The 65,706-nt window shown below is 47.2% G+C and overlaps 3 protein-coding genes across 3 annotated transcripts; all 3 read left to right on the top strand.

The window, feature by feature from the left end:
• Window positions 1-5,902: 5,902 nt before the first annotated feature.
• Window positions 5,903-16,702, top strand: LOC149363369 (uncharacterized). Its single transcript, XM_089568491.1, has 3 exons — window positions 5,903-5,911; window positions 10,623-11,373; window positions 16,581-16,702. Exons 1-3 carry the CDS (start codon window positions 5,903-5,905, stop codon window positions 16,700-16,702), a joined length of 882 nt encoding a protein of 293 aa, XP_089424617.1.
• A 4,984-nt stretch (window positions 16,703-21,686) lies between these two features.
• Window positions 21,687-43,425, top strand: LOC149363370 (uncharacterized; the record flags this gene model as incomplete). The annotated part of the gene is made up of 5 exons (XM_089568492.1): window positions 21,687-22,450; window positions 30,261-31,015; window positions 42,487-42,490; window positions 42,580-43,360; window positions 43,417-43,425. Coding segments are annotated over 5 exons (2,313 nt in total), but the record flags the coding sequence as incomplete, so codon positions are not given.
• A 12,442-nt stretch (window positions 43,426-55,867) lies between these two features.
• LOC149363371 (uncharacterized) lies at window positions 55,868-59,014 on the top strand. Its single transcript, XM_089568493.1, has 3 exons — window positions 55,868-55,958; window positions 57,432-57,510; window positions 58,102-59,014. Exons 1-3 carry the CDS (start codon window positions 55,868-55,870, stop codon window positions 59,012-59,014), a joined length of 1,083 nt encoding a protein of 360 aa, XP_089424619.1.
• Window positions 59,015-65,706: the final 6,692 nt, after the last annotated feature.

Here is a 65,706-nt window from a genome sequence, read left to right on the forward strand (position 1 = left end):
TCATAAGGTTCACAAAACTCATTTTACAAAATGTGCGGAACGTTTATAGGCGGTCAGACGAAAATGATCGGTGGAATATCTGTCTCAGCATTGAGTATGTATGTTTAAGCTTCGAAAGCAGCATCGTAGAACAAGAATTTGTGAGATCGTTCGTGCCTTGGAACTTCTTCACTTGTAGCCTGCCAAAATAGAAGCATGCCGCTTTTCGAAACGGACTAGAAAGAGAGCGAGAATCCTTATATCTTATTAGAGGTGAAGCTTTGACGTAGCGCTTAAAAAGGAGGCTAGGGGTTACTGTGAAGTTTGGCTGCGAGTTTTTCTGCGAGCATTTCTTGCTGAGTCGCGCTTTACTCTGATGTATCTAGGTCGTTCTAGTGATACGAAATATTCACGGATCATTTGAAGCTACACAAGCTGACTGGAAACAGCGAAAAAGATAAAGGCTGAATGAGGACAGCCTTGATGCTCTCGAACTATAATAAAAGGACCTTTGTGTTGTAGCGCTCTGACTGTGGCGCCGTCCCAACCCTCGACTTGTGAGCTTCCGTATCTTGGGTATTAAGTTGGGTCATCCAACGCAAAATATCCACAGTTCGCGCTGCACCAACTTCGAATTGTTTAAAGAGTATTGTTGATATACGGTGTAACTTTTCTACATATTCTCCCCACTTTTTATTTGTAGAAAAAATAATCTCTCTTGCCGTGGCCGCCATCTAGAAATCCCAAATGATACTAAAAAAGTTTCTCATGAAACAAAATTACTAAAAATAAAAGTTTTAACGCATGACTGTAAATTGCTTTCCTTCAATAAAGAATACTCTGGTTTTATATATGCTAGTTTACTTTCCTCAAAATATGAAAAATCCGAACATGTACTAAACCATGGTACTTTTAATTTCTTCGATCATTCATGTTCTATTTTCTATATTCCAACTAATTTCAGCAATTGTGTAGAAGGTGAAAAGAGCCAGTAAAATATGTGCGATCTCAAGGAATGCGCACCTTTACAAAAATATAAAACTGGAACCTCAGAAAAATTTCATTTTGTGGCAGATCCACACGCCAGTTGCAGAGTTAGCTACTCGAAGTAAAAATATGAAACAATGCGCTGCATAGTAAAAATCAATCAACTAAATTTCACCCATCTTAAATGGCAGATTTGTTTTTGAGGAAATGAAATGGCGCAGTATCTGTCTCACTTATCTCCGGTGTATACTTGAACCGAGCCTTAAGAAAAGTGAGGAAGGTGGGTCTAAAGAAGAAAGAGAAAAAGAGGTGCCGTAGTGGAGGTCTCGGGAATAATTTTGACCATCCGGGGATCATTAACGTTCACCGACTTGGCACAGCACACGGGTGCTTTTTGCGTTCCGCCTCCATCGAAACGCGGCCGCCGAGGTCGGGTTCGAACCAGGGTACTGCGACTCTGTAGACGAGCGCCTGAACCGCTGAGCCACCGCGGCCGGTCAGCTTAATCAGAACACATCTTGTTTCGGGTAAGGTAATAATATAGTAAGTTTACAACACGCGCCCTACTCTGCCAATACTCAGCGCTCTTTATATCGTTCCCCTCCTCATTGTGCCTTTATTTACACTGACCGTGGCTCAGGTGCTTCTGGATGCGATGGCAGATGCAGAGGCTAGCGAAAACCTTCTTCTTTTTGAATTTTATTTTTAAAATACAAAAATGCTTGTATTACTGCTCTTCACTGCAGTCCGCCTAGTCACCGGAGCTAAGGATACGCATAAGCCTCTTTATGCCGCTCCAGGTTGTTTCTCCGTATATTTGGTTGCTGAAAGGTCACTTGGCCTGCTCATCAATGTTTCGATTCTTGAAATTATAGGCTCGCAGAGTACGACATACGTGCAGCGTACGCGGCTTGAGCTGTCAAGGCTTGGTGTGACGAAACTCCCATGCTTCTTTCACAGGTGCTGCTATTTCGAACTCCGCAGTAAGGATAATTTTTTTACTTCGAATAATTTTTTTAGCACCCACAGGCCTACGACAATATTGGTATTTTTCTCCGCTTATGTAAACAGATGAGCAGGGGGCGGGAAAAGGGGACAAGCGGGTTATTATTCGTATCCTTTAATACACGTGGATGCAGAGCGATCAGCTGAACCCCCCTACGTCCGTCTCTGTGGACACTCTTTAACGAACGAAAGATCCGACTCCGCTTTGCTCACAGCATACGATGCGGTCCTTAGGAAAATTTCATACTTTGTCTGCTATCTGGCCGCAAACTGCGCATCCTGTTGGAGCGTTCGGTACGGATGTTTATATAATTAGGCTCCCATTGTTTATATGGAGGAGCACTCGTCGTAGCAGTGGTGCTCGCACTGAAAACGGCACGCGTATTTCATAGCGCTTCCGCCAGCTGAGGAATGAGGAGCCAAGCTGCAGCGATGTTTGGCCGGCTTCTCCAGGTACCACGCTTTTCGTACACGGCGACTTCATATTTCCTTTCAGAAAGCTTGCCCGTAATATGATCGCCGAAGCGCAGTGCAACATCGCATTCCGGCGAAGGAACCGCTGCATGCACTGCAGTGAAGAGCGAGGACAGCCTATGGCTGAGTAGTTAGTGGGTTCTCAACTTTTGATGGATTCTCAACTTCAGAAAAAGTGCTGTGATTAAACCTGTCGACATGAATGTTATTGCATGGTAGTGTGCGACGTACTTTTTTTCATACCTTTATTTGAGCCGCTAACGATGCTGTTGAGGGCTAAATATGCCACCAAAAGCGATGTTTCTAACATTTAGACATTTCTGGGAAAAATACTGTACACCCCTTACGGTTCGCATAACTTTCCTCACTTTCTCTGCTTTCGGGAGATGTTGGAGAAGAAGTTGAAGACTAATGGGCCAATATAAAAATTAAGAAAATGCAGTTTGTAGTTTTGTCCATTTTGTGTTCTCTTTTTGAAGTAAATAAAGTAAACTCGATATAAATTCCATTGTGAAAGGAACTGCATTATAAAACCGTAATGTCCTTCATACAAGTAAAAACAAATTCATTGATTCATTAGAAGTTTGATTTTTAGAAAGTGGTTTGCTTTTCACTTTCGATGGTGATATGGCGGGCACGGATAGGAAACTTTTTCACCAACAACAAGCTGGCAGAATGCTTAGCACAGTAGCACAACTTACCATGATTTTTTTTTTTGACAAATGAAAAATGATCGGCCGCAAAGACTCGGTAATTTGGCGTACAATGAGTTGCAGCTGCATTTAAGATTAGTGTTCTCCGAGTGGTTTCAGCGATTCCAGTGCGGACACTTCAAAATCACATGTGATGATAGCAGTAGACGCCCTCCATATCAACCGATGTGTCAAAGGCTGCGGCGATGTCAAACTTCATATGAGAAGAAATGTCAACCACTGTGAAATGACTTGGAGATCCTTTTTATATTAAAAAAAAAGCATGCGTCTTGTTCACCCTTCGTCAGAAGCTCAACTTCACAAGCTAATAAGCGCTTTTCGCTGCTTGTCTCTTCAGCAAAGCAGAAACGGCAGCTCCTGTAGATTTTGCCGCGCGTTTCTGAATTTATTTCTTACGTTATGGGATGACGCCAAGTTTAACTAAACCTGTTACAGTTGATGTAGTTCAAACGTGGTTTCACAAAATATAGCCAGAAGCCGAGCCAAAATCACTTATGAAGGACAGTAAGGGCGAACGCCCATCATTGAGACACAGCATCATTAAAGCTAATGAGTAAAGACACAAGTGCGCAAAAAAAAAATATAGGGGACAATTAGGTTCCGCCTTAGAGATATGACGCGATAGCATAGTGGGGAAATTCGCACACATGATGAATTGGTGATTCTGAGCCTTACAATCACACAGCCCCGGGAGTCCTCACACCACTCCTGGTGCCGTGGTGCCGCAGTTGAGCTATGCGCCACTACCTTCACCTGCCACCCGTAAGCCTTGCGTGACCCAGGTTGCTATTGTGAGCAACCAATCATTAATTTGACTGCTACCTGCCGCGGTGGGCAGTTTGCTCACAAACCGGTGAGTAGGTTATGACGACGCCTGAAAATCACGTGACAGAGGTGGCCCACCTGCTTCAAAGGTTGGTTTTCTGGATTTTTCTTGGATTTTTCGCTCACGATCAGCGAGCCGACAACGAAGACGGCGGCGTCGGATTTTCTGCCGCACGGGCTCCTCACGTTATCGCGTGAATACGAACACGTACAGGGTCAGCCAAAATTTCCCAGGCCATAGGGTCTGCTTTAGAGCGCTATAGACGGGCAGTTACGGCACCGCCGAAACCAAAAATCTCTATAGACGAGAGGAGAACTATCATTCTCACCTCTCAGAAGCTTAATGTCTCTGTTGCTATCGTAAGTGGCAAGATATGCAGCTGAAAAGCAGACCCTGTGGCCTGGGAACTTTTGAACAACCCTGTACGTAATGGAGGAACAGGATGAGCACTCGTCCCGTTCCCTTACTACGTCCGTGTTCCCATTCTTGAGCTCCTGTGGCTTTCCTGAACATCCAACGACACGCCCCGCTACAATTACTTGAAATCGTTGAAAGTATTGCTCCCCACTTTTCTTAGCGAATGCTGCTGTCTCGTAGAGGACAAAACAGTACCGCTCGAAGTCTGCGGAGAGCGTTGCAAGAGAGTTTTTCAAAATATTACGGACAAAAGCTATCGCTCAGTTACATTGCCTGGGATCCCGCAGGGGGTCTGAAAAATCGCTGTAAGCCTAGCGGCGTACAGCCCTTCAAATGGAGACGTCGTGTTATTTTCGGGAAGTAATGGTAGAGGCAATGAGCTAGGTTTTTCCTCAGGATGCACGTTCTACCGAATCTTCCGCCCCTAATCTACATAATCTACCTAATCAAAAAACATTTAAAGTTTATACAAATGCTGTAGAAAAGGAAAATTATGTGCCGTTTCGTGATAAGAAAACGACGTTCTGAAAGAATCTTCAGTTTTACTCAGTTTGGCAGGCAGCTATAAATAAAATAAGGTCTCAGCTTTCCGTTAGTCAAGGCCATATTTGTGAGAAAAAAAACCCCAGGAAAACTGTTCAGAATTGGCGCTTTCAGAACACGGCGATTCAGTCTCGTGCCACAGTGCCAGAGAATTTTAAAATACCAATGCTGTTCAAATCACCGCTAATGTCTTAAAAATTGTGCGTTCAGGGTCAGGTGTAGCTGGCTTTGTGCACTTGCTTCTGGACCAACTTGTTTCTTGGTTTCTTGTTACAACGACAAACCACCGCTTTCTGATTGCTGTGCTTAGTTGGCATCAGCCTTCCCTGTTTAAGTGGAAAATACATAGCCACGAATGGACTTTGTGGGTTTCCTGATGAGGTTCCTGATACATATCATTTGCTAACTGTTTGATTCCTCTTAGAATACTTGTTCGACCTCTCAAAAAGTGAAATGACGAAGGTTCTGACCAAGTCTACCTCCTGTGCCCTATCAACTGGCAGCCTTACCATAGATGCATGGACGCTGGTCTGATGCTCAAATAAATAAAGTCTAAAAAGAAAAGCAATTTCAGCTGATGCATATTGAATATGCTGGAAAAACCATTTTTTTAAGTCCACACGTCGATATAAACCGTCAGCGTGTGGCTTCGCCCCAAGGACAGTTTTTTAACATGGTCGGTGAATTGCCGCCACTCAGAGCCACCGTATACAATCCATCATTGCTTTGTGCTCAGTCGCGACATCCTGTTTTTCTCCTACTTAATTAAGACCACATTTGAAAGGGTCATACAGATCTCACCGCATGCTATTACATCTCTACCTGTAATGAAAGGTCTAGGATTTCGTTGGATATTTTTCTTTTAATCGGACTCTTAAGGGCCTAAAAGCCCGCCTGATGTATCGCCATGCAGAACGGTCGCTTTAAATGAAGTCTGTTCGATGGACAGTGCGCCTTGATGCCGGGGGTATGTGGTACGCAGGATCAAACTCCTGACTGGTGGGAGTATGCGTATGTCTCCAGGAGCTTTGATGTTCGGGCGCAATGAGGTGTGTGATGGCACACGAATACATGACGGGATAGAGGAATGTGACCAGGGCATCTAAGACATTGAGCGTGTGAGGGTAATTGTTTTGCGCTCAATAATTATGTTAAAAAATTCGCTCCGTTGCAAAATGGCCTGACGCTGCTCTAGACGGGCAAAGTGGACATGAGGTAGAGGTTCAGCTCAGCTTTCTTTGCTTTTCTTTGCTTTTACGTGAAATGCAGTTGAAAGCTCTGTCGCTGGCCACTATGGTCATTTTTCTTAAGGATGAGAAAGTCTTCTTCGCAGTTGTCTCGCTGCAACTCGATTACCATTATTTAATCCACGTACGCAACGTTTCTATCATTAGATTCGAACTCGAAGGGACCTCATACTTCTCTTGGTCAATCAAATAACGTGGCCATAGTGTCGCGATACAATGCAATGGTTTATGTGGCACTTTTCTAATCTATATTTCTTTCCATACTTTTACTTCGGAACTGCGAAGCTAGGAAAGTTGGTTCCAATTTATTGAGCGTTTATTTATCAGTCAGTAAATTTCATGACGACGAGCTTTCCGTGCATTAAATTCATATACCTAATATAGACGAGGCTTAAGAGCGATGCGTTGGCAACATTGTGCTGAAGAATCTTCCAAAAGCACAAAATTGTTCCATGGTTTTATCAAGATCGTCGCTGCGTAACAGCCTTCTAAACAGCTGGCATGTCAATTTTAACTGCGTGGCAACTGGGGAATGCTGTAAGCTATTGTTATTTAGATACTGCAGATGCGTATGTAGGAAAATCCTTCTTTTAAACTTCGTTCATCACTCGCATCAAGTTGTTAGGAATGCCGTCAAAATCCAATTGGGGACAATTTTTAAGATAGCATTTTTTTTGGGACACTCTAGATGAGAATGTTTTTCGTTGGTGTTCTTGCATGGAAGCGCCGGTGATTTTGAATCTAATCAGGCCCTGAGGCGCAGTCTGAAACCCTGTTTGATATCGATACTTTGCCAGAAGATCCTTCTGAGCAAATGAGTGTTTTTTTTCGACCTCTTCAGGATGCTGACGCGAGTTCGAATGTTAGTTTAGTTGAAACTAAGTGCTAAATTTTTGCATCCAAATTCATAGACCCATCTAAAAAACATTCCTAGTATCAACAATAACATAAAGGCCTTGACGCCAAGGTAAACCATACATATCAAACGCCTATCGTACAAAAAGAATGCTAAAAATTCTCTTGAATCTAAAATGGCGGGTTCAAAGAAAAAGGCTGGTGGATTTTTATCAACGCGACGAGCCCATCAGCCAATTAATTCAATAAATTAGCATTTTGCAACAATCCATCAGCGAACTAAACATCCATAATGGCCAACTGCTATGTAGTTTGGCACATTTTTATACATTTATTTATTAAATATTCTGCTAATCGCACTTGAGATCTAGAAAGGGGGGCGTAGTCGGGCTAACAAGATAACGGAGTAAAAATAACAGAAATATAAACTAGTCAGCTTGTTAAAAAACAAACAAATAAACAAATGGTAAAATGGAAATCCAAAAAAAAACGTTCACTTAAATATTGAGATAGCACAATAAATAAGATTACTGGCCTTCGCATCATAAAAAGAAAAACAAATTGTGGGAATAACGCTTCTTGATAGAATATGCAGCAAGAGGTATACAATAAAATTGTGAACGTAGCCTGCGAAGGCATAAACATAGCATTGGAAGTTTGCGTAACGCTCTAAAGATGAATAAAAGTCAAAACATGAAAAAAAACGACACAAGCACAGGTACGATGCTAACAAAACACAAACACTGGGGAAATTATTCGCTAACCCAATTACATACTGTAAACTGCAGCATCAATTTGGTCAGTGATGAACTATCACTAGCAAATAGACCCTTCATGGACTATAGCTTTCGAAGAACATCGAAAAAAAAGCGACCACTGGAAACGCCGTCTTCGTGGGGATCCTGGTGGATCTTACCGATAAGTCGTGCAATATTTTAAGTCAATCAAAACATATCAAGTCTAGAGATGCCCTCGGCAACGAAAGGGCTTCCAATATTGTTGCGCGGCTGCGCTTGAATGACCATCCGCTTCCGGTTCAGAGAGAATGCAGTGCATGTGCAGTAGAGCACGTGAGCGTTGTCAGTGAACATTTCTTCGCACCACATGGCCACTACTCTACATTTATTGTACAAAATGTGACCGTAAGTTGAACGACAGTTCGACTCCAGTCTTTATATCCCAACCTTTTGAGGCGCCCACCGTTATTTAAAATCAAAGCTACTGTTTTCTCAGCCTAGCAGAGTGTTCCGACTAAAGGAAATAATTTTGTTAGCTGCCCAAACTTAATAATTTTTTGCAATCATTCAATAGCAAGCTGATTTCGCCAAGGCATGCAGGCACAAAATAGAGGAAAGCCACCAAGAGCCACTATAGTATGTGTCAGAAACAACATGCCTACATGTAAGCGCCCGCACATGTTCTAGCACCCTACTCGATAGCACCATTAAAAAATGGACTTATCTGTCAGAGAAAATGGTGTACATTGGAATGAAAATGTTCGTTTCCAATATTTTAATCATAGAGCTGTAACCAAAACAATAAACGCAAGGTATGGTAATGAGGAACGGATAAAAAAGAACAAAGCTTTGTACAGAGAAACAAGAATGTAATGGTAGTTAAGCGAAGTTTAATGGACTCTTGGTCTAATTTCTCCCGTCTGTGAAGAATATGAGATGCATTTAGAATGTTTTCCAAAACATCGAAGTGTCATTGTGATATATGGGTTATTTTCCATGAAATGGACAGTCTGGCTATTTAAAGAAACCGCTGCTATCCAGCGGATCCTGAAACAAGTGCAATTTTTGATACATTTCTATATAAGAAGGTTTCGAAAAAATTTTGCCGTTGAGCAAAGATTCACTTGTAGTGGTAGCACTGCATAATTGCGTTAAAAACAAGTCTCTGCCGAACACGGCTGTGCGGGAAACGAAGCTGCAGTTTCAATCTGTATCATCTAATATTACCAATTTGATATTCAATATCCGCCCCCTAGAGAGCAAGCCCGAACAGCACTTGTGAATTTCGCAGATGACCGTCGGATGCCTTTTCCAGCAACATCATGGCCTCCGTAAAACCGCCAATTTTGAACGCTCAATGACATGCGCCCCGTGGTGGTACAAACTAGCGAATTACATCGCTTTCCGATGTCGTTGCTAACAATAGATTGCTTTAAATCCCGAAAGCGAGCTTTCCCACACACCGACTGAAGGACATCATTCACCTTCTTAGATACTCTGGCATCCAGTACATTAGGTCTCTAATAATTCCGTTCATCTTGTTCCTTGCCACTTTAGCAAACCTCTCCTTACTAGAAAACTTTTTATTAACTGCAGTGAGGATATTGTTCCTGTGATGAGGGAAGTGGAAAAGTTAAAAAAAAGACCTCAAAGCAGGTTATGAATAATTAATCTATCGCCGGAAGATATGTATTGAAATCGTCAGTGATAATGCCAAGAAATCTTGAAAGAACACAACTTCCTTTACAGCAATTAAAATTTTGTTGTTAATATTTCCTCCTCCAAGATCAAGGGAAATGCTTGAAAAACCCGTGAAAATCGGGCTAAATGAGTGAGAACAGGCAACTAGAAGCAAAATATCGAACAGAAATAACTGAAAGAACGAAAAGGTGGTCAGCAAGACAAACATCATTTGTGTAGCAGCCTACCATGAAATAGTCATAGAAATACGAGGAAAAAGCAAAACTTGCGCTACCGCACCGAGCAAAAAAATAAAATACCTCAAAATTGAGCTCCAAAGCACAAAATAAGTAACTCTTAAATAATGCAGTCCACCGCAGCAATACCTGTGGAGCACTCAATCCAGAAGCTGTTGAGCACACGTGGAGTATTGAAGTACTGAGACACTCCTTCTTATGAATTACGTCCTTGTCAAGGTTAGGGTGGGGTACTCCATTACATTTCGAAGCGCGTACGACCTCTCAGCACTTACTGGCAGTAATAGCAGTAGTGCAGAATAACAAGATCACTGAAATTCCTCCATTTCTTTATTTTAGCTGAAGTTTCCTGGAGCAGCGTAAATGCGCAAAACACGATGCAGAACCATTTCGTATAAAAGGGCTCGCAAACTGAGCTCAGTCAGCAGTCGGCTCAACAGCAGCTCAAAGACACCATGGTAAGCAACTGAACCCTTCAGTTTCTTTCAAAGAAAAAAAGTAAATTCGATTTCGTTGGGAGATAATGCAACTAGTGCGGGACCTTTACTAAAAGAGCCCTCCGAACTTGTCTCCTTCATGATTCCTGCAGAAGCGCGTAGTATATTTAAATAGGGCACAGCTCTAGCTAAATTGTGATGCTTCTGCGGCCTTCCCGATAGCGGGTAGATGAAGAGTAAGGCAATATGGAAATGTATTCAAAACATCATCACCCCAGGCATGCCATAACAGAAGATACGCTTCTGATGTGCTCAGGTCATCGGCTACGCATTTCGCAGCAGGTCACAATACTTTAAAGTTTCGTACACAATACCGACACTAATTTACTACCACAAACAGCACCTAGTTTAGAGTTCGAAAAAGCGCATTGCTAGCAGTAAAAACACGAACACTTTTCTTCGCAGATCCGTGCTTGCGTTCTCTTGGCTCTGGCCACCAGCGCTCTCGCTGGCTACACCGGCTACGGCCTTGGCTACGGAGGCCTCGGCTACACCGGTCTCGGCTACGGCCTTGGCTATGGTGGTTATGGCTATGGCCTTGGCTACACTGGCTTCGCTCCATCCGTGGCCACCGTTGCCCACGCCCCAGCTGTGACCACCGTCGCCCACGCTGCCCCAGCCGTCGCCAGCTACGCCGTCGCCCCAGCTGTGACTCGCGTTGCCGCCTACCACGCTGCCCCAGCTGTCGCTACTTACGCTGCTGCTCCAGTTGTTGCCGCTGCTCCAGCCGTGACCAAGGTTGCCACCACCTACGCTGCTCCAGCCGTGACCACTGTCGCCCACGCTGCCCCAGCCTTCGCCACCTACGCTGCTGCTCCAGCTGTCGCCACCGTCGCTCACGCTGCTCCAGTCGCCACCTACGCCGCTGCCCCAGTCGCCACCTACGCTGCTGCCCCAGCTGTCGCTGCCTACCACGCCGCCCCAGCTGTTGCCACCACCACCGTCCACCACGCCCCAGCTGTGGCCACCGTTGCCCATGCTGCCCCAGCTGTCGCTGCCTACCACGCCGCCCCAGTCTACGGCTATGGTGTTGGCACTCTCGGCTACGGTGCCGGCCACTACGGTTTCGGCCACGGTCTCCTCGGCTACGGCCTGAACTACGGCTATGGCCTCGGCTCTCCCTTCCACTACGGCGCTCTTCTCCGCAAGAAGAAGTGTGAGTATATCCCTAGTTATCAGGCCACGTTTCGAAAACTCGAAGCCTGGAGTGAATTATAACTGATGCTGTTCCGCTAGACAAAGTTCTAAATGAAAACGTTAGTTTCGGTTTTCAATTTTTTTTTTCTCTGTGCCACGCCTTTATCTGCTTGTCAGCGAACATGCGGGATTCCATTTGGTTAGTGACTTTGTACACATAAAGCAGCCCAAAATGGCTACTGCAATTACGGTTTGGTGTTAACTGGATCTCATTGATGCATGGTGCAAATGCTGTCAATATCTGTGATGCTTAATAGGGGCTTTCTTATTTTCGTTTCCTTCCAGAGATCTTACTAGTGCCACCCATTTGGATAAGAAGAACATAACTCATGGCTGCCTGTTGCGTTCAACTGTGAGCCTCATGCCTGACGCAGAAGCAGAAATAAAATTAGTTTCTACAAATTTAGATCCCTGTCTCAGACTTTTGTGTCTTCGTTTGCATTTGCGCTCTCGTTATTATCTTTCCAGAAACCTTTTTCAATTTTCGCATTCCTTCAGGCTGCGTTGTGGGCGACGTAGCTGCAATTGATATTGTTCGATTTCTGGCGTCTGAGGAGAAGAGACGACCACCATACTGTAGTGACAGGGTGCCTATTCGCACTGCTTGAATCGGTGTAGGAGCTATGTTGACATATCAGTTATGTTCTTCGTCACAGCGATGAACAAAGGCAGGCCAGTCAATGCCAACTTTGAAGCTGTTCATGACGTTGCTGAGTTCACTAAATATTTTCGCATATCGGGTGCCATGGCGACAACCCATGAAGCAATTTCCAATGGGAGTATGCTCGCCGCGATAAAAAACCGTAAGCGAAATGAGAACTCAAAAGCGCCAAAACTAGTAATACGTGGTTATAACTGCTACATTGTTTTTTGCTTATCTTCCTCGAGCAGTCAGTGAAGAGTGCCTTGAAAGGCAATAGTCAGGTAACATAATAGAAATATTTTTTGGGCTATATTTGCGGTTAAAAACGAGACATTTTTAAAGGCGCATGCAACGTGCGTTAACATGGGGCATTCAGTACCGCTATTTGGAGCGTAGTGATATTGTAGGAAGGCAAATTTAGGAATTTTTACCGTTCATTAGGCAACATTTTGAACCAGCTACTCAAGATTGACAATGAATCTTGGGAAAAACCAGCGTATCTTTGGAACTAAAATAAAATATTTGTCCTTACCTTTATTTCAAGTCCAATTTCGATATACTGGTTATGCAACGTTTTCACTGGCTATCAGAACAAAAGCGCCGGCAATTCAGAAAGCTTTCTACCAAACACAACTGTGTGAGTTGAGTACGAACGCCAGAGATTGTGTACAATAAAAAAAAGTCGTCGAGGTGAATGTATAGGTCGGTTTGGAAGAAATGTTCCTTAAATATTTGGACACTTAAAACTTCTCCATCTAACTAATGTTCATAGCAACAATCGATTCTCTGCTTAGTTTGGATATCTTTACGTCTGTCCCGCCGCAAATGAAACAGTAATTTCCGAGGGAATTGGGCTTATAAATTATCCAGTAGATCCTTTCAGGCTCATGACGTCGTTAACGAAAACGACGAGTTGCCGTCGTATTTATGTGAATAGCGGGGGAACAAAGACCGAGATTCGCGTGCAAAAAATAAAAGATGTGTACGCGTACACATGTATGTATACCTGTTAAAATCGGCCTGCGAAATTTCACCTGTATTTCGTTTCCTGCTGTTTTCTTGGCCCTGAAAGCTCTACTTTCGCTGAGAGCGGTCTTTTTGACGTTAGAATTTCGTGCCCTATCGATGCAAGTCAACTGCGATTTCTCATCAATGTCCATTTAAATCTCGAGAATTGTGTTTTACAACCCGCATTTTCATGCTTGGTGACGCGATCGCCATTCTAAAGTGCACCTTGAGTGCACAGGTGATTAACTTTTCATTAAGCTGCCTTATCAGGCAGTTTTTATCAGGCAGTTCACGCTTCCTCGTTGGTCCGTGGCTGGGCGAGTGGTGTTGTCCAGGTAGTCGAGCGGGCGCGCTTCTCTGAAGCTTAAGCGGAGGCTCGGGCTGACCGACAGCGGTCAACGCCCTTTATATATAGACACGCTCCGCATCTATTGGTTCTGCAGGCAGAGTATCCGCTGCGCAATCTTCTTCTTGCGTCGGGCGCGCGTCCCCATTGTTCAGGCGCTGAGGCTAGCTTCGAGGTGATTCGAGATCTTTGTTGTGTGACGCCGCCGCTGGCTACTACTCCATTGTGGAAAAAACGACGACATGCGCTCACGTACTTCCTTGGCGCCGCGTCGGCGAGCGATGGTCGAGAAGGCGGCAACACAGACAAGGCTAGGCGCTCTCCACGGGTTCCTTGTACCCTGTTTTACGGCGCGCGCTGGCGAGATCGCTTCCTCGCGGCTGTGTTTTTTTTTTTTCAGAAATATTGTCTGGTTTTTGAAAACTGCGCCTAATTTGGTGGCAATAACAAAACGTATCTCTTAGGGCTTACTGCAGAAGAATAGACGTTTGATCTTCTTGGTAAGATGTAATACTGGATCTGCTAGCTCAAACGACAAGGACAAAGAAGGAGACACGAAAAGCGCTGCCCTCGCAAATAAATTTTATTTAAGCACAGAGAGATCATCTAGCCATGCCAAACAACACTGCAGAACACACAATAAGCATATTTTTAACAGGAAGTGACATGAGAGAAACGCCTTCGTAAACTGCTCTCATCAAAAAAGCCAGTCTCGCTGCAAGTTAGCATGATGTACAGTTCACTGATACGTTCCTCACCTAGTCGCAAGATTTCCTTAGCCTCAATGATTTCCCGGCAAATCTGCAATGAATAATAAGGCAAAATGTCTCTAGTGGAAAGGTATGGATAGAAGCATTTACACTCCTTACAATGAACCACCAAGTTTGATCCTCTACCTTTTTCTAATTACCGCTCACGCTCTCCTAATCGCAGAGTAATATCATTGCCAGTTTGACTCACCTGCGCCCTTCGGCAAGATGACGGGATTTGATAAACCACATTAGTTTTGCAAGGTACGAATATATTCTTGAGCTTCACCCGACTGGTGTCTCTTACTCAAACCTCATTCACTGCTCTATGCTCAGCAATGTAACAGATTCCAGAAAACTTATTAGGAGCCACGAATGCCACTGTCAAGTCATACCTTCTATCAGCATTTGCAAATTATGCGACAACACGCGTACTGTATTTGCTGGAAGCAACCGATCAACCGTTTATGCTTGTTAGATGTGTAAGAAGGCAGTTATGGCAGCCCTTAAGGTGCAAGCCTGTGTAAGATAAAGAGAGCCCTTGTCATCCTTCAGAACACTTTGGTCTGTAGGAGGGCAGTAAGGGTTCCACAATACGGCTGCGATGCAAACCCCGCTACTCTGTTATTTTTGGAAAGGTGGCTACAGAAGGCAATTCTACCCGTCTTTCGGCAATTCGCTGCCCAACCCTAGCTAAATCTCATTACTCCCCGCCCAACAGATAAATCTTTTCTAGCAATTTATCGCCCGCTCTTGCAGTAAGATGGTTGGGAAATAGTCCGTTCGTTAGCCTTGTACCAGTTTTTAGGGATTAGACCCATGCTGTGATTGTATACATTCATCAAGACAGACCCTAGGGTGGAAATCAGAATGCCATTTTTAGCAAGCTTGGAATGGCTAGACCCGTGATATGCCTGTGTTACTAACACCAACAAACTTGTCGCGTGCGAAACATCAAGCGGTGATGCAGAAACCGCAGCTCTTTTTCTTACACCGAAGTGAATGTCCGAAGGAAAGGAAGTTAGGTTTTTGTAGTTCGCAGTGGTGTTTAGAATACGCCATTTATGTCGGAGTTAATCCCCTAGTTGTTAACCACTCCTTAATTTCGACCACTTTAGCTTAGTCTGCTTCGTGGCGCTGCACTGGTTCTTGTCGAGCCATGTGCACTGGTACACGCAGGCGAAGACAAAAATGGACGCGGGTGCTTTGCAGACGGCCTGGTATCAAGCGAAATTAGTGGGCTGCTTTCTTCATTGAACGTGCATTTTGCGGAGCAGTCTGCAAGGCACGTGGTACCAGTAAAAAAGAAATAGGAACAAGAGAACTGAAACGCGCAAACAAAAACATATTAGCTTCTAGATGAGAAATGAATGCGAGGTTGATTAACACTTCTAAACAACAATCATCGCGCCTTCGAAGTAAAGTTAACCAGCGCTAGGACTCAACTCGTTTTCCTGCTTAGGTTTCAAATTTCTTGTTCGCGTATCAATTGCTGCTGATGGTGCACGGGCTCATACATGAAAGAAAAAGAGTTATCTTAGAAACGAAAGAAGTCTTTGCACGCTTAACGATAAGCACGATTCCACTCATGCGTTTCCTAACTAACAGAGGACGCGCACAGGCCGTATTTCGTCTGGTCTTCACTAGCTGGCCGCCGCAGCATTTCGTTCCGCGGCAACGTGGTCAGACTGTGCGTTGACGGAGCTGCATCTCGGCTGCATCGAGGGTGCCTCGATGCAGTTGGATCGAGGCACCCTAGTTATTTCTCCAAGGAGGTTAAGGCGAGAAGAAAACATGTGAAAAGCAACGTCGACGAGCGAAGGGAAGCGGAGGGAAAGAGTACAGGGCAACGATGGGCGTTCGTGTAACAAAATGGAGCTTGCCGGATGCATTGCGGCCCACCGAGTCGGCGCTGCCGTCTATCTTACTCCGTGCTCTCGACCAATCAGGATTTTTGCGTCCCAACGACACCGACGCCGGCTTTTCTGCGACACGATCTGCTTAACGCTTTCGCGTTAAACCATCCATAAATATGCTTGTTCCAAATCTAATGTTCTTGGGTATTGCATGCGATTGACTGATCTCACGTAGAACGCATGATATCATTCAAACTAAATGAAACAAAAAAAATGCAACCATTTGTATCAGAATTTATTGCAGTTTTCTGCTAATGCTGTTTCGCTGTTAGTGTTAACCAAATTTTAATGTTCAGCTTACATATAGTTGCATATTTTGTGAAGGCATTAGGAGCAGTAAGCGCACCATTCCGCGGCACCTCCAGGAATGTAGCGAATTGTCACCGCAGTGCATATCTGCTTCAGTGGCCCTGAATGGTGTGACGGCTTGCTGACTTTCTTACTTTAATGATACAAATAAGATGTGATTTTGCATGCAAGTGGTACTTCTCAAATATTTTTCAGCATATCGCAAAGGATACTATGCACTTTCCCACTGCACAGAAGACACAGAAGTCAAGATCCACGCATCACACTCGCATGTGAACGACGCACATCCATACCAGAGAGTGGATGACCGCATTTAAAAAAAAAAGAAAAAGAGAAGACCTCTTCCAATTTCAGCACATCCGAAGCCAGCAATAAGTAGCCGATTCAACGGCTGAAGTGAGAACAAAGACGCTTGAATGATTTCGTAGTAATCACGACAGAGTGTGAATACCGTTTAGATCCTGTTGTTGTGAACACTGCGCGTAAAACGGCAACATGAAGCCTTAGTGCACGGAATGCGAGGCCAAAAGAAAAGGGCTCATTTTTGCATGTAGCCTTTCTCTCCGTCGTCTGTTTTCGAGCTGGTTTAATTTTAAGGCCATTCACGTTCTTGGCTAGGCTCGGTGCGGTACTTTACGCGTATTTCGCCCCAGTTGAAAGCGTAATGGATTTCTGGAAAAAAGCCCAGTAGATATTTCACAACCATAGTCGCACAGATCCTTGCGAGTCGGCGTCACGTGTACTTAGCGTTTACGTAATTTGCTACTTATATAGCTGTGTTTTCGGTAAAAACAACGTATTTTCCATCATTTCAAATAACTATAAGTCTAGATTGACTTAGTATTTCCCTTTAGCGTCCCTTTAAAAAAACTGTGATGTTGCAGCGTGACACGGCCTGCATGACATGGCAGAGTGATCCTGTGACGTGGCCGTGGCGTGGAAGTTTGAGTAACGCTGGCCACGCTCCGAAAAAGAATAGGCGGTTCCAGCACATAATACACAGAACGCCACGACCTTAGCCTCGACCTGACGCCACGGCCACCACTCCATCGACTTCCATGACGATGACGCTACAATAAATATGGTCGTGGTCGTGCAGTCACCGACCGCGATTATGGTGGCGACGGCAATTCTTCTCTTTCTAGCGCGGCTCTCTAATCATATAGGTCGACACAGGCCTAAAATGTAGAAAGTAACCGTATGCGCAGGAGCTGCTATGTACGGCTGACAATAGAAAAGCGCCTGATGAAACAGGTTCTCAGGATAAAGTGCCGCTTTCAGTATCTATGAGCTGTGTTAGAATGCGCTTTGACTTTTGTAGAGCACTTATTATACTTACATCTCCTCATGACGACAATATTGACTAAACTTTCTGCCCGGAAAACCGCATTTCAGTAGACATGCTACATGTAACCAAGCGGGTTTTTCAAAAAGTAAATCAAGAAATCAAAGCCACAGTCAAATATGCAGAGCCAAGAGGCACAGCGCTCACTGGAGCGAGAGAGCAGTTTTAAGGCGTCATTGAAAGTAGCGTTCGGAACGCTCTTGATTGAAGAAAACGCTGTCCGTGCTATCGCGCTCATTAATCGGGCTTACAAGCAGAGAGACGTAAAAGGAGAGTAGTTTAGGAATTACAACTGGTTCACGCCTTAGCTGAACCTCGAACCGTGACCGATTGCTTGTTTTCAGAAAACATACATAAAAGCGACAGTTCAGAACGCCGTCCTCTTCATCCTCTCGCTCCATCGCTCCATCGAGACAACCTGCAGTGCCCAGGAGGCGATGCAATTCTTTCACTGCACGCCTATAAGCTGCTATCGTTAGCCGTTTGAGCAGCAAAAAAACGCGACACCCTATTCTCAAGATTTAAAAATGCGCCCTTGGCTTGATGATCTCGATGTAGTCCAGTTACCTGACGGACACCACATGTTGCTTCTAAAAGAAAGGAAGGTTATGCTTACAAGCACTGGCAGGTGGCGTAAAAAAGCAGTGCGGTGCACATAAAAAATTCTTGTTCCTCTAGCGGGGCTGCTTGTTACAGCGCGGCGCTCGAAAGAGCGAACTTCTTCGCAGGTTGCCCATTTGATGCGCGATATTTGAAGTCGTACAAAACCTATAATGGCTGGAGCTGCCCGTGGCAAAAAATGAGGTTTCGAATTTGTTTCGCGGTGCATCTTCTTGCAAAGTTGAAAGAAAGATGTAGAGCGTAAATGGAAGCGAATGTTGCCGTAATAAAATAAGATGGCAGAGGCAGAGGGAAGTCATTGTCCGTGGCGGGAATGAAGTGTACATGGTGCGCGAAGATTTTTGTCTATCTCGAGTAGCTAATTTCATGGCCACTATCTACTTCGCTTATACACTGTTTGACCAAAGTTCCACACCCGTGCGAAGCCAGTCTTGCTCTCTTCAGTCTTTCAGGTGCCACTTGATACTTCAAATCAAAGCAAATATTTTTTTTTTGCGGAGTTGTGTGTTCTGGACTTATGGGATCCATTTAGCTTCTTTTCTAACAGCACCACTTGATACTCCAATGCAAAGCAACCGTTTTTTATTCTGTAATGTGTTCCGGTCTTATAGCAGCCATCTAGCTTGTTTCATACTGATAATTTTTGCCTGACATTCATGATCAATTTAATCTATGCCAGGCTTGCATGAACAAAATTCAGCACATTCAATCACAACCGACATGGTATGTATCGAGACATCACGCCAGAACCGATATGTACGCCGGAATCCTATCCGTTCGCATCATTAAAAACACGAACCGCGCATCAAAAAACCTCCTGTACAGGGAAATGAAATTACTTCATTTCTAACTCCGCAAATTGAAGCGCGGTAACAAAATTATGTAAAATGATGCAACCATTCAACAAAGAATAAAAAAGTACAACGAATCAGTCACAACGTTTTCCGAAGAGAAGCAAGAATTTTTTACATTATACGCTTTAGTTGAATTATTGCTTGAATTTCTGCAATACGTCAAGAATATGAGGTTGATTTCATTGTATCCTGGACATACTTCAGACTGAACAGACGAGAAATCAATCTTGGAAAGCGAGTTTTACTCGGGTACGGGCGTATTCCTGAGGCATCGAGCAGGGCCAAGGATTTTGGGCTGACGGTGACCTAACAGGCTCTTAGCGGAGTTGAGCTGGAGCCTGGCATCGTGAAAAAGAGCGAAATGAGCTGAGAGCCTCTAAAGACACGCATCAAACACAGGCGGGACAACCAGGACATCGCCGAGGTAGCTCACGCGAGATGTCCATTTGAATCCCCAAAGGAGCGAGCCCATTCACCCGCTGAAGTCAATTACATATGCTGAACGAAATCACCTTGAACTAATAGAGATCATCAGTACCAAAAATTCCGCCTTTTAGGTGTCCATGCCGTTCACAACGATCTGCCATCAATTTGAACGAAGTTAAATGCTTGAGAAATATTGGACTCCGTGAGGACAGTCCAGATCATGGTTTATACAAAGAAGTGGATGGACATCTTTTTATGTTGTTGAGTTTAGGTGACTGTAATCGATGGAAAAGTGCCATGAACCGTCCTTTTCAACAAAAACCACCGCGCAGGCCCACAAAGCCAACAATGACTCAGCAATTTCTTCCACTAACATTGTGTTAGTTTAATGTTGGAAGATGGTCCTTTCGCGGCTGCATATTCTGCACGGCCGCCGAGAAAGACATGTTCCGTCGGTGTATGTGCGATACTAAAAAATGAAAGTTCGGTCCAAAGCACGATCGTCAAAATTAAGTATGGAATGAAATGGCTCCAAAACGCTTCGAAGATCACAAGCTTAGGCAGGCGACATGATGAGAGGTATTCTTGTCGAGTATATAGGAAGAAATAGGCTTGGCCAGGGCAGTGCTAGAAGCAGACTGCATCTCCACTAAAATATACCAAACTAATATATAGAAGCGCAGCCAAACAGCTATGATAAGCAGTGTCGAGCCCCAGCAGATACATCGTCCTCTCCTTCCCCAAGCCTACGGCCGTGACGATGTGCTGCCAAATATCCATTTGGTATCATGATGTATATTTGCTTTCCAGGAATGGAAAAAGGCTGGCTACTTCAGCAGACCCTACCTCCTGGACTACTGCTCCAGCACCGGCATATGCCTTAAAAGAGTGCAACATTTGCACTTTTCAGGAAAGAGTACAAACCCGTTGATATGAGCGGCGACTACGTCGTGAAATGCAGAATAAAAGCAAGTCATTTCTTGGCATTTAAACATTGTCTTTCATAATTTCCTACGCCAATGTCCGCGGGAACTCCCAAAATTGGGTGCTAATCAAGCTAAACCAGCGAAATGAGGGCACTAGAGGAAAATGACAGAGAAATAAGAAAAATAAAAAATAAAGGATGCCAGCAAGAGCAATATCTCTTAAGATAGGAGTGCACTCCGAAATAGTGCGTTAAATAGAAGCAACGGGATAGAAGCAATAATGTCTACATTGGGTGCGTCAAAATTTTAAAAACATAAATATGAAAAATTCAAATATACCACACCGATATCAAAGGAGAGCTTGCTCGAGAAGCTGTCTTGCATACGATCGGGATTTAAGTATTGAAATCATTCTTCCTATCAGTTGCGTCCTTGTCAAGGTGAGGGTGGGGTGCTTCATTACTGTTCGCCGCGCGTACGGTCTCTCAGTATGCAAGTCTCTGCACCGCAGACGTGCAGAATAACAAGCTCATTAAAATTCGAACCGTTTTCTTATTTCACCTCAGGTTTCCTCTTCACGCTTACATGCGCAAAGCACGCTGGAGCTCCATTTTGTATAAAAAGGGGCACGAACTGAGCTCACTCAGCAGTTGGCTCAACCGCAGCTCAAAGTCACCATGGTAAGCTACCCTTTTATTGCAACGTAGTCCTTGCATCGCTTGTGAAGAAACATGGGAAATGAATACAAGTAGTGCCTATGCCCAAAAGAGCGGCCCTATAATAATTAAACCGGTGCTTTCATCGGTTGCTGCTGAAACTCTTTGAATCGATCTTAATTCCACAGCATCATTTCAATTATGAAGGTTCCTGGGCGCTACCGAGAAACCCTAGTTAAGCAGTAAGATCATATAATCATGTTTTACTGTCGCTACCACAGGGGGAGTTACTATAAAAGACAAACTTTCGAAGTTCTCCTTTCGTCCTGTACGCCCTGTGCCGCCAGGTGATTTAGGCAATGCCATAGCGTTTTATACGCACCTCAGTTAGAGCTAAACAACCACCGACCGCTCGCAGAGTGAAAGCTTAACGAAGGTCTTTGGAAATACAAACATCCTAACAATTTTTCCTTTTCCAGATCCGTGCTTGCGTCCTCTTGGCTCTTGCCACCAGCGCTTTCGCTGGCTACACCGGCTACGGCCTCGGCTACGGCCTTGGCTACGGTGGCCTTGGCTACGGTGGCCTCGGCTACGGTGGCATCGGCTACGGCCTTGGTTATGGTGGTTTCGGCTACGGCCTTGGCTACGGAGGTTATGGCTACGGTCTCGGCTACGCTGGCTATGCTCCATCTGTGGCCACCGTTGCCCACGCTCCAGCTGTCGCCACTGTCGCCCACGCTGCCCCAGCTGTCACCACCGTCGCCCACGCTGCCCCAGCCGTCGCTAGCTACGCCGTCGCCCCAGCTGTGACTCGCGTTGCCGCCTACCACGCCGCCCCAGTTGTTGCCGCTGCTCCAGCTTTGACCAAGGTTGCCACCACCTACGCTGCTCCAGCCGTGGCCACTGTCGCTCACGCTGCTCCAGTCGCTGCCTACGCTGCTGCCCCAGCTGTTGCCACCGTCGCCCACGCTGCTCCAGTCGCCACCTACGCCGCTGCCCCAGCTTTCGCTGCCGTCCACGCCGCCCCAGCTGTTGCCACCACCACCGTTGCCCACGCTGCCCCAGCTGTCGCTGCCTACCACGCCGCCCCAGTCTACGGCTATGGTGTTGGCACCCTCGGCTACGGTGCCGGCCACTACGGTTTCGGCCACGGTCTCCTCGGCTACGGCCTGAACTACGGCTACGGCCTCGGCTCTCCATTCCACTACGGCGCTCTCCTCCGCAAGAAGAAGTGTGAGTATACATCCGTGTTAATGCGATTGCCTTTTGATTGTCCCACAAAAAATTTCCGGCTTCATTTCCACGAAATTCCCTGATTGGTCGAGAACAATAACGTGACCTTGAGACATCATCATAACTTAGCCACTGGGACCGCTAACAACCTGCCTACCAGATCGTGATCAAACTGCCCAACGTAGCAGACGGCAGTTCAATGCAATTGCCACTCACCGAGCGTGGATGAGTGGGGATATTTGGTAGGATAAAATCGATTAATGGGTCGCGTTTGTGCAATGCTATGTGACAGTCTACTAAGAAGGTATGAGTCATGTACGCTACATAAGGGCAATAGAAGGGGTTGCAAGCGATGTTTAAGTGGAAGGAATGAAAAATTCAAATAGTTACTTTAATTCCATGGCAGGCAACCTAGAGTCTACAATATGTTCTTTAGCAATGTGGTTTAGAAGCGCCCCAAGTATTCTATTACGGCTTGGTCAGAAATATAGCGCACGATAGATATCTAAGTCATCACTGTATAAGGGACGCTGCTGTTCCGCATGACGAACATCTAAACGAACGCATCAATTTAAGATTACAATTCGATTTGCTGTTGACGCTATCTGTTAAGTTCCTCATGCACGGAGATGCAAGCGTTTGTTTTGCTGGTAGGCTGGCTTTACACATAAAAGTATCTAAAATAACTGCTGCAGTTGAGGTTTAGAATTAGGTATGCTCATTTATGTATAGTAATAATGCTGCTGGCGTCTACTTTGCTTAATAGTGGCTTTTTTTATTTCTCTTCGTTTTCAGAAACCTTCCACCGGCAAGTGATTGGAATATCAAGAACAAAATTCATGGCTGCCTATTCACTATGCGCGTGAGCCTCGTGCTCGGCGCTGAAGGAGAAATAAAATCAGTTTCTAGAAAACTACATTCCGTGTCTCTAAGTTTGATCGGTCATATTGTACATGCATTTTTATAACTCTTTGTGCAAACCTTCGGGCCAGTCCACCTTCTCACTCTGATGGTGTCATGCAATACACAGGTCGCTACTGGCAAACAACATCGTCAACTGAACAGACATGGGGGAAACCTTTGCCTCTCACTGGGTGTAGTTAGGCTGAGGTTGATGATGATGAGGATGATTAGTGGCCTTACGCGATCACAGCAGAAGATGGGCAACTAGAAAATGGGTGCAAGTGCGTGGTGGGAGACGAGATTCGGCATCCGTTTGTTTGCTATAGTTGCCAATGACATTCCTTTTGAAGCGGCTGTAGATAGGGAGGGCAGTTTTAAACTGGAAGATACGTGCGGGTTTTGAAAATACGACCACTGTATGAGGAAGAGAAAGATCCTTAAGAGGTAGTTTGTCACCGTTGGGGGCAGGCTGGGTAGACGGGAAGAAAACATAGGTCGCGGCTTGAGGTGCGAGACGGAAGAAGTCTACACTAGACAAGCGGCTGAGAATGGGTCCGGCGCTTCCAGCAGAACAGTTAGGGTTAGTCGGAGGACTCCTATGGCACAATCAATGACGGCGAAATGGTCGGAGAGAAAGTCTACCCGAAAATAAGGTGACGAGAACAATGGGTGAGGATAGCAAATGAAACGAAAGTATGTCGGCCGGCTGTGCGCACATTAACAGTGCACGTTCCAACGACAGAAGGTGTCGCTACATCAACATCAGCTGCATGAAAAAAAAAGGCTGAGGGGGGAGGCCTGAGGACTTTCGCCAAGCGGAGAATAAATTTCGAAGATATCACAGGCACCTGCGCTCCTATATATATCGAAGTAGTGACACGTAACTGTCCACGTGTAACTAAATCAACTTGAATTGTGTGCGGAGAGTCAAAAGTAACTGCCCGGGCAGGCTTGTCACAGCAGCATCGCCTTCATAAGCTGCATCTTCCAGTTTTCAGATCATGGCCGGCGTCTGTAAGCGGCTTGAGAAGTGCTGCGGCAAAGCAGAAAGGCTGAAGGAGGGAGCTTTGGCGTCGGTGCGAGAAAACTCGGGACATGGACGATATAAACGAGGGAAATCGGTAACAGTCCGCATGCGGCGGAAGGACGTCGACCATGATCTCAGGCAGTGCCATGAGATATGACCAACGTCGTAGCAATTGAATAGAATCGGCTTGCCGTCACGTATTCACCAGTTCGCCGTAATGCGACGGGAGGGGGGGGGGGGGAGGAGGTGGGGGGGGGAGGGGGGCGTTATGGACCAGAATACGATACTCTCGCACTGGGACCGGTGCGCGCACTGTCAAACCGAGGCAACAGGTGCCATCTTCCTCCGGGCTGCCATAACGCTAAGTGCCTTTGCACCGTGCAGAACTAGCGAGCTTTATAAACACTCACAGTGCTGAAACATGTACATGCCATCCTCCTGGAAGTACAAGAAGTCGTCTGGGCTCTACTGCGTTGTCCACACATGCATAAGCAGCAGGAGGAAAAAAAGCAGCTGGGTTGTGGAGCGATGGGTGTGATGCGCGCGATGTGTGTCGAGAGCTCTCCCGGTGCGCAGTGTTCAACCTGTACCATTTCCTACCGGGTGTTAAAAATACCGATTTGTATGAAATATGGATTGCTGCGGTGCATAGAACAAAACACCAGGCAAGTACTAAATCACGAGTAAGTACTGTGTTCGAAACGGTCGACGTAACTGCGTGGCCATCACAAAACGTTCAGCATTCAGTGACCGTGCGATGGAAACAAGCTTCAATGCTCGGAGCATCTGAGACAGGGTGAATAAACGTCTCCTTTGTGGAGTTGGAAGTCTGTTTTCTTGCTGCTGGTCGCTCTGCCGCCCTCCTCCCAGCGGAGGTTGCGTGCGCCGCAGCGGTACCCGCGCAGCCCGAAGCTACAGCTTTGATTTTTTGTATTCACCTGCTACCGATATCGACTTAAGTGGTCGAGCTGAAATAGCGCGGTGGCTCGCAATATGGCCGATAGAATCCACTGAATTCGACAGAGTGGGGTGATTCTCAGTGACCCCATTTTGTTCGTTGGAATCGGATTGCATTTGTAACCCGTGTGCTCAAGTCCTGTATTAGGCGGGAGAAGCTTCGTCAGATATCCCCCGAGTTAAACCACGGATTTTAAAACATCGCGCCTACGCACGTTCAGAAATCATAGCTCACAGCAGCTGCCATCCTCGGAGGGATTAAGTCAGTGGCTTTTCAAAACCATATACTGGTATCTGTACACATATCCCCGCATTACCGTGCAAAGGGCAAGAATGCAGATGAACAGTTCGTAGGAATGCTTGATGCGTTGTACTACTCTGCCTCATAGTTCGATTTGGTTTTATGGGGATGGACGTCCCAAAACGGCTCGGGCTATGAGGGACGATTCATCGTTTAGCGGGCTTCTAACAACTTATGGTTTGAGAAAATCAGATGCGAAGTTCTTGCACTCACCGGAGGCATTTGCCCTGGTGGTGGACAAGAGGTCTGCAAAACCATCGCCAGTGGACACAACTACCTCCCCGGAAGTCGCAGGATAATAAGCTTGATCACTGTAAGTTATGACTTCAATTACGGCTACGTGCAGCGCTTATACAGTGCCGTTTAGCCGCTGCTTCTGTGTGCGACCTGTGTAGTGCAGCCTCGCATCGCAGCCCGGAAGTCCGCGTTGAACAGATGGCGCCACAGTGCTTTTGAAAATGGCGGCGTTCAAATTTGTTTCGTGCTCTGGCCTATAAGGTGGGTGACGCGGAATACTATTGAACCACGACGGACAGCAAGAGGAGCCAGGGAGCAAACAGACTGGACGCCCATGTTACCGAAGTGTTGCCGGTCCCCAGCCTCTATTGCCGGAATACTATCTGGATGGCGTCGGCTTCACATGGCTGCAAGACAGCAGGTGCCATTGGTTTCAGTTCTCCGCGGTCGAGGAGCAGCATATGGTCAAATGAAGGGAGTTAGCACTATGGTGCTGCATTCTAGCAAAAGTGCACGGCCGCCGTACCCGGAAGCCATGTGTACTGCTGAGTAATGCGGCGGCTCTTCGCCGATTCGATGCGTCGCCTTTCATTGATTAGTGTCAGCCGTATCGCAGTTCTTTTAGACGATAAGGTTAAAGGCATCGTCCGCGGTGTTTTTGAGAACGCGTCCGGCCTCATCGCTCTCAGATGTGTGGTCGTCAGCCTTGGTGCACAAAACTAGGATGTCTAAAAAAATTTTCTGACGGTTACGTTACTTCTTAATGCGAAACTTGAGCGCAGCTCATCAGCTGTCTCAGCATTTTGATAGGAGTAAGACATGTATGTACAATTACAGAAAACTTGTTATTTTTCACACATATTCGTTCTTCCAGAAACACTCCACTGACAGTTTTTTATTACCATGAAGGATGCTTTGTGTTCGGGAAAGTAGATGGATGCATGCTCGACTTGCTGCACCAATGCCTATTTCTCAAAAACTAGGTATATGCAAGTATTTCTTGACGTTGACACAGCCGTGAGGCGTTACGAGCGAGAGGAACGGGATGTTCTCCCGCTTAAACATATAGAAGCATACTTACGTACATATTTAGGTATATTTCTCTATCGCTTAAGTGGCAAGGAATTCCTGTTTGCCTTTATATCTACATTGAACTCCCCACTCACCCTGTCACCCTGGCAGGTGGCAGTTAGTGGTTGGTGGCGAGAGTTCGCTCACCGTTGTCAGCGCTAACGCATGCAGCCCACATCTCTCTCTCATCACCCCACGTTCCTTTCCTTAAAATGATCGGAGTGTAAAACGTCAACAGCAACCGACACAACGAACGCTGACGGCCTATGGCTTCAGTGCCGCGTTTCTGGAAAAAAGTTGTCAATGTGCCCTATGCCCTGAACCCTCCGCCTCTTCCCTCCACATCCTTTTTCTGTGCCCGGCGGACCCTCCCCCTTGGGATCTAGAGAACCTCAAGACCTGGGAGGACTGGGAGACCCTACTGCGCTCGGAGGACATGGCCTTGCAGACCATGCATCGCCACCTACCGGGCTGCCAGTGTTACGGGCCATAGCAACATAAACACTTAAGTGCAGTGGGGTCGTGCGGGGACACTTGTGCGTGCCCCGAATTCCTCTTATAAAGTTTTTCTCTCTCTCTTGTCAGTGCTAACGCATGCAGCGCACATATGTCAGTACCGCCACGTAGCTTAAATCCTGATTGTGGTGTCCGCTGTTACAAGAGGGCAGTTATGCGCCCGCCCTCTGGTTCACGTCCACCGAGATTTGCGGGACTGATACTATGCCACTTCCTTTACTCAAAAACCAATTTACCAATTTGACCCTCTGCTTTACAAGCTCCAGCTCCGTTGGTTTCGCAGCCTAACGCGCGACTAAAATGTCCACTGCTGGTTACAAAGGACAACGGCGACGCCGCGAAGCGTAGAAACGGGTGCCAAAGAGCTTCGCTCTAAAATGATTGGTTTATAGTTTATGGGGTTTAACTTGCCAAAGCGACTCAGGCTACGAGAGAAGCCGTAGTGAAGGCATTCGGCAATTTTCACCACCTGAGGTTCCTCAGCGTGAAGTTACATCGCGCAGTACACGGACCTCTAAAATTTCGCCTCCATCAAAATTCGACAGGCGCGTCTTTCGGGCGAGCAGCCAAGCGCCATAAGCACTGAGCCACCGAAGGATGTCTGGAATGAAACTTATGACTTCGTGTGCTCAGCACGCGAGCTCTTACTTCGCGGGTTTCCTCAACATGTCAGTAAGCTTCTCCTTGCAGACGTTCAAGCTCGTATTTCGTATTTGTGAGTGTCAAACCGAAAACCAGCCGTGACTTTGAATTGGAATATAACGTACGTCAGCAGAGGAATGGGATCCCACTTGTTGCAGATGGTCACATGTCAATACATGATAACCCAGTACTACACATCAAAGGTATCTATGCCGGAGAATGCACCGGGATCTCGCGAGTGCCAAATGATGAGCGTGGGGGTGGCGGATGTCGGTGCAGCGTCTCTGCCGTTCGGAACAGACAGCAGAGCTTGGTAAAAGTCACTTCAGCCTTGTCAAGCTGGCTTGAAGAGCTTTTACCCAGGCGCTAAAACCAGGAAACACCTGGCGAAATAAAAAAAAGATCTGATTTGAATTAAATACCCCTGCGGACTTCAGTGTTAGGGTTAGGTGGATACTGCACTTTAATTAAAAATACTGAAATAATATATTTACACAATACAAATATATACACAGCAAGAGACAGTCAGATGCGCAGCCGAATAGCTAGTACAAGTAGCGTCGAGCAGGAGCAGAAACCTCGTCATCTTCCTCCGCGCATTCAACCGCGGCAATGTACTGCAAAATGTACAACTGGTAACTTGATGTACGTTTGCTTTCCAGGAGTGGACAAATGCTGGCTAATGCAACAGACCACACGTGCTTCAGTTCTGCCCCAGCACCGGCACCGGACTGAAGAGTGCAATTGCTGAACTTTTCTAGAAAGAGATATCGGCGGCGATTAAGTCATGTAGTGCTTAATGAAGTCAACTTTTTTCTGGGCAGTTCAACTTGATCTTTCACTATTTCCTTCCCCAATGTCCGCGGGAACTCCCTACCTCCCGTGCTAATCAAACTTCAGCGAGAGCAGGACACTGGAGAAAAATGACGCAGAGGAATATCGAAAATGAAAACCAAGGCTTGTCAGGAAGAGAAATATCGCTTAAGAGAGGAGCGAATGGCGAAATAAGCGCTAAATTACAGAAAGGAAACCAAAGCACGTTCTAGCGCATCAAAGGAATAGAATTAATTATCTCTACAATAAGCGCTTCTAAATAAAAAATGAGTAAATAAGAAAAACTTGAGTAGATACCACAACGATACCGATGGAGCGCATTTTCGGAAAGCTGTCTTGCATACGATCGGGATTTAAGTACTGAAATCGTCCTTCCTATGACTTGCGTCCTTGCCAAGGTGAGGGCGGGGCATTAAATTACTGTTCGGAGCGCGTACGGTCTCTCAGTATGCAGTCTTTCTCTGCACCGCAGACGTGTAGAATAACAGGTTCATTAAAATTCGGACCGTTTTCTTATTTAAGCTGCAGTTTTTTGTAGCCGCTTACTTGCGCAGAGCATGCTAGGGCTCCATTTTGTATAAAAAGGCCCACGAACTGAGCTCACTCAGCAGTTGGCTCAACCGCAGCTCAAAGTCACCATGGTAAGAAACCCTTTTATTGCCACGTATTCCCTGCATCGCTTGTGAAGAAACAAGGGAAGTTAATTCAGATAGTGCATAATGTCAGAAACGCGAGGTCTGTACCCAAAACAGGAGCCCACTAATATCTAAACCTGCGTACACAGCGATTACTGCCGACGCGCTTAAAATCTTTCCTTAATCCACAGCATTGCTTCAATAATAAAATTACTTTGACGCTGCCGGCAACACCTAGATAAGCAGTAAGACCATATAATTATGTGTCAATGTCGACACTAGAGGGCCGTTATTATAAAAGATAAGCTTTCAAAGTTCTCCTTTCATCCGTTACGCAGTGTGCACTTGGGTGAATTCGGTAATACTGTAACGCTTTATACGCGAATCCATTAGAGCAAACAACCGCCTAAAGCTCGCACTTTCAGAGTGTTTGGTTTGGTTTGGTTTATGGGGTTTAACGTCCCAAAGCGACTCAGGCTATGAGAGACGCCGTAGTGAAGGGCTCCGGAAATTTCGACCACCTGGGGTTCTTTAACATGCACTGACATCGCACAGTACACGGGCCTCTAGAATTTCTCCTCCAAAGAAATTCCAGCCGCCGCGGCCGGGATCGAACCCGCGTCTTTTGGGTCAGCAGCCGAGCACCATAGCCACTTAGCCACCGCGGCGGCACTTTCAGAGTGTAACGAAGGTCTTTGGAAATACAAATATCACAACACTTTTTTCTTCTCCAGATCCGTGCTTGCGTCCTCTTGGCTCTTGCCACCAGCGCTCTCGCTGGCTACACCGGCTACGGCCTCGGCTACGGTGGTCTCGGCTACGGCCTTGGCTACGGTGGTTTCGGCTACGGCCTTGGCTACGGAGGCTATGGCTACGGTCTTGGCTACGCTGGCTATGCTCCATCTGTGGCCACCGTTGCCCACGCTCCAGCTGTCGCCACTGTCGCCCACGCTGCCCCAGCTGTCACCACCGTCGCTCACGCTGCCCCAGCCGTCGCTAGCTACGCCGTCGCCCCAGCTGTGACTCGCGTTGCCGCCTACCACGCCGCCCCAGTTGTTGCCGCTGCTCCAGCCGTGACCAAGGTCGCCACCACCTACGCTGCCCCAGCCGTCGCCACTGTCGCCCACGCTGCTCCAGTCGCTGCCTACGCTGCTGCCCCAGCTGTTGCCACCGTCGCCCACGCTGCTCCAGTCGCCACCTACGCCGCTGCCCCAGCTTTCGCTGCCGTCCATGCCGCCCCAGCTGTTGCCACCACCACCATTGCCCACGCCGCCCCAGCCGTCGCTGCCTACCACGCCGCCCCAGTCTACGGCTACGGTGTCGGTACTCTCGGCTACGGTGCCGGCCACTACGGTTTCGGCCACGGTCTCCTCGGCTACGGCCTGAACTACGGCTATGGCCTCGGCTCTCCCTTCCACTACGGCGCTCTTCTCCGCAAGAAGAAGTGTGAGTATACATCCGTGTTATATCGATTGCATTTTAGTTGTGCCGCAAAAAAAATTCAGGCTTCTTTGTCGGGAAATTCCACATGGGTCGAGAAAGATAACGTGATCTAGTGACATTATCAGAACCTGGCCAATGTGGGTGGCGGCAACCTTCCCACTGGATTGTGATAAAGCCGCCCATTGTGGCAGATGGCATCTCATTGCAATTGCCACCTATGGAGCATTGCGCTGCGCATGCGTTATAGCGGAGCTCGGAGATGGCAACCCTTAGCCTCAGTCTCACCGGTGGCATTGTTTGAAACAGACAGCTGCAGAGTAAGCGGTATATCGCTTAACTGCTGCACAACCACTCCAGGAGTGGTGTGAGGATTCCGCGTGATGTATTAGTGCAACTGAGATGCTCGGGACGTAATAGACCGCACATGATCGCGACAGGACCAATCCGAGGGCACCACCAAATTCGAAAATCTGACGACCCCCAAAATTTTGAATTCCTTCTACCTACATAAAGTACTATGGACGACCAAAATTTTAAGTTAGGCCTGACCCTGTACGTGGATTAACATCGACTGGTGGGGATAGTTGGTAGAATAACATGAATTAGTGGGTCGGGTTGGCACAAACCCATATGACCATCCAATGAGAGGTAGTGCAACATTTCAGAAGGTGTGAGTCATGTATACTACATAAAGTCAAGGGAGCTGGTTGCAAGGGAAGTTTAAGTGGGAAAATTGCAAGAACTTCAGATACTAATTTTTAATACCACTGCAGGCAACCTAAAGGCTGTGATATTTTCTTTAGCTGTCTGGTTAACAAGCGCCTCATGTTTTCTATAACACCCTGGGCTGAAATCTAGCGCACGAGGTGGATCTAAGTCGTAAAGATATTAGGAACGCTCCTGTTCGGCATGACGAAATTCGAAACCAACGCGTCAATTTTAAAACTCTAAGACGATTCGCTGGGAACCCTAGCCGTTAAGCTCCTCATGCACGAAGATGCAATGCGTTTCTTTGCTTGTAGGTTTTATGCTGAGAATGATCCAGAATATTTACTGCAGTTATGGTTTTTAATTATGTATTCTCAGTGTTTTATACTACAAATGTTGTCGATGTCTACTATGCCTAATAGTGGCTTTTTTATTTCCCTCCGTTTTCAGAAACCTTTTTGCTGCAACTAACTGGAATATCAAGAACCAAATTCATGGCTGCCTACTCCCTTATTGCATGAGCCTCGTGCTCGGCGAAAAAGGAGAAATAAAATTAGTTTCTTTAAAGCTACAGTCCGTGTCTCTAAGTTTTATATTTCATATTTCACCTCTATTTTTATTTTTTTCTTTCAAACCTTCATTCCATTCCAGCCTTTTTCTTTGGTGGTGTCATGCGTGTCGGGAGCAAGCCTCTAGATGCCTCGTTAAGGGTCAGAAAATTTGGGATGTTCAGTTTTAGGCAACACTATTAAAATTCTCGATTTTTGTTTTTTTTGTTTCCCAAAAGAAGAGGTGATAACAACTCTCTAGTAACAGCTCGGTTACAACCACCATGTCTGCCGATGTTTGGACCATGTCGGCCAAGGCCAGGTTCTTCCGCAAGGCAGTTGACATCGGGGTGTCTGTCACTGCGCATCTTACAGTTGGTTGCGTTGAAGATTTCACTAAACGTTGAGGTGGTTAAGCTACACAAGAAAAACACATGACAAAGAATACAAAAAAATTATGCGTGCTGCAATTCGCACAAAAAAAAAGGAAATGAAATAAAAATGCGCGAGAAGAATGAAATACAACTTTTCTTTCGATTCATTGATCTTTATTTTCTTCCTGGAGCAAATAGAGAAGCCTACATTAAGGGACTATGGTAGGCTAACACAGAACTATATCTTTAATAGCGAAAACTGTTATAGATTTTAGTTACCTATATAGCTGTCCATTTTGGCATGAAATCTACTGTGTGAGCCATCAGATTCTAAACGCTGAGCAAATTCATTCACCTTACCTAATATAACTCAATAATGGAGTTATAATATCAGTGAATCTAATTATATTCGATTCATTTGAGTAGATGTCACGATTACCAGGTGCCAAATTTCAGAGTGGAAAATCATCCTCTCCACATTTAAAGGACAGAAGGGAAAGGGGAAGTGAGAGAGGGAAATAACGTGAGAGGTTGGGAGGCGACGGGTTACCTTGAGGCGGGGCAGGTTATGGCATTTTGGCGGGTGGCAGGTTGTAACGTGGCAGGTGCTGATGAGAGCAGAGGAGTGTGCAAATGGAAGTTGCTGCCACGGGATAAATACAGAGGTTGGCTACCGTGAAAGGAAGAGGTTCTGTTGAGGGCGGAAGAATGCACAACCTCAGTGTGGTGCCGCGGCGGAATGCAGAGCTGTGTTTGCTAAATCAGTTACAGCAGTTTTTATTGAATCGCATAAAAGCCGGCAAGCTTAACTCTATAATTTTCTCTGTATTTCTGTTTCTTTTGAAGAAATCGAACGAAAAAGTTTTAACGCTGCGGCAATATGCTTCTATACGAGCGTTAAAATTATCAATAGGGAAATTTGAACAAAGGCGGTGTTATATGAAGATCAATTTGTGAAATGTTACTTTCGTTAAGGAACATTTTTGAACAAACCACTGAAGTATGAGCCATGGAACTTGTGCCAATTGTTTACCAAAACGTGTGTATCTCGTCAGCTGATGTCCAAGCATTGTTCTTTTCGTTATTTCCCATTACGTCTTTATATTCTGGTTTTACAATTGCTCCACTCCTTAGGATAACACTTGTGTTTAGAACTGCAAAATATTTACAGAGGATACAACTGTGTAAATTTATTATATTCTCAAAGAATGTAGTAAAACGTGAGACAAACCTCGGGGGAATGTAATTCGTTTGGTTACGGCGAAAACTTTCCTTAAATACACAAAAAACCGTGTTTTAAGAAGAGCCTGTTTATAAGTTCGGCTGCGCGATCACAACTCTAAAACGCGCCTTCAGTATGGCCTCCATCGCCATTTCATTGAGCTGCCACACGAGGCACTACTTGCGGCATTACATCACCTACCTTTTAAGGCGGGAGCCTTTAACGCCTCATCGTTGTAAGCAGGAGTTCTCGACAGAAATGTCACTCTTTTCAATTCGTCGAAATAGCCCTGACGTCATAGTGCGCTAATTTTAAACGGGGCCAAGTGTACTTTGGCTAGTAACCAGTCAAACAGTTGAAGTGATAGTATGGTGATGCTCCAAGTAAAACAAAAAATGGCTGAGGCTTAGCTAATGTTAAGCCTTGTCAGATGCGAAGCATATTGGCTTGGTAATACATGGCTTTCCTTGGTTGAATACTTGGTCATTTTAATACAAGCACTAGAAGCCTTCGTCGTGGGGGAAGACAACGGCATGGCTACAGCGGAACGCCGACTAACCCCGAGACGCGCGTTGGGTGAGCGCCTGGATTGCCACGGAAGCCGCGTCCGTCTGCCCGGTGGAGCGAGCGTTTCACCTACACTGAGTGCGAACGCGCGTTCGAAATGCGCGGGAATGCTGCTCGAGCACATTCCGGCGTCTGTGCGATGGCATCGTTCTCCCTCTCCCAACGCGTGACGGCGATCTGTCGTGACATCATCGTGTCACGTGGTTGGTCGCGTACAGCTCCGAGCGACGGTGCGAGGTGGGGGACCTGTTTCTCATCTGTCATGACGTCATCGTGTCACGTGGTGTGACGTCATCGTGTCACGTGGTTGGACGCGTACAGCCACGGTGACGGCGTGGGGCATAGCCCTAGCAATATGCTTCGCATAATAAATAAATAAAACCAAGCAGGAAATTGGTCGAGTTGGGGAACCGAACCACGGTCTCTGGAGTGCGAGACGAGCAAGCTAACCACTCCGCCATGCAAACTTTTATGCGAAGCATACTAAAATAGCCCAACCCAGCTCCTCGAGCGCGGCGGTGTCGTTACCATTGACCTTTCGTGACCTCCATGTCATACCACGTGATGCGTGACGTCACAGCAGATGAAAAACGGGGGCCCAACTCGCGCCGTCGCGCGAGGCGTCGTGACCAAGGATGACCACGTGGTGCGTGACGTCACAGCAGATGAGAAACGGGGCCCCAGCTCGCGCCGTCGCGCGAGGCGTCGCGAACAATGTGTTTCCTGCTTCTGCCGCTAGGTGCGCTGTAGTGAACACGTGATGCTGGAGCGGCGGTATACAAGGGGGTGCGCCTGCCTCTGCTAGGCGTACACGGGATAGAGATGCCTCCTGGAGACAGGGCTGCTCGTTGGAATGAGAAGCAAAAGTTGCGGCCTGCTACAGAGACTGATGAAGAGCGTGAAGAACGTCTAGCCAAGCGGCGTGCTCGATATGCAACTCGGCGACAATATGCTTCGCATCTGACTAGGCTTAACCTAAGCTAAGCCTCAGCCATTTTTTTTCCAGCTCGATGGAAATGCAGTGATGGATTGGAATGAACAAAGGCGCGTCCAGTGCATACGGTGTCTTCGTTCACTCTCATCTTCCTCCCTTCCTTTACGGAGAGGTTCAGGTGTCCACCAAGATATGCGAGAAAGATACCTGTCGTTTTCCTCAAAAAACAACTTACCGACAAGCAAGGCGTAGAGCCGAACGGGCGATGGTGTTCTGTGGACTCCCTGGCAGCGTTGCGAGACGCTGTCGCGTTCCCCTCTTGCCGGCGTAGCTTAACATTTTAACCACACATCAGTGACACAAGCAGCAACATCGCGCTTAAGGCTGTTGCCTCACCGCACTTTAGATCAACAAAGCGCACCCTGAATTTTCTGCTTGCTGTGGGCAGAAGGAAAAAGTCAGCGCGCTTTATGAGGGTGGTGACAACGCAGTTCTGAGATGCATTACAAAACATGTCGCATAGGGCATGCTGGTTTGCTCCTAAACTGCGTTGCTTTCGTAACTGACAGAAAAACGAGGCATCGATGCCTTAGTATTTATTGGAAAACTAAAAACATTCTGACGGCTCAGCATTCCTAAGCATGAAATATTGTCCTAAATTTGCAGGCGGACACCACTGCCACGTACCTGAAAGCGCGAATGAGGAGCCCACTGACGCAGGGTGCCACTTTTGCGCGTCTTCAACATTGCCATCATCAATGCCAGTTCACTCGTTGTATGCTGGGTCCTATATTCCATTGCCGCGTTTGTGCATCAATGTTGCCCACGCCAAAGGGTATTGCACTAGTGCCGTGTTCCTGCCACAGGCTGTCATGCACGCCGACGCATGCAGCGTAAATCTAGCAGTCAGTACCGCCACACAGTTCAAAGCGCAAATATTATTTTTGTAGTAGTAATAGTTGACCAAGAAGATGATGTGCAATGCACACCACGAGAACATGTTGCAGTTCAAAACTAGGCGATTTCAGCTGCTGCGATAGCGCATGCTCTGGCGCAGTGGACAGGGAAGCTGATCTGTTCGCGCCGCCAGGGGTTCGAATCCAACTCGTAGAAATTGATTTGATTTCCTTTTTTGATTTGTTTAAATTCGCACAAAAAAATCTCTGCCTCTCCCGTAAACGAGAGTAGAGTAAGCATGAAATGTTTACGGGCCTAATGTCATCTCGGGGGACACCCGAACCGCACCGTACAGGAAGGGAGGAACGCCACCACCCGTTCAGCGCGATGCCTTGCCATTTGAACGCAAGGTTTTTTGAGGAAAAGAAATGGCGCAGTAATTCTCTGCCATCTCGGTGGACACCCGAACCGCACCGTAAAGGAAGGGAGGAACGCCACCACCCGTTCGGCACGATGCCTTGCCCTTTGAACGCAGCGCTTCTCCCCCGGATCACGTATGACAACGAAGTGTAACTTGGCATTTATGTGCTTTTTGCACGCCTTATTAGAAATCGGAAATTATAATTCCGTGCATTATCAAACCCACAGCTCCACTGATATCTTGATAAACATTGAGATGGCACTGGCAGCAGTTATTTTTTGTCTCGTTTGGAGACCAACCGGTGCTTGCATGCCGGTCGCGTAGGAGGGCTTAGAGAGTCTCGTTAAATCTCGTTAAGTCTCGTACGGTGCCCGGATGTTCTCGTTTCAGAGCCCGGATGACTGGAATTCAGTGCCCGGATGAGTGGATTTCAGTGCCCGGATGAGTGGATTTCAGTGCCCGGATGACGGGAATTCAGTGCCCGGATGAGTGGATTTCAGTGCCCGGATGATGGCTCTAGGTCTCGGCGTGACGTCACCACACTGCCGACAACGGGGGCTAAAAGCATTTCATGCTTAAAAAAATCTCTGCCTCTCCCGTAACCGAGAGTAGAGTAAGCATGAAATGTTTACGGGCCTAATGTCATCTCGGTGGACACCCGAGCCGCACCGTACAGGAAGGGAGGAACGCCACCACCCGTTCAGCGCGATGCCTTCTCATTTGAACGCAAGGTTTTTTGAGGAAAGGAATTGGCGCAGTAATTCTCTGCCATCTCGGTGGACACCCGAACCGCACCGTAAAGGAAGGGAGGAACGCCACCACCCGTTCGGCACGATGCCTTGCCCTTTGAACGCAGCGCTTCTCCCCCGGATCACGTACGACAACGAAGTGCAACATGCAATTTATGTGGTTTTTGCACGCGTTATTAGAAATCGGAAATTATAATTCCGTGTGTTATCAAACCCACAGCTCCACTGATATCTTGATAAACATTGAGAAGGCACTGGCAGCAGTTATTTTTTGTCTCGTTTGGAGACCAACCAGCGCTTGCATGCCGGTCGCGTAGGAGGGCTTACGGAGTCTCGTTAAATCTCGCTAAGTCTCGTACGGTGCCCGGATGTTCTCGTTTCAGAGCCCGGATGACTGGAATTCAGTGCCCGGATGAGTTTATTTCAGTGCCCGGATGACTGGATTTCAGTGCCCGGATGACTGGATTTCAGTGCCCGGATGACTGGAATTCAGTGCCCGGATGACTGGATTTCAGTGCCCGGATGACTGGATTTCAGTGCCCTGATGACTGGATTTCAGTGCCCGGATATCTGGATTTCAGTGCCCGGATGACTGGATTTCAGTGCCCGGATGATGGCTCTCGGTCTCGGCGTGACGTCACCACACTGCCGACAACGGGGGCTAAAAGCATTTCATGCTTAAAAACATGAAATGTTTACGGGCCTAATGTCATCTCGGTGGACACCCGAACCGCACCGTGCAGGAAGGGAGGAACGCCACCACCCGTTCAGCGCGATGCCTTGCCATTTGGTTTTTTGAGGAAAGGAAATGGCGCAGTAATTCTCTGCCATCTCGGTGGACACCCGAACCGCACCGTAAAGCAAGGGAGGAACGCCACCACCCGTTCGGCGCGATGCCTTGCCCTTTGAACGCAGCGCTTCTCCCCCGGGCCCCTGTGCACCTGCGCAGCTTTGCTTCGATGCGCGAAGACCCTAAGAGATCACGTACGACAACGAAGTGTACGTGCCATTTATGTGCTTTTTGCAGGCGTTATTAGAAATCGGAAATTATAATTCCGTGCATTATCAAACGCACAGCCCGACTGATATCTTGATAAACATTGAGAAGGCACTGGCAGCAGTTATTTTTTGTGACTCGTTTGGAGACCAACCGTTGCTTGCATGCCGGTCGCGTAGGAGGGCTTAGAGAGTCTCGTTAAATCTCGTTAAGTCTCGTACGGTGCCCGGATGTTCTCGTTTCAGAGCCCGGATGACTCGATTTCAGTGCCCGGATGACTCGATTTCTGTGCCCGGATGACTCGATTTCAGTGCCCGGATGACTCCATTTCAGTGCCCGGATGACTCGATTTCAGTGCCCGGATGACTCGATTTCAGTGCCCGGATGACTCGATTTCAGTGCCCGGATGAGTGGATTTCAGTGCCCGGATGAGTGGATTTCAGTGCCCGGATGATGGCTCTCGGTCTCGGCGTGACGTCACCACACTGCCGACAACGGGGGCTAAAAGCATTTCATGCTTAAAAAATCTCTGCCTCTCCCGTAACCGAGAGTAGAGTAAGCATGAAATGTTTACGGGCCTAATGTCATCTCGGTGGACACCCGAACCGCACCGTACAGGAAGGGAGGAACGCCACCACCCGTTCAGCGCGATGCCTTGCCATTTGGTTTTTTGAGGAAAGGAAATGGCGCAGTAATTCTCTGCCATCTCGGTGGACACCCGAACCGCACCGTAAAGCAAGGGAGGAACGCCACCACCCGTTCGGCGCGATGCCTTGCCCTTTGAACGCAGCGCTTCTCCCCCGGGCCCCTGTGCACCTGCGCAGCTTTGCTTCGATGCGCGAAGCCCCTAAGAGATCACGTACGACAACGAAGTGTACGTGGCATTTATGTGCTTTTTGCAGGCGTTATTAGAAATCGGAAATTATAATTCCGTGCATTATCAAACGCACAGCGCGACTGATATCTTGATAAACATTGAGAAGGCACTGGCAGCAGTTATTTTTTGTGACTCGTTTGGAGACCAACCGTTGCTTGCATGCCGGTCGCGTAGGAGGGCTTAGAGAGTCTCGTTAAATCTCGTTAAGTCTCGTACGGTGCCCGGATGTTCTCGTTTCAGAGCCCGGATGACTGGAATTCAGTGCCCGGATGACTCGATTTCAGTGCCCGGATGACTCGATTTCAGTGCCCGGATGACTCGATTTCAGTGCCCGGATGACTCCATTTCAGTGCCCGGATGACTCGATTTCAGTGCCCGGATGACTCGATTTCAGTGCCCGGATGAGTGGATTTCAATGCCCGGATAAGTGGATTTCAATGCCCGGATGAGTGGATCTCGGTCTCGGCGTGACGTCACCACACTGCCGACAACGGGGGCTAAAAGCATTTCATGCTTAAAACGCCGCAAGAACTTGCTAGCGGTTTGCCCATCTGAATAATTCTTAGCACTAAAAGGCTGCTGGCACCTATGATAAATGCCCAAAACATGGGTGCACGATGAGCTAGTAACAAAAGCACTAGCGAGGAGCTAAAAACAGCAAATTAAATATATATAATTTATTTACAATGTGCTATCTGTAATTCGTGACATAAAAATATTTTACAATCTTTTCCGCTATTTGAAAGAACAGTTTAAGCGCCGTGTTTCTGGCACAACGTTGTCAATGCCAACGCATGAAGCCCACATCTGTCCCCGCCACGTAGCTTAAAGCCCGATTGAGGTGTCCACTGTTGCGAGGGGGCAGTTATGCGCCTTCCCTCTGCTTCAAGTGTCCACTGAGATGTGTGAGGTTTATATTGTGCCATTTCCTTTCCTCAAAAACCGATTTACTCATTTTACCCTCTGCTATCCAAGCTGCCGCTCCATTGGTTTCGCAGCCTAAAGCGCGACTAAGGTGTTAAATGCTGGTTACAACGGACAACGGCGACGCCGCGAAGCGCAGAAACTGGCGCCAAAGAGCTGCGCTCTAAAATGATTGGTTCACGGTTTATGGGGTTTAACTTGCCAAAGCGACTCAGGCTATGAGAGACGTCGTAGCGAAGGCGTACGAAAATTTTGGCATGTGAGATTCTTTATTGTGCACTGACATCGCGCAGTACCCGGACCTCCAAAATTTCGCCTCCATCGAAATTCGACAGGCGCGACAAGGATCGAACCCGCGTCTTTCGGGCCAGCAGCCAATCGCCAATAGTACTGAGCCACCGAAGGATGTCTAAAATAAAACTGACTTCGTGTGAGTTTACGCAACACGCGAGCTCATTCTTCGCAAGAGATTGGCGATTGGCGGGTTTCCTCAACATGTCAGAAAGCTTCTCCTGGCAGACGTCCAAGCTCGTTATTTCGTGTTTGTGATGTCAAACTACAAGCTAGCTGTGCCTTTGAATTAGAATATGACGTAGGTCAGCACAACAGAGGGATCCTACTTTTTTTACAAATGCTCGCACGTTCAAATATGGTGACCAGTACTACACATCAACGGTATCTGTGCCGGAGAATGTACAGGGATCTCGCGAGTGTCAGATGAAAACCGTGGGGGTGTCGGATGTCGGTGCAGCATGTCTGTCCTTCGGAACAGGCAGCACAGCTTGGTAAAGGTCACTTGGGCCTCCTCAAACTGCCTTGAGCAGCTTTTAGCTCAGGTGCTAAAACCAGGAAACACCTGAGGAAATAAGAACGATTTGATTTGAAATAAAGACGCCTTCGGACTAGCGGGAGAGTGCACCTCCAATAATAAAATAGTGAAATAAAATATATCCACAATGCAATTATATACACTTAAAAAGAGACAGTCAGATGCGCAGCCGAACAGCTGATATCAGCAGCGTCGAGCATGAGAAGAAACATCGTCTTATTCCTCCACGCCTTCAACCGGGACATTGTGCTGCAAAATATCAAACTGGTAACCTGATGTATGTTTGCTTTCCAGGAATGGACAAATGCTGGGTACATCAACAGGCCACACGTACTCGAGTTCTGCTCCTGCACCGGCACCAGCACCAGACTGAAAAGAGTGTAATTATTGCTCTTTCCCAGAAAGTGATAGATGTGGTGATTACGTCGTGAAGTGCTTAATGGACTCCGCGTTTTTCTGGGCAGTTAAACTTAGCCTTTAACTATTTCCTTCACCAATGTCCGTGGGAACTCCCAACCTTCCGTGCTAATTCAACTAGAGCGAGAGCATTACACTGGAGGAAAATGACAAAAGTGGACTTCGAAAATAAAAACGAAGGGTTGTGAGGAAGAGAAATATCGCTAAAGAGAAAAGCGAACGGCGAAATATGCGTTAAATTGCAGAAAGGAAACCAAAGCACGTGCTAGCGCCTCAAGGACATAGCATTAATTACCTCTATATAGAGCGCATCTAATTAAAAGATAAGCGAAAAACAACCAGTATATGCCACAACGATGCCGATGGAGCGCTTCCTCGAAAAGCGGTCTTGCATACGATCGGGATTTAAGTATTGAAATCGTCCTTCCTATTACTTGAGTCCTTGCGAAGGTAAGGGCGGGGTACTCCAATACTGCTCGGAGCGCGTACGGTCTCTCAGTATGCAGTCTCTGCAGCGCAGACGTGAGGAATAACAAGCTCATTAAAATTCGAATCGTTTTCTTATTTCAGCTGCAGTTGCGTGCAGCCGCTTACATGCGCAAAGCATGCTGGAGCTACATTTTGTATAGAAAGGCCCGCGAAGTGAGCTCACACAGCAGTTGGCTCAACCGCAGCTCAAAGTCACCATGGTAAGAAAACCTTTTTTTGCAACGTAGTCTTTGCATCGCTTGTGAAGAAAGATGGGAAATGAATACAAGTAGTGCCTATGCCCAAAAGAGCAGCCCTATAATAATTAAACCTGTGCTTTCATCGGTTGCTGCTAAAAATCTTCGAATCAATCATTAATCCACAGCATTATTTCAATTATGAAAGTTCCTGGGCGCTACCGAGAACACCTAAGAAAGCAGTAAAAGACCATATAATCATGTTTTACTGTCGCTACCACCGGGGGAGTTACTATAAAAGACAAACTTTCCAAGTTCTTCTTTCGTCCTGTACGCCTTGTGCAGCCAGGTGATTTAGGTAATGCCATAACGTCTTATACGCGCCTGAGTTAGTGCTAAAGAACCACCGACCGCTCGCAGAGTCAAAGCTTAACGAAGCTCTTTGGAAATACAAACATCCCAACAATTTTTCCTTTTCCAGATCCGTGCTTGCGTCCTCTTGGCTCTTGCCACCAGCGCTTTCGCTGGCTACACCGGCTACGGCCTCGGCTACGGCCTTGGTTACGGTGGCCTCGGCTACGGCCTTGGCTATGGTGGTTTCGGCTACGGCCTTGGCTACGGAGTTTATGGCTACGGTCTCGGCTACGCTGGCTATGCTCCATCTGTGGCCACCGTTGCCCACGCTCCAGCTGTCGCCACTGTCGCCCACGCTGCCCCAGCTGTCACCACCGTTGCCCACGCTGCCCCAGCCGTCGCTAGCTATGCCGTCGCCCCAGCTGTGACTCGCGTTGCCGCCTACCACGCCGCCCCAGTTGTTGCCGCTGCTCCAGCCGTGACCAAGGTCGCCACCACCTACGCTGCCCCAGCCGTCGCCACTGTCGCTCACGCTGCTCCAGTCGCTGCCTACGCTGCTGCCCCAGCTGTTGCCACCGTTGCCCACGCAGCTCCAGTCGCCACCTACGCCGCTGCCCCAGCTTTCGCTGCCGTCCACGCCGCCCCAACTGTTGCCACCACCACCGTTGCCCACGCTGCCCCAGCTGTCGCTGCCTACCACGCTGCCCCAGTCTATGGCTATGGTGTTGGCACCCTCGGCTACGGTGTCGGCCACTACGGTTTCGGCCATGGTCTCCTCGGCTACGGCCTGAACTACGGCTATGGCCTCGGCTCTCCCTTCCACTACGGCGCTCTTCTCCGCAAGAAGAAGTGTGAGTATATCTCCGTAATATACCGGTTGCATTTTAGTTGTATACAGGTTGCATTTTAATACCACTGCAGGCAACCTAAAGGCTGTGATATTTTCTTTAGCTGTCTGGTTAACAAGCGCCTCATGTTTTCTATAACACCCTGGGCTGAAATCTAGCGCACGAGGTGGATCTAAGTCGTAAAGATATTAGGAACGCTGCTGTTCGGCATGACGAAATTCTAAACCAACGCGCCAATTTTAAAACTCTAAGTCGATTTGCTGGGAACCCTAGCCGTTAAGCGCCTCATGCACGAAGATGAAATGCGTTTCTTTTGCTTGTAGGCTTTATATATCGAATGATCCAGAATAATTACTGTAGTTATGGTTTTCAGTTATGTATTCTCAGTTTTCTATACTGAAAGTGCTGTCGATGTTTGCTATGCCTAATAGTGGCTTTTTTATTTCCCTTCGCTTTCAGAAACCTTCTTGCTGCAACTAACTGGAACATCAAGAACCAAATTCGTGGCTGCCTATTCCCTTACTGCATGAGCCTCGTGCCCGGCGCTAAAGGAGAAATAAAATTAGTTTCTTGAAAACTACAATCAGGGTTTCGAAGTTTTATCGCTGATATTGCACCTCTGTTTCGTTTTTTCCAAACCTTCATTCCATTCCATCTTTTTTCATTGCTGGTGCCATGCGTGTCGCGAGCAAGCCTCGTGATGCCTTATTAAGGGTCAGAAAATTCGTGGCACTCAGTTGTAGGCGACACTATTAGAATTCTCGACGTTTGGTTTCTTGTATCCCAAAAGAAGAGATGACAACCACACTCTAGTAAGAGCCCGGTTACAAGCTCAGTGGCCGCCAAACTTTGGGCCATGTCGGCCAAGGCCAGGTTCTTCCTCAAGGCAGCGGACATCGGGGAGTCAGTCACTGCGCATCTTACAGTTGATTGCGTTGAAGATTTCACTAAACGTTTAAGTGGTTAAGCTACAGAGCAACAACACATGATGAAGAATACAAAGCAAAATACGTGCGCTACAAGACGCACAAAAAAAGAAAGTGCAACAAAAATACGCCTAAAGAATGAAATAAAACTTTTCTTCTGATTCATTGTTCTTTATTTTCTGCCGGGAGCAGTGAGATAGGCCTACATTAGGGGTCTATAGTCGGCTAACACGGAACAAATATCTTTAAAAGCGAAAACCATTATAGATTTCAATTAGCTATATAGCGGTTCATTTTATCATGAAATCTACTGCGTGAGCAATAAGATTCTAAATGCTTAAAAAATTAATTTATCTCACCTAACATAACTCAATGATGGAATTATAATATAAGTGAATCAAATTATATTCGAATCAATTGAATAGATGCCACGACGGCCAGGTGGCGAATTTTAGAGTGGAAAATCATCTTCTCCAGATTTAAAGGACAGAGGGGAAAGAGAAAGTGAGAGAGGAAATAACATGAGAGGTTGGGAGGCGACGGGTTACATTGAGGCGTGGCAGGTTATGGCGGGTGGCAGGTTGTGGCGTGGCAGGCGAGAACAGAGGAATCTGCAAGTGAAAGTTGCTGCCACGTTAAGAATACAGAGGTTGGCTACCGTGAAAGAAGGAGGTTCTGACGAGGGCGGAAGAATCCGCAACATGAGGGGTGCCGTGGCAGAATGCTGGGCTGTGTTTGCTAAATTAGTTATAGCAGTTTTTGCTGAATCCATGCAAAGCCGGCAAGCGTAACTCTACAAACATTTCCTCTGTATTTCTGGTTCTTTTGAAGGAATCGAACTTAAAATTTTTGAGACTGTGGCAATCTGCCTCTACATTAGCGTTAAAAGTTTCAGGACTGAAGTTTGAACAACACCGGCGTTATATGAAGGTTAATTTGTGAAGTGTTACTTTTATTAAGGAACATTTTTGAACTAACTACTGAAGTTCGAGCCATTAAACTTGTGCCAGTTGTTTACCAAACGTGTGTATCTCGTCAGCTGAAGTCTGAGCATTGTCTTTTTCGTTATTTCCAGTTACGTCTTTATATTCTGACTATATAATTGCTCCACTCCTTAGGATAACAGCTTTGTTTAGAACAACAAATTCTTTATACAAGATAGAATTGTTTAAATTTATTATATTCTCAAAGAATGTAGCGAGCTTAGAGAAAAACATGGAAGCAAATGTTGGTTTGGTTACGGAGAAAACTTTCCTTGAATACACAGAAACTGTGTTTTTTGAAGCGGCTGTTTTTAAGTTCGGCCCCGCGATCACAACTTTAAAACGCGCCTTGAGTGTGTCCTCCATCGCCATTTCACTGAGCTACCACACTAAACACTCCTTGTTACGTTCCATCACCTACCTTTTCTGCTTGCTGTGGGCAGAAAGAAAAAGTCAGCGCGCGTTATAAGGGCTCTGACCGTGCGGTTGTGAGTTGCAGTATATGTCGCATAGGACATGCTGGTTTGCTCGTAACCTGCGTTTCTTTCGTAATTGATAGAAAACGAGGCATAGACGTCTTCCTATTTATTCGAAAACAAAAAAATGGCTAGCGGCTTAGCATTCCTAATCACGAAATATTGTTCGATATTTGCGGGCGTACACAACTGCAACATACCTGAAAGCGAGAATCAGGAGCCCACTGACCCAGGGTGCCAGTTTTGCGCGTCTTCAACATTTTCATCATCAATGCTACTTCTTCCACTGCATGCCGGAAGCCTATGCTCCATTGCCGAGTTTGTGCATCAGTTTTGCCCACGCCAAAGCGTATTGCACTTGACACAGGTTGACACGGACGCCGACGCATGCAGCGTACATCGGTACGCTGTATGCCTCGGCGCACATGACAACCTGTGGCAGGAACACTCAGTCAGTACCGCCGCACAGCTCAAAGTGCAGTTATTATTTTGGTATTAGTATTAGTTGATGAAAAAGACGATGTGCAATGCACAGCAGGACAACGTTTTGCAGTTCAACAGCGACGGCTTTCAGCTGATGCGATAGCTCATGCTCTCGCGAAGTGGACAGTGAGACTGATCTTTTCGCGCCGCCAGGGGTTCGAAATCCACTCGAGGAAATTGATTTGATTTCCTTTTTTTTATTTGTTTACAAACCCACAAACCACGCAAGATCTTGCTCGGGATTTACCCATGTAAATAGTTCTTAGCACTAAAAAGCTACTGACAGCTTTGGTAAATGCCCAAACCATGGGTGCACGATGAGTTAGTAACAAAAGCACTAGCGAGGAGCTAAAAACAGCAATGTAAAAATATATACTTTATTCGCAATGTGCTATCTGTAACTTCGGACATGAAAATATTTTAGAATCTTTTCCGCTTTTTGAAAAGAAAAGAACGGAAATGCCAACGCATCCTGCCTGATGTTGTATCCTATTTATGAAATTGATTAGTGCGGTTCTCCGCATTTTAAAATACCTCTCCATGTCTGTACTAGCACGTCACTTGGAGGTGTTTATCACCAATTCTGCTCTGTTTGTGCGTATATCGAGAGGCGCATTATTTAACGAATTTGTCCACGTATACGCCTTTATATTGGAAAATAAAAGTTTCCGGGCTAGTCGCATAGACGTAGGGTCTCGCATAGAACTCGGGGAAGTTTTTTTCCAATAAAGTGCTCTAACGACTGAATAGTATCGCGAATTTAATGCGGTGAACTTTTCTAACATAGGTAGCGGCTGCGTATAAGGCAGTAAAACAGCTGCATAAAATTCGACTGATTTAAAAAATCGCACCCTAAAATTTCACGAGATATAACTAGCAGAAACGAAGCGTGACGATTTGCGAGTAATCTCGACCCTGAAAGATGGGGCTGCTTATTTTGAGGATAAGTAAAGAATTCAAGCAGCATTTAGGATGAGTGGCCGGAAACTCTGCGGAATGGGGCGGTAAACTTTTCTGCCTAAATTTGTTGCCTTGTCCTGTTTATTGTTAGCGTTCTAGGTTTTTAGCAGATATAAATGATTCCCGGTTCCATATTGCATAAACACGCCTACTAGAAATATTAACAAATGAGCGCGGAGTGTGAGCACAATGAAAATGTTCTTGAGTTTCAAAAACGAAAAAATAATGCTGTAGTACTTTCACTGTGGTATGAGTTGCACCAAGTGATTTCTCTGGCTTCAATGTCATGGAAATGAGGGCTTATTGAGGATCATGCTTTTCTAGCCGTTTCAGCGTTTCTAAAGCGCACAAGTCCAAAGCAGAAGCTATGAACGCAGTTGAAAGCCTCGAACACGAATTTACGATGCAATGTTTTGCGGTTGTTCAGAAATCCAAGCCCGAAGGCCAAAACAAACTGTGAAATGGATATGAATACTTCAAGCAGTTGAAAAACCTGTATGTTCAGTGCCAAACGTGATAAGGTTAACCTTAGAAAAAAATTAACGCTCTGAGTTTCCCCTCACTTCACTTAAGAAACAACTGCTTGACTTCATTTTTGCCACAGCTTTGTGTTTTTCTGTGTGTGTTGACCGAGAAATGCTTTTAGTTCCTATCCTCGACAAATTAGGGCGACTATCGTCTGAATCTAATGCTGAAGATGAGGAAGACGGGATGCCGCGCACAAGACTGACCCTATTCTAATTGTTTTGAAACTCTCGACTGAAATGGTGTAATGCAGAAAGAAACTGTCAGCTGCAAACGTGATTTGGACCCCCGCTGAATAAATATTATCTTCGCTTCCAGTTGCTGGAGGCCACTCGCCATAGATGCAGCCTCTCGCACCGCGAGCTTCTCTGTTGTTGTTGTTAGCCTTTGAAAAGATGGCACATATCCAGACTGGGGGATCGGACAGGCAGCCTCTTGCACGGGGATGATGATGATGATGTCCTGAGGCTTAATGGCCCATACCCACGGCAGGGGATTGGTCAGGGTGCATAGCGGATACGGTGCTTTGGATGTCGTCGTCGTCATTGGTTCGTTTCACCGCTAATGTTTGCGAAGCCCGTAGGGAAAAAATTCTCTTTGAGGAAAATAAAGATCAAGTAAAAGTCTAGGTGGATACCTCAGCCGTACTGAGAAAGAAGAGATGAAGGAGAGAATGAAAGAGAGAAAAGATAACGAGTTGCCACTGTCACAAAATTCGGTGAATTTTCGAAAAAACAAGCGCTGGCGAGATTGCTTTCATCCGGCGCTGGTTTTTTTCGAAAATGCGCCGAGTTTTGAGACAGCCGCATTAATGGAGTACAAAATAATTTCCACTTCATGAGGCTCCTTAACGTACACTGGAAACAAAGCCGGCTAGGCGAGAGCTTCCTCTTTCAATTCTGTGGCAGATAATTCTCCTATTCCTCGTGTAGAAAATGCTGGTATTTCAGGTCTTCTTCATACATCTGGAAGTGGAACCTCGTGGCTGACAGCAACGTTTAAACCAGTTCAAACTACACTCGGTCGCCTTCGCACCCTGCTTGTGCGTACTGGCTGCTTGCTTCCTCCCAGAGCTTGGCAGTTTGACGGCGATCTCATCTAGCCACGGATATTATTACTGCAACAATTTTATCGCCTCACCCGAAGACAGTGGGAATCCCGTGAAGCTGTCCATCGTGATGCTCTGTGCGCCCTAGCTTATCGCTCTCGTCTTGTACCCGTAACAGCGCTTCAGTAGTACGCTTAACTTATTGCACTCAGGGGACTCATCGACCAGCGTGAGGCAAACAGTCCTCAAACTGTCTCTTCAATGTCATAGTTTAAAGACACCTCCACCCTAGTCATACAGTGCACGTATTGGCAATCGCTCTATGGTTTCCCCGTTGGTATCAGCGGCGCATCTGCCTCAAGTGTGCAGACTGTATGCAGATGCGCCACACACTTTCCAGCGGGAGTTGTCTAGGCAGAGGTACTCCCATCTTACACGCACACTATGTGTGTGTGCGCGTGTGCGCGTGCATGCGCGCGTGTGTGCGCGTGTGTGTGCGTGTGCGCGTGTGTGTGGGTGCGTGTGCGTGCTCGTGCGTCTGTGTGTGTGCGTGCGTGTGTGTGTCCGTGCGTGCGTGCGTCTGTGTGTGTGTGTGTGTTTGTGTGTCTGTGCGTGTGTGCGTATGTGTGTGTGCGCGTGTGCGTGTGAGTGCGTGTGTGTGTGTGCGTCTGTGTGTTTGTGTGTCTGTGCGTGTGTGCGTATGTGTGTGTGCGCGTGTGCGTGTGAGTGCGTGTGTATGTATGTGTGTGTGTGTGCGTGCACGCGCGCGCGCGCGTGTGTGTGTGTGTGTGTGTGTGTGTGTGTGTGTGTGTGTGTGTGTGTGTGTGTGTGTGTGTGTGTGTGTGTGTGTGTGTGTGTGTGCGAATCACAAGTTCTTCGCCTGCAAACACGAGCTCGAATTAACCTCTGCTTCCACCATCAACGCCGCAGCCTTATTCCCGTTTCAAATGATGCGATTCTTGCCACAGCGCACTGCGATTTCAGCCGCACTGCGACAGAAGGGAAGTTCAATAAAACTTTTTGCTGGGCGAGTTGGTTCATTTTGCTTGAGGGGATGTTTGTAGCGCGACAAAAAACAGACAAGGGACAGAAGACGAACGGGACAAGCGCTGGTCCAGTTCGTCTTCTGTCCCGTGTCTGTTTTTTGTCGCGCTACAAACATCCCCTCAAGCGACAGAAGGGCACGCCGCTCCCGTCGCAGAGCGGCTGCGGCGGGCTTCTAACCAGTTGGTCGCACGCCGCACAGTCGCAGCGACCGCAGCGATCGTGCGAACGAAGCGGCCGTCAGCCAATAGAATTCAGAGGTGTGACATCACAGGAAACGACGTAGCGGAAGCCGTCGAAACTGCGCCAGAGGTATTTTCACTTTGTTTCGAAGCGCTGCCGCTTTCCTGCCTCCATGCGCTGCCGGGTCTGTTGATTTCTCAACATGCGATGTGCATTATTTAACGCATAGAGGGAAAGCTGGCGGCGCTGCACTTCAGCCACCATGGACACTCAAAGCATAGTGTGGAGGTGAGCTACTTGTTGCGGGACAGTCGTAGTTTTTCGGGAACACAATGTGGCACTACTAAGATGTTTCATTCCGAAAACGTTGTTCGTGTGTGCGCAGACGACTTTCGCGCGAACGCAGTGTGCAAAAACCATAGTAGTAAAAACGCATAGACACACCACGCCAATAAAAGGTTTCACTTTTTTTAAATGCCATTAAAAAACCTCTTAAAATATCTAAGCAACAAAATTTTTTTAAAACATATTTACTTTTAAAAATGCGCCTGTTAATTACGAAATAATAGCTTTTGTAGTGTTCATTACTTGTCCAATAGGAAAGCTAGCCATCTCATATTTGGGCAAACTTTGCATTTACATGCTTTTCTGCTCCTTTGTTGCAATCTACAGGCAGGATATTGAATGTTAGGGCATTTGTAGTTATCTAACAGCTTTATTTTTCTATTATTTTTTGGCCAAAAGTTGTAGTTCTGCAGTCGGTAGCTCACCGCCTCATGATGCTTTCAGCGCCCATGGTGGCTGAAGTGGTCACGAGGGGCCTCCATACAAACTCCCATTGACAGGTTGTCAGCTTTCTCTCTAGGTAATAGTTAGAAACTCTATGATTTAACGAGCTGCTCATCGTAGTTACGTACAAAAGCAAAAACTTAAGAATATCTTCTTTGCATAAAGTACTTGATATTGTAATAAAAAAACATTAATTCAATTAAAAAATTAAACTTAAGCGTGTTCTACGTTTATTATTGGTAAATTAGGCCGGTGCCGCTCGTGCTGCATCAAAAAAAAATCGCAGGCGTCGCAAGTATGTGACAGGGCTGTCGCGACTGGCGCCGCTGCAACACTGCGACTGGACCGAAGTTTTTCGTCCGCGTCGCATCATGTGAAACGGCCTTTACTCTAGAGCAGGAGGTATCTGTGCGACGAATTCGGGCAGGGGTGGCCCTGAGACGTTCTGCACGTCATCGGTGGCCTTGGACAGGCAAGCCCTGTCACTGTGACGCTCCATCTGACCTGTGCGAGGTGACACAGTTGTGGACGTGCCCAGCGACGGAATCTGTGCGAAAACATTACCTTATTGAGTTGTGCCAGCGGTATGAGTGCTCCCTGCACTGGCAGTCGTCAATATTCTCTGAGCGGACGTGGTCGTCACTCCTGGTTCTTTCTCGTGCATTCTCTTTTGTCTTTATCTGTATGCCTTGGGGCCCATCTTCATAAAAAAAGAACACAAAGGAAGTATGACCACAGACGAGACCCTTGTGATTGACTATACTGCGGACGTTCGCAATACCACATTTACGAATAGCTTCTTGTGGATTGTAAGTTAAAAAGATCAGCAACGAAAGCACGATTTTGTCCTAGATGCGTGAGCTCGCTGAACGTTTTTCTCAGGCGTTGTTCTACGCTTTTCTACAGCTACTGCTGCTTAATCAGACTACACAAAATCCTGCCAATCACCTTGGCGATTGCCAAGATTTTCATCACTGTGATTAGGATATGGTAACTGTCAGATATGCCTGGAAGATACAAGTGAATGAAGCCTATTGAAATTTTTTTTATATTTGTTTCACGACGGATGGTTGAGTATGATGGGGATTGACCGATTGTTTTGAGACTGAGCGCTGTGCATATATTTGAGCCTCGATATATTAGATAAACAGTTGGTTTGGTTTGGTTTGGTTTTATGGGGTTTAACGTCCCAAAGCGACTCAGTTGGAAGTCCAGCCTGTCACATCTCTTCTCTCCAGTTTCTCCTCCACGTCTTCTCTTGGCTGGTTTTATTTTTCTGAATGCAATAACACCTTTTCCTGTAGAGCGGGAGGCCTGCCGACTGGCTCCAACTGGGTTCCTATCACTGTCGCGTGCCGACAGAAGGAAGTTTATAGAGGTCGATTGCAAAGATTTATGCAGCGGGCGTGCATCGCAGCAAACACGTCTTACTGAAATGATTATGCCAGCTGCTGCAGTCACAGATAACCTCTCCCTTTATTACCTGGCAAGCACGTTTTCGCATCTTATGCACAGGGCACTTTCTCATGTGATACCTTGATATCATTGCGGCACTCAGAACCACATTGCTAAAATATCGCATCAATTTGATGTGCAGCGAAGCATATGGAAGAAAGAAAATAAAAGGCACCGTACAAGAGTTAAATTTCATTGGCTTAAGAAAGCACAACATCCGTAAGAGATAACAAAGGGAGACGCCTCCAAACGTTGCAACTTGCGCTTTTTTTTCATCCTCGCACTTGGTTATGCTATGTGCTAAATTAATCACCGTTTAATGTACTTTTCAGCTGATGCTGCCAACAGTTTCACAATGTCTCAAGGTGTAAGGTGCAGTGAGTTAAATAAACGCAAATTCACCCAATGTTCAGGCCAAACGCAACGTTTCGCAAAACGTAGATTAATCTCGGGCAAAATGTCACCACACTGTATTTCTGGATCAGTAGCCTTGAGGAGAGCTAAGGCGTGCTGTCTGGTACATGCACGTGCTACTTCGGAATAGTGCAAAAGCACTATTCCGGTGGGTACACCCCGGGCAAGATCTTCCATCGTTTGTGCGTTTGTGGTAATGAAAAATGAATACATAAAAGTACATCAAATATATCTCTCAGACTGGGGTTTGAAACCACTGCATCGAGAGCAGATCAGCTTCTCAGGCCAGGGCGCGAAAGCACTAGGCAACTGCCGTAACCGCACGCGCCTAGAGTTAAACCGGAGCACACCCTCACGCTGTGCATTGCACATCATCATCCTCGCCAACTAAATCTTTTGAAAAGAGATTGAATCTTTTGAAACTAGATCTTTTGAGATGATTTTGAAAACATAAATTCACAATATCTCTCCAGAATACCTCTCCAATGCTCTCCAGAAATCTTGTCCGCACATGATGAGCGACAGTTTCCAAGAGCAGTCCAAGAGGCTCACTAATGCCGGGTCCCCCGCTCATGTTCAAGTTTCTGTTGCCGAAAAATTTGTTAAGAAACTGAAACCAAAAAATTAATGTCATCCGAATCCGGTTCCTCGGGAACGGAAAAACCTTGTTTTGTTACCATATCTACACAGGATTTCCCACAATTTGAGAAGAAATGGTCAACAAGCGAATGCGACCGTCGTGTTCTCGGCGCCGAAAAAAATTGCACCGTTGTGCAAACTGGCAGAAACTAACACCAACAAAGCGCGCGGATGCGCAACTAGGCACCAGAAGCCCTATGTCACGTGCGATGAAGGTGTTGTGTATAAAATTTCCTTGTCATGCGGGAAACACTATATCGGCCAGACGGGGAGATGTGTGAACGAGCCCCTAATGGAACACGATCGCAACAGCAGAAAAGGGCAAGGCGGATCGCTGGTTGATCACATTCTCACATGCAAGACAAAAACTTGTAAGCCTTTTTTTGATAAAAGCGTGGTAATAGGAAAAAGCAAAGAAAGGATAACGCGCGAAATCTTTGAAGATGAAAAGATAAATAGGTCCCGTGTGTAAGCACACCTTCCATTCTCCTCTCAGGTAAAGAACTCGCTTTTCTTAGGAATTGATACTGTTGGCACATGTGACTCCTGTTTTCTGGCGTGTAAATGTGATGCTTATTGGTTTATTGGGGTTTAATGTCCTGTAGCAACTAAGGCTATGAGGGACGCCGTAGTGAAGCACTCCGGAAATTTCGACCACCTGGGGTTCTTTAACGTCACTGACATCGCACAGCACACGGGCCTCTAGAATTACGCTTTCATCGAAATTCGGCCGCCGCGGCCGGGATCGAACCTGCGTACTTCGGGTCAGCAGCCAAGCGCCGTAACCACTGAGCCACCGCGGCGGGGCTAAATGTGATGCTTCAGGAGAATAAAATTTGTTGGAAGTTAGCACTCGTGGTGTTCGTCTCTCGCCTCTTGTGTCCTCGTCTTTTGCTGCGCTACAATGTATTGGTATTGATGATAAAAAGTTGAAGAAGCGCCTAACTGGCACCTTGGGTCAGTGGACACCTCAATGGCGCTTTCAGGTACGTGGCCATGGTGTAAACCTGCAAAAAACTGTGTTTTCGGGCGTTGCTTCATGGTTAGGCGCGCTAAACCGCCAGCTATATAATTTTTTTCACGATATCGCAAAGCATATCTACCATCGCTCTTCGCTCGGGTGTATGCCAATGAGTAATTACTCCCTTATTACAAATCTACTCCACCTTGGGGGATTCCCCTAAACATTTGACCAACACAGTTCCCACTTCGAGTTATTGATTAATTCGCTCTCGTCCTACCATAAGCTTGCCGTCCTGGTTAGCTCAATTGGTAGAGCGACTACTCCGGTGTAGCGGTGGTCCTGGGTTCGAACCCCGGACCAGGACGAATTTTTCTTTAACTACGAAGTTTCTGAGAAAGCTGTATAGCTTTCCTTTGTAGCCGTATGGCTGCGCTCGGGTGGATGCCAATGAGTAATTACTCCCTTATTACAAATCTACTCCACCTTGGGGGATTCCCCTAAACATTTGACCAACACAGTTCCCACTTCGAGTTATTGATTAATTCGCTCTCGTCCTACCATAAGCTTGCCGTCCTGGTTAGCTCAATTGGTAGAGCGACTGCTCCGGTGTAGCGGTGGTCCTGGGTTCGAACCCCGGACCAGGACGAATTTTTCTTTAACTACGAAGTTTCTGAGAAAGCTGTATAGCTTTCCTTTGTAGCCGTATGGCTGCGCTCGGGTGGATGCCAATGAGTAATTACTCCCTTATTAGAACATATTCAGTACAACGCATACTACGCAATATTACGTAATATTAAATACTACGCGCTCGCATCACATTTCACATGTTGACAACGCGCACGCAGATGCATGTATGCGCACTAAAGATGGTTTGGTTTATGGGGGTTTAACGTCATAAAGCGACAGAGGCTATGAAGGACGCCGTAGTGAAGGGCTCCGGAAATTTCGACCACCTGCACTGACATCGCACAGTACACGGGCGTCTAGAATTTCACCTCTATCAAAATTCAGCCGCCGCGGGCGGAATCGAGCCCGCGTCTTTCGTGCCAGCAGCCGAGTGCCGTAACCACTGAGCCACCTCGGCGGGGTCCCGCGCACTAAAGATTAAAGAAAGAAAACCAGACACTAGGCACTTGCAGAACGACGGCCGCCTGCGAAAAGTAGATTTTATGGATGTAGTAAGAAATAAACCGCCTCACCCGCCTCCTAGCAATTAAAGCAGTGCGTGAATATCGTTGAGAGTATGCTTTCCGGTCATTTAACCGCGAGACCTCGAATCCGCGCCTACACTTGGCGCGCTGCTTCCTAAATATTTCAGCACCCAATTACGGCGAAATATATTCCCCCGGGAAAGCGCAGTTGACACGTAAAAACCACAGTTGGACTGACGAGCGCGTGGCGGCGCCACGTTTATTAGCTTTTGCGGAGTTTTCTGGCGCATAATAGATATGTTTTCTCCACAAATGACATATTTGTTATACTATGCCGTCAAACAACAGGTCTGGCATGATTCGATGTCCCCCCTTTAGTGTTCCTTTGAAGCAACTGGGCCGTTCCCGTAGTGCGTGGTCTCGTATGTGACCCGGCCGTGACTTGGCGCGCTGGCGCCGATGATAATGTGTCGAATAAGAAAAAATGGCGCCGCTGCATGCCGTGAAGAACGCTGAGACCTTCGCCACGGCCGGACTCTACCACCACCACTCCGTCGACTGCCACGTCGTCGAAGGTAATGTTAATGTGGCCGCTGTCGTGCTGTCGACCACGATACGCCGACCGCGAGAGTGATGGCCTAGGCCATGACCCCATATTCAGAAGCTCGCGCTAGTAGCGCGGGTCAACACACACGATAAGTGGAGAAGGTAGTCGAAAGTATAGTTGCTCGCTATGAGAGACTACGAAAAAAAAAGTGCACGATGACAGAGGCTCCCAGACTATGGCGACTTTTAACATCTATGAGCCGTGCTGAAAAGCGCTACGACATTTATGTAATCGATTTCATGGTTAAATCTACTTTCGAGGACGAGATATACTGAAATTTTTTTCAGCAAGAAAAATTGGCAGGGTTGAGTACAGTTTCTAGCGGTGATAAAGTTAGGTTTGGCAAGATCGATCAAAAAACCAAGCGGGATCCATTAGGAAGAGAAAGAAAAGCTACCTCCAATCAGTGCAAGCTAGCAGTGACACTCATAAAGGTGGTGTTCGCGATGTACTGGAACCAAGAGAGGATTTTCGCAGCTATCAAGCTCAATCAGGACAACACAGTAAAATTAATCGTCTCCGGGGAGCGCTGCCAAAGATTACAGTTTACAGTATCATGGATAACGCCAGTCATTGAGTGAATCAATTTTTTTTGCATCAGCACAATGCCCATTTAACAGCAGCCAACGAGCACTGAGCTCTTTACTGGGTCAGCTGGCATTGCAATTGCTAATGCCAACAATTATTCCCTGGTTATTGCTTTGGTTTGGTCTATTGGGGTTTAACGTCCCAAAGCAACTCAAGCTATGAGGGACGCCGTAGTGAAGGGCTCCGGAAATTGCGACCACCTGGGGTTCTTTAACGTGCACAGACATCGCACAGTACACGGGCCTCTAGAATTTCGCCTTCATCGAAATTCAGCCGCCGCGGCCGGGATCGAACCCCCGCCTTTCGGGTCAGCAGCCGAGCGCCATAACGACCGAGCCACCGCGGCGGGGCATTCCCTGGATATTGTTGTTTTGAACTTTTGTGAACACCACCTCATGAAAAACTCTGTAGAAAAAACAAACGAAGTGAATCCTCCCGTGAACAAGAAATTGTGATTTCTATGTTTTATCAAATTTAAATCTCTCGCATGAAGACATACACTCACATTGGCACCGAATATATATAGAAATGATAAGTGAACAAAGTTTCTTTTGTAACAGTTCACATTTCCCTATAGGATTTCTATCAACCAAAGTCCACACAATTTCTGAACTCTACTTTCGACTAGGCTAAAGGACCGGAAAAAAAAGAAAGGCAAAATTCTGCTAAGCCATCATAGGCAAAAACCAAAAACCTCGTCAGTCATTGTGCAAAGAAGTAAAACAGGTAAATCAGAATAAATAACGTCACCGAAACCCATACCGATGAACGCTTCGTCGAGAAGCTCATGTGCGTATGCGGATGGTGTAAGCATTGAGACGCTCCTTTTGCGCTCACTTGCGTCCTCTTCAAGGTCAGGGCGCGGCACATCATTACACTTCGGACCGCGTACGGCCTCTGAACATGCAGCCGCCGAGGCTGCGTTCAGGCACGTGCGGAATAATAAAATCACAGAAATTCGTGGCATTTTTCGCTTTACTTAAACTTTCCTGGAGCCGGTCAGGCACGCCATAACTGAGAGGGGCGTTTTCGTATAAAATGACCAGCAAGCTCTGCTCAGCCAGCAGTCAGCTCAGCAGCAGCTCGAAGTCAGCATGGTAAGCTACTCCAGCTTTGTACTGCATGCGAATAACAGTGGGAAATGCATTGAGATCCCCGACCCAGCCACAGACTCGAGAGCCTTGAACAAAACGAACCTCCCCAGCCGCCATTGGTGTCTAAAATACGTCCACGTGGCCCCCAAGAAATGCTTGTAATATCTTATATTAATTCAGAGCTCTCGATTACTAAGTTTCTCCTGCGTTGCCTGTAACAACTAGCTGAACTGTAATCCCACCAGATGTATATGTAAATAACATTACCACGACGACGTCAATACAAGAAGCGACGCCTAGTCAATGCTGAGGTACTCGGCATACCTTCTGAACATCTTGCACGCAATGCTATAATTCATAAAAATTAAAAATCAGTAAGCCCAAACGACTGTACAGCGCCGCAGTGCTTTTGAGTAACGTAACCCTAAGTAAACGCCAAAAAATTTTCCTTTTTCAGATCCGTGCTTGCGTCCTCCTGGCCCTTGCCACCAGCGCCCTCGCTGGCTACACCGGCTACGGCCTCGGCTACGGCCTTGGCTACGGTGGCCTTGGTTACGGCCTTGGCTACGGTGGCTTCGGCTACGGCCTTGGTTATGGAGGTTATGGCTACGGTCTCGGCTACGCTGGCTATGCTCCATCTGTGGCCACCGTTGCCCACGCTCCAGCTGTCGCCACTGTCGCCCACGCTGCCCCAGCTGTCACCACCGTCGCCCACGCTGCCCCAGCCGTCGCTAGCTACGCCGTCGCCCCAGCTGTGACTCGCGTTGCCGCCTACCACGCTGCCCCAGCTGTCGCTACTTACGCTGCTGCTCCAGCCGTGACCAAGGTTGCCACCACCTACGCTGCCCCAGCCGTCGCTAGCTACGCCGTCGCCCCAGCTGTGACTCGCGTTGCTGCCTACCACGCCGCCCCAGTTGTTGCCGCTGCTCCAGCCGTGACCAAGGTCGCCACCACCTACGCTGCCCCAGCCGTCGCCACTGTCGCTCACGCTGCTCCAGTCGCTGCCTACGCTGCTGCCCCAGCTGTTGCCACCGTTGCCCACGCTGCTCCAGTCGCCACCTACGCCGCTGCCCCAGCTTTTGCTGCCGTCCACGCCGCCCCAGCTGTTGCCACCACCACCGTTGCCCACGCTGCCCCAGCTGTCGCTGCCTACCACGCCGCCCCAGTCTACGGCTATGGTGTTGGCACCCTCGGCTACGGTGCCGGCCACTACGGTTTCGGCCACGGACTCCTCGGCTACGGCCTGAACTACGGCTATGGCCTCGGCTCTCCATTCCACTACGGCGCTCTCCTCCGCAAGAAGAAGTGTAAGTATAATCCTACTTACTACCCTGCGTATTGAAAACTAGCATACCAGGTGCCTCTAACTCGGCATTCTTTTAGAGACGCTGCTCATAGGTTTGACCATGCTCAGAATGAATGTAGCAAGTTTAGGAGAACAAGGGGAGCCGACTTGACTACTGAGCTCTCAGCAAAGAACTTCGTTTGACGAGGTTTTTTGCATATACATATAATAGATAACAGGTGACACTGACTAGACTTGCACCTAAGGTTGTTGATTAAGTGTAGCTCTGAGTTGTGTTCCGCAACTGCTTCCGGCTTTGTGTTGCCTGATAGAGCTCGTTTATTTGCCTTCTTTTTCAGAGATTTCCTACCTGCAAGTCACTGGAAAAACCAGAACACTACTCATGGCTGCCAATCTCGTTCATGCGTGGACCTAGTGGTTGACGTAGAAGGAGAAATAAAAGCGGTTCGCACAACAGTACTTTCCATGTCTCAATTTTTTTTTCTACTTGTATTGAACCTTAACATTCCAACATTTGGTTTTCAACTGATATATTAAACTGCTTGGAGACCAGTCAACACCGCGCCCGCTGCTTAAATTCTCAATGCTGGTTCGGTGGGGCAAGTGCATTGTCTGATATTGATACTGGTGAACCAGTCAGGAATTTCGCAAGTGTATTTTTGAAAGCCATATCACAACCACTGGGCTGCTTGTACCGCTCATTTTTCGCCAAATGTAGCTTGTTCATTGCTGTTTAGTCAGCGCTGGCAGTGCTCCAGGCGCTCCCCGGGTTCCCTTCAAGTTTCACGTAGATGATGACAAGAATGGGCACTGGAATTGCGAAATCGATGCTGCTAACATTTAAATTCCCGCACTGAGTCGTAAGCCGACATTGTGGTTAAGTGGATTTGTGTTTTTCTACGGGTTCCACGTTCGGGGTTTCACGTTCGTGGAATCTAGTCTCGGTAGCAGGAGCCGCATTTCAATGTAGATGAAATTGCAAAAATGCACATGTACTGTGCGATATCAGTGCAATATCAGGAGGACCGAGACCACTCTGCCGCGCAGAAGCCACCGCCTCCAGCTCCGCAAGAGCCAAGACTGTCAACCACCCAGGAGGACTCCGCAGAGTGGCCACCTCTACCATCGCGTACTGTAAGCTCTGTGACACGTCCGCCTGTGTGTCCGCCGGATGTGTCTACAACAGATGATCAAATCAGGGCGATGCTGAAACAGCTGATAGGCACCTTACGGCTGATAATCGCTGGAGTGGACACGCCAATTGCTAAGGCTGCTGTCCAAATTTTAGACGCTATTGAACCGGTGCTTGCCACCCTTTAATAGCAGTAAAAAATTATGGCTCTACCGTCGTCAGCACCCTCACTACTGGAGAGAATCTCTCGATCGGCAGTATTACAATGGAATGCTCGAGGTCTGCGAGGCCGCCTAGCTGATTTCAGGCAGAGGATTTTCAAGTACCGATTTCCAGTGCTTGTAATATGTGAGCCTAATATCACATCTCCTTTTCGACTGTCTGGTTATGAAAGTTTCCTCTCTGAAGCGGCTGGGCATTTGAGCAAGGTACTACTATGCGTCCGTCGTGACCTCACTTACATTCGGCATCAAATTCCTGGGGGCAGTAGCAACGAGTATGTTGCAATCACTGTGACTCTGAATGGGCGCACAATCTCTATTATAGGTGGCTACATACCACCAAGGGGTCGATTTGATGCCCTACGACTACAATCGCTACTCGACAGCGTTTCAGAGCCCCATATAATAGTAGGAGATTTCAATGCGCATCACCACGGCTGGGGAAGCGCCATTACGAACGTTCGAGGACGGGATATCGCCACGTTCATGGACAATGCAGGTCTTGTTTTTCTCAATGATGGCGCGCCGACATTTCTACGAGGGACTACCTACAGCAGCTGCCTGGACCTTGCATTTGTATCCAGGCGCCTCTCATCGTTCGCAACGTGGTGTGCTGATATTGAAACTTATGGAAGTGACCACATACCAACGTATGTGCAGCTACGGTGGTTTCACCGTCTTCCAAATGCCAAAATACGTTGCACCGACTGGAGTGCTTTCCGCATTGCTCTAGAAGAAACCTGTGGTAACCTCGCTGATCCAACAGATGTGGAACAGCGTATTATTTCGGCCATGCAAGATACAACGCGCAACATCTCAGCGCCCAATTCCACAGCTCCAGTGGATGTGATCTACGCGCAGCTTCGGGCGATTCGTCGGCGCGCAGAAAGAAAATACCGCAGGACAAAGGATGTCTCGGATCTCCGGGCCTCTCGACGTGCCCAGAAGCAAATACAGTGCTATTTGGAGAACCTAGGCAAACAACGGTGGCGGTCATTTTGCAGCAGATTGGATCCCCGCAAACCACTCTCCAAAATCTGGCACGTCGTTCGAGCACTGCCGACATTTCCCCAGCAGAAACACCCTTTCCGTGCATTGGCACTTTATGAAAGACGGCAAGAACTAGAGGTGGCAGAGGATTTCTGTTCGAGAATTGCCGGAAGCGCTTCTTCACCTCGGCAGCATCGATGTGCTCCCCCTCCGATGGACGATCGACTGGACATCCTCTTCACAATTCAAGAACTGAAAGCGGCTCTTTCTGCTTGTACACATCCTTCGTCCCCAGGACCTGATGGAATAACATACAGTGCTCTTCGTCATCTAGGCCCACAGGTAATGGAAGCCCTCTTAACATTGTTCAACCACTCTTGGGCCTCTGCCACTGTTCCACAGCAGTGGAAAAGAAGCCGCATTGTGGCCTTGCTCAAACCAGGGAAATCGCCACTCGACTTAGCATCCTACAGACCAGTAGCTCTGGCAAGTTGTATTGGCAAGACGATGGAGCGTATGGTGCTAAGCCGTCTAGAATGGTTCCTTGAAAAACGTGAACTGTACCCTTCCACAATGACGGGTTTCCGCAAAGGCCGGTCTGCCATCGACAGTGTAATTGATCTCGTGTCAACGGTAGAACATGAAAAACGCCGTCACAGGTTGACTGCTGTTCTTTTCCTCGACATCAAGGGCGCATTCGATAATGTTCAGCATGATGCAGTACTAAATGCACTCGATGAATGTGGCATAGGCGGACGTCTATACAATTGGATTGCAAGCTATTTGACAAACCGGACAGTCTACATGGAGACTCTTGAAGGAGACACAGCAGATCATCATGTTGCTTGTGGTGTTCCTCAGGGAGGAGTGCTTAGTCCAACGTTGTTCAATCTCATGATCATTGGCCTTTTCAAACAACTGCCGAAGACTGTTTCGATATCCGCCTACGCAGACGATATTTGCATATGGACATCAAGTGTCACGCGTCCCCAAGTGCAAGCAAGATTGCAGCGTTCGGTTTCCATTACGTCTGCGTACTTGCGCCGTCAGGGGCTTGAACTTTCGCCAACTAAAAGCGTAGCATTGGCTTTCACACACAAGTTAATGGCGTGGTATCCGGTCACAATCGACGGGCAAATTGTTCCATACGTAACACATCACAAATTCTTAGGTGTTACGATAGACCGTGACCTGTTCTGGACGAAGCACATTTCTGTGCTCAAGAAAAAGCTCGACAGCTTTGCAAGCATTGTGCGGTGTATGGCAGGAAATTGTTGGGGTCCCTCTGAGCGATCTTTACTACATGTGTACCAGGCGCTGGTAGTCGGTCTTCTCAGATACAGTGCACCCGTTCTCTCGGGAGTCAGACTATCAGGCCTGCATGTGCTTGAAAGCGCGCAGGCTCGTGCTTTAAGAGTATGCTTGGGTTTGCCATGTAAAACTTCTACATGGGGCACATTTTATGAGGCCCGAGCCTGCCCAGCACGAATTTATTTTCAACAGGAGCCACTTCGTGTGCATTTGCGGCATCTGACCAGGCATCGTCATCACCCCCTGACCAACATTAGTGCGGCGCGTCCAGATGCAGCCTTTTCCAGAGCCCTTAGGATGCAGCGCAATGCGGTGCCTTCGAACTACGCGCCACACCAGATTGCGGAGGTGCTACTTTGGGCAGTACCAAAACCATCTATACGGACAACAATCCCAGGGATAACAAAGAAGACGCACATTCCAACAGCCGGACTGAAACAGCTGGCGCTGTCATACATTACATCTATGTATACTAACACCCAGCATGTTTTCGTGGACGGATCCGTGACGACCACTTCTTCAGCTGCAGCGGTGATAGTGCCAGGAAATGCCTCATGTCACCGTTTCAGGCTCATGCACAAAACGTCCTCTACGGCAACCGAATTGGCAGCCATACGAGAAGCCGTCCTTTATATTGGTCACCAGCCAGCGCAGCAATGGACTATATTCTGCGACTCGAGATCGGCATTGCAGGTCGTACAAACTTATCTAAAACCAAGGGCATGCGAGCAGCTGGTTCAACAAATTGTGGTTTTGTTAGCCGAAGCTTTCCACCGCGGCCATATCATAAAGTTTCAATGGATACCGAGCCATTGCGGCATAGCGGGAAACGAGCGTGCTGACGCCGAGGCTCGGATGGCACATAGTGATGGTGCTTTCATTGAGATAGCCTTTTCTAGATCAGACATTGGAGCCTTGTTGGCGCATTTAATGAAAGCGGCAATGCAGTCGCACTGGCATGATTCGAGTCATCAACAGGACCGCGTCTGTAAGCTTGACGCTGGCTCACGATTACATTTGCCATCTATGGTGGTGCGACGTCATGGGACTTTACTCCACCGGCTACGGCTTGGCGTTGCCTGCACCAAACACTATCTTCACAAGATCGGCATCGAAAGTAACCCAAATTGCGCACAGTGCCACACTCCAGAGACTATTGGACACCTTCTTTGCGAGTGCCCGAACTATACTGCTGAAAGAACAACATTGGAGGCGACCGTGAAACGACTGGACTCTCGCCCTCTCTCTGAGGAAACTCTTCTGGGCGCCAGGACGAGACGTTCTGATTGGTGCCGTGTGACAAAGGCCCTGCTCAACTTTTTGTGTGAAACAGGCCTGGATACTCGTCTGTGACCGCCTGTGCACAACCTACATGGTTAATGACATGTGTCGGTGTTTGTATTGCTGACACCAGTTTTATGAGTTTGATGTGCGTCTACTCACCGCGATGCGAGTGCCAGCCAGTGTGGTGTGTGTGGTGTGTGTGTGTGTAGACATCATCCGAGAAACTCATTGTATTATGCCATCATCAGCCTTCATTCGCACTTTCCTTTTCCTCCTCTTCCCTTTCCCCTGTGTGGAGTAGCAGGCCAGGGCCATGTTACCACCGGCCGACCTCTCCACCTTTCCCTCATTAAAATTCCTTTCTCTCTCTCTAAGGGCGCATAGGTTGTGGAAATCAGTCTGGAATGTTCCAGTACGTCGCCCCTTATAGCCACTGCGGCTGTTCGGTACATTAAATACTTGAACTTCCATTTACATTTACACCTAGGCTCAAGCACTGTTTGATTTATCGATTTATTGGGGTTTAACGTCCCAAAGCGACTCAGGCTGTGAGGGACGCCGTAGTGAAGAGCTCCGGAAATTTCAACCACCTGGGGTACTTTATCGTGAGCTGACATCGCACAGTACACGGGCCTCTAGAATTTCGCCTCCATCGAAATTCAGCCGGCGCCGCCGGGATCGAACCCGCGTCTTTCGGGCCACCAGCCGAGCGCCGTAACCACTGAGCCAACGCTGCTGGTCTCAGGCAATGTGCTCTATCATTTATGCTTTCATTTCAAATGGAGGAACATTTGCTCGGTGGGGTAGTGAGCGGGTAATCTCACACCCTCATTCGGGTAGCCTCGGCGCTGAATGCATAAGTTTAAATCGTCGCCTGGGATCTACTTGCACTGCTTGTATGGTTCATGAATACTTTCTGGCCGGCGGGCGTTGGGATCTGTTCCCACTGCATTTTAACCGCACGCGACCCCTGGCCGGTTGCGCAATGCCATACCTTTATCTATTTATTTATTTATCTATAAAGGTGATGAATGTTTATCTATTGAATTTAACATAACGTGGTCTCGGTGCCGCAGCAGGAGTGTGGAAAGGCAGATAGAAACAGAGTTAATATGAAACCGAATGCCAGCACCGAAGTCAGAATACCAGACCATGGCGACCAAAAAAACATAAGCATGGCTATTATCGGATGCTTGCAGGTTGCGAATTCCAAAAATAAATGGTCAAAGGAAAAGACGTCCATTGAAGGCCGAGCTCCATGCGCGAGAAAACTGCCGCCAACACGAAGGCGACGACGCCAAGCGACAAGCGTTCGCGCAATTGATTTTCCCGTGTCACTTGCCTCGTCGCTTGTATCTGCACTCACAGAAGATTTCGCTCGTCGTCCGGAAGTCCCCCCGAGATTAGCCACTCAGATCCCCATTTGTAGCTTCTGGTTTGTTACATAGTGTTTCCCCCAAGATCTGTTGTCGCCTCAACAAGCGTGTTGTCTTGGTGAATTTCGTCTCAGACAAAATAATTACTTTGTTCTAGCGTGAGGCAGACCCCCCAACATTTAAATAAAAGAACGATCTTTTGCCGGTTACGGTGTGCTTAAAACATTTCGAGCGGGCTACAAAACGTACACCGCAGGGAGAGATGCATGTCGAGCCGCGGGTATCGGCGGCCGATTCACCGTGCCGCTGCTATCCAGCTATCTGCTGCTATAAGCTGTTATATCCTCATTCGCATATTACACTTTTCTGACTGAAAAGCAGATTGTGGTGATAGTTTACTGGAGCGCTTTTACA

Source organism: Amblyomma mixtum, chromosome 2, assembly GCF_055824585.1.
Source record: "Amblyomma mixtum isolate Tamu chromosome 2, ASM5582458v1, whole genome shotgun sequence".
Taxonomy (NCBI): Eukaryota; Metazoa; Arthropoda; class Arachnida; order Ixodida; family Ixodidae; genus Amblyomma; species Amblyomma mixtum.

Coding starts and splice junctions, on each gene's coding strand:
- LOC149363369 (XM_089568491.1), top strand. Junction 11,374..16,580: donor TCTTCTCCGCAAGAAGAAGT/GTGAGTATATCC, acceptor AATATTTTTCAG/CATATCGCAAAGGATACTAT.
- LOC149363371 (XM_089568493.1), top strand. CDS start 55,868: ATGGCGCCGCTGCATGCCGTGAAGAACGCTGAGACCTTCGCCACGGCC. Junction 55,959..57,431: donor CGACTGCCACGTCGTCGAAG/GTAATGTTAATG, acceptor GTCCTCTTCAAG/GTCAGGGCGCGGCACATCAT. Junction 57,511..58,101: donor CCGAGGCTGCGTTCAGGCAC/GTGCGGAATAAT, acceptor CGTAACCCTAAG/TAAACGCCAAAAAATTTTCC.